The following is a 70,457-nucleotide window of genomic DNA, read 5'->3' on the forward strand; positions in this document are numbered from 1 at the left end:
TTAAGAACTTTGCTTCAGGATGAGAACAGAAATTGTGCTCCGGTGGTGCGGCAGCAGCAGGAGGCCCCATTAGCTAAAGTGGTGCTTCAGGTTAAGAACAGTTTCAGGTTAAGAACGGACCTCCAGAATGAATTAAGTACTTAACCTGAGGTACCACTGTACCTTTATGTTAAACTGTTGTAGCCCTGGGGAAAGAAAGGGGTCTGACAAGACTTTGCTAAGGAGAGGATCTTTGTCTAATGTGAGGTAGATGTATAACCAACATAGAAGAAATCTCGCCCAGGCAACGGTCTCTACCTTGTGTTGACCTCCCTCTAGACACAAGGCTTCAGAATGGATAGGTTTGATCTTGCAGTCCATGGGACTCTCAAGAGTCTCCTCCAGCACCATAATTATAAATTATATATGAGTATAAATTAGCTTCCTATTTTTCCTAACTCGTGTTTCTGAACTAACAATTGATATGCACTAAAATACTCACAAGCATTTGCACTTGGCCACAGGATGATAGAAGTTTCAGTTCTGAGGACTGATTTCCCACATGCTTTCTTTCAAGCCCTTCCCGTAAATGTGGCAGCCGGACGGAGCAAAGAATGCTGCCAGGGGTTCTTAAGAATCCAGCCGGTTTGAGATTAGCACAGTCCCAGAATACTGGGAAACAATATTTTTCAATCACCAAAAGAATTGTGTTTGCAACCAGGTCAGAAGGGGGGGGGGGAGAGAGAGAGAGAGAGAGAGAGAGAGAGAGAGAGAGAGAGAGAGAGAGAGAGAGAGAAATAGCAGCCACTACAAACAAATGATGGAGAATATTTGGAGAAATTTATGCAAGGCGGCCTCCTCCTCTTTGGGTGAGAAAAGGGGAAATCTCAGAAATGGTTCAGCCAACCGTCCTTATTTGAAAACCAAGCAGCAGGGAGGGAGAAAGCAAAACCTATCAAAATATTCCGATTTCACCCTTTTCTAGAGTCACCAAACATCCTTGTAAAGAGAATCTGGACTAGAGGAAAATCTATGTAACTGATTCAAAAATACAATCAGTATCAATTCCAGACAACGTGAAAAGTGAGAAATTTCGAATAACTGGTGACCTGGATACCAAGTTCCTCAGCAGGATCACCAAAGCCCACTTCGCCCCCTTCCGTCCGCGATGGCCCGTGCTGCCGGCTGGCCTTGGGAAGGGGGCGGTGGGCTGCTAGTTTACAGTGGCACAGATTGTACTTTGAACAAGTGACGGGCTTGAAAACCTTTGGTCTTTCCCCTTTCCGTGAGTTTTCTAAACGCTGCTGAGAGAGCCGTCGGGCGGGTGGGAGGGGGGTCCCAAGCCCCTGGCGGGCACCGCGTTGGCGAAGGGCGCCCTGGAGAGGCGCGAGAAGGGGCTCCGGGAGGAAGCTTCGCTTGCGCAAGAGGCAGCCCGAGCAGGAGCTCGCTCGCCCGGGCGGGCGGGAGACCCGGGAACGGTCCGCGCCCCCGAGCGCGGATGGTGGAGCCACAGCGCCGCCGGGTGGCCGCTGCCTCGGGTGGCGCTGGCTGGCCCGCTCCGGGGGGAGGAGAAAGAGGCAGGACGGAGCCAGGCGCCCGCGCCCCGCCCGGAGGGCTCCCTCTCTCCACTCCCAAGTCCAGCGAAGGCAAGGAGCCCCGGGCGCCCAAGATGCAGCGCCCCTCGTGAAACGCGCGCAAGCCCTTCGTCCGCGCCCACGGAGCTGTCGCGAGTCGGTTCCCCAGGTAAGCGGACGGCAGCTTCGGCCGCGGCTCTGGCTCGGGAAGCGCGGGGGAGAGCGGGCGAAGCTCGGCGGGGCTGGGGCGGCGAGGGAGCGCGAGGGAAAGGAGGAGGCAGCCGCGCCAGGAATAGCGGGCAGATCTAGGGGGGTTGCACTGATCGAAGCAGCCCCAGCGCAGCAAGCGCAGGACCAAAGGCACCTGTGAAGGATGAGGTGCTGTCACCTCAAGTAACAATAGGTGATGAATATCATGAAATGCTTGTGCTGGTCTTTGATTTCTACGTGGCTAGAAAACAGCCGTTGCTCTTCAAAGCGCAGAAACTTTTCTCCTTCCAACATTGGCACGGCAACGTTATCTGCTTCCATAGTTTTGCACCCATAAGGCGGAATTCACAAATTGGCTTTAGTGGCTTCCCTGGTTTTACTTTAGATCTGGTGCCTTTGGCCAGCGGATTGCAGGGCGTGTTTTTCCAGAACTTGAGCACCGCAGTAACTTTCTAACAGGCATATTTTGTTCTCCAGAGATATTAGGCAGATTTAGCAGAAAGTAGCAACAACATTCCTTCTGTTGTCTATGGCATGTCTAGATTGGAGGCAATTAAGACTCTTTGCTAATGAAAAGAATGACTTTTCTCCTTCGTTGCTGCAAGAGACTCTTGACATCTCTCTCTAACTTACAGTGCTATCCTATAGATGTCTACTCAACAGTAAGTCCTTTTTTGGTCAACTAGGACTTACTCGGATTGCAGCCTAATTGTGAACTGTTGTGTCCCTCAGTAGGATGTGTAATTTAGAGACATGAGCAGCACCTCAAAGTTGTAGGAAGGAGGGGCAGGAGTTTGTGTTGGTTGTGTGTCTGGGAATTTCACTCTTAGATGAGGCTATGAAGTCGTGACTCTTCTCTTCCATGCACAGACCATGAGCCAAGTCTGGGGAAAGGGAGGCACTGGCTGCTTTTGGTTTTCTCTTCCTTACCTGGATTTGTGGCCTGGACTCTTCCAGTGCTGCAACAGATGATGCTTTGCCAAGTTTTGGGAGCACACAACCAAGTAAACTGGGAGCCAGAGGAAAAAATGCCCCAGAACTTTCAGTTAAATCAGAGTGCAGCATTTTCTGAGGCAGCATTCATACAGAAAGCAAAATTGGAGGGAAGCTAAAAGGGAACTTGAATCTTCATGTACAATATCCATTAATGTACAATGTTGGAGAAAACACTCGAGAGCCCAGTTCTGTAATAAGGAAAAAGACATATTCGCTGGAAAAGTCAGGTGAAGGATCTCCATTTTAGGCAACCACCGTAACTCACTTTTTGCATCTTTCTGTGTCTGAACTGGCCACCTTGTAGTCTGAGCATCTCCCACTGGTACCTGTCTCCCCCAGAGCGGGTCTGGGATGCCCCTATTTTCATCAGAGAAACGTTGGAGGGTATGGAATAGGTGTGTGAGAAAACTCTCTCGTGTTTCTAACTACATCATTAAACAAAGCCTTTCCCCCCTTCCCATCACTTATAATAACTTTGCTAAGTTGTTTAAGGTTGGCCTTTATGCACATTTCATCGACCAGAGAAATGTATTACATTAGCATTAGTTAGGTTTGCCTGCCAGGTGTGTGTGTTTGTGTGTGAGAGAGAGAGTGCGTGTTTTAAGACCCACATTTCTTTGAAATCTGCTCTGTCACACTGTTAAGATGGTGTAACTTAAATAAAACCTAGAACACAGAAACAGTGCACTTCTGGGAACCTGGTGTGATAAGGCTACTGTGATTTTAGGGAGCTAAAGCAAAGAACTGTGGGCCTTCAGTATTCAGGCCTGCAAATTCTCCAATGCCAGGGAACCCGAAGGCTGTCAGCAAAGATGGCCAGAGCTATACAGCCCCAGGGAGGAGGGGACAGGCTGAATCAGGGAGCTGATATAAACCTGGAAGTTTAAAATGCATATTGATCAGGTCACTAAAATCGTTAAGATTTATCTACATTTATTGTGAGCAGAAACACGCTTAGGATCAAGGCTGAATATCTGGTAGTTTTCACTAGTGGTGCAATCCTGCACACGTATAGTCATTTTCTCCCTGGGCTTGCAGTGTAATTCCTCCAGTATTTCTCTCTTATAGCCAGCAAAATATATTCACATCACTAAAGTCCTTTGTAAAGGAAATATACTGTATACAGCCATACTGTGGTTTTCCACCAGCTTAGTTCTCAAATCTTTTGGCTCCCGAATGCCGCAAAACCGGAAGTGAGTGTTACGCTTTGCGAACTATTTTTGGAAGCCGAACATCCAACAGAACTCCTGTGGCTTCCCATTGGCTGCAGGAGCTTCTTGCAGCCAATCAGAAGCCGTGCTTTGGTTTCCAAGTGTTTTGGAAGTTGAATGGACTTCTGGAAAAGATTCCATTTGACTTCCGAGGTACGTTTGTACTAGTTTTTAATAAACAGAATGGAATCTGGAGTAGTTTCTTTGAAACTAGTAAGGCAGGCACTCAAGGACCAGTGTTCTGCAGGAACACTTCTGTAGGGTGATTAGATAATTAAGGAAAAAACAATAACAGCACATTTAAAATTACAGGGCAGGCTACAGATAGTGAATTCAATTGCACTTGGGTGCTAGAGGGTACTTCAGGTTATCCCAGAGGCTGCTGAACTCCCAAACTCCTCCCCCTGTTTGGTTTCTCCCCCCAATACTGGGCAGTGCCATTCTCTGCCACCATATTCATCCACTTACCTGGATGTTTTAAACTTGCTGACCTTTCCCCAGGAAGGACTCCAGTCAGCTAATGGAACAAGCACCGCCCAAGACAAGCCGCTTGAGTAGTTTCTTCCTGGCAAAAGTTGCACTGCCAGACTTAAATTAAATAAAAGGCTCACCCGCTCCAGCCAAGCTAAATCTCAATCACCTCATGTTATGGTTGCCCCTCCATGGCACTGAATACTATTGCCTTGGAGATAGAAAAAAGAATATTTGAAACGCCACACTGTTCATGTCTAGTGCCTTAATCAGCTCATAATCTAAGACTGTTATGTTGGCTCTGTCCTGACAGGACTCCAGGTGTATGATAAAGTGGCCAAGATGTTCCCAGAAGTCTTTTTAGCTGTTCTGCTGTGCACGACGCTGGCTCCACTCCATGCTCAAAATGATGATGATGTTGCTGCAGCTTCGTCCTGTACAGGTAAAAGCACAATCTTTAAAACTCCGCCTTATCCCTTGTCTTTTCTTTTGGCCTCCTGTTTCCTATCCCTGTGGAAAATTACTTGCTGACTTTTCTTCTTTGCTTGGCTCACATTGGCTAACTTATTCCTTTCCATCTCACCTCACTGACCACCACTATTACTTACTTGGAACCTCATTTTCCACATTGTCACCCATTTATTCGATTTGGAGCTTCACTGAGAGATAGTGGTGGACTTTACACACATATAAAAAACACTGTGAAAATGCTTTTTCAAAAACCGTTTTGAAAAATACATTGAATTTTTGCATAGTTCACTGTCGCCATCTAGTGCCACATTTGTATATTGCACTTTTCAACACATTTAAAATGTTTATTCACAGCTGTATAGCTGAGTCCAGGGAGTCTCCTTCTGGTGGCAGAATGAAGCCACTTCCTGTGACTTGTAAACTATTAATTAATCAATGCAGGCCCTCTTTTGTAGCCACATTCAGTTTGTGACTGACTATAATCCCAAGCAGTGCTATTTTTCTCGAAAAAGAGGTGTCGGAGCTCTCCAAGAACACCTCCCTTGTTCTCTTGTGATGGCAATGGCGCCCACCTGAGAGGGGCTGGGACTGTGTTCCAGCAAGTTCTGACTGGGGAAAAAGCCCTGATCCCAAGTTGAATTCAAGGTTGAGCTCCAAGCCAGGTATTTCCCATCCTATGCCCTGAGGATGTGATTGTTTTTAAGGGCACAAGTCCAAAGTGTTCAGGCCTCATAGAGACCTCTGAGAAGCCTTGGTATGACTGATGTGGTTGCATCAGCACACTTTTCTTTGCTGTTTCTATACAGATCAAACTGACTGTCCCATCAGGGTGTATTTTGTGATTGACACATCTGAGAGTATTGCGCTGCAGACTGCACCTTTGGGGAGTATAGTGACCCATATGAAGAGCTTCATCCCTGAATTCATCACAAAGCTGGAGAATGAGCTCTACCAGAGCCAAGTGTCCATCAACTGGCAATTTGCAGGACTCCATTTTTCAGATGTGGTGAAAATATACAGTGAGTTCACCAACAGCAAGACGATCTACCGTGATCGGTTGGAGAGTGTTCAGTACATTGGTCGGGGCACCTTCACAGATTGTGCTATCTCCAACATGACAGCACAGATCCTGTCCAATCCATCCCCTGGGGCTGTCAATTACGCCATTGTGATCACTGATGGCCATGTGACAGGGAGTCCCTGTGGAGGGATGAAGCTGCAAGCTGAAAGAGCCCGAGACGCAGGGATCAGGCTCTTTGCAGTGGCCCCCAGCCACAACATCTTTGAGCAAGGGCTGCGAGAGATTGCCAACCCCCCGCTGGAGCTTTACCGGAGCAATTACGCCATCACAAAGATGGATCCTATCAGAAAAGAATCAACCACCGAGATAGATACCAATACCATTGATAGGATCATCCAAGTTATGGTAAGAATGGATCTCTCTCGGGTGGGGGTGGGGGGAATAATGCAATTTCTTGAAATACTGTTTAGCTTCAGGCAGTTTGCATTGTCCGGGCTGGATATCAAAGCAGAAGCTTTACAGATTTTATTAAATTTCTATCCTGCCCTCCCACCCAAAGGAGCCTAGCTCCTCCGAAGTACAAGGAATGCCCTTCCAAGCACCCAGTAACCAACTAAGAGCCAGTGGTCATTGAGGCTTCCTGGATTTATGGGCTTGCTCCATCAGTAATTTAAGCATAATACCAAGCATGCAGCCTTCTTAAAACCTGTAGTGTGATAAAATTATTCAGCTCAAGTCCTTTAGCTGGAAGCCATGCCAACCACAATTGGAGCAAAAACTATCACTGGATTTCCACAGCCCCACATTCGGCCAGAGTTCTAGGCTGCTGTCCTCACTTGGGGGTTGCACGATCTGTACATCCATCGGGGTGTCCCTGTCCCTACCAGCCTGGTGTCCCCCTTGGTTGCAGTGGCTGGGGAATGAGCCAAGCCTCCTGCCTCTGGGTTAGAGTGGTGCTGCTGAAATGACAGGCAGGGGTGAGAAGGAGCCCACCTTTATTTCCCGTCTCATATTATTCGGGGGAAGTCTGATAAGGGTAAACTACCAGCAGGGGGAGCCCCACCGATGCAGATCGACTCGAGGACCCCTGGGTTCCTGACCGGCTTCGGAGGAGATCCACACCCCCAGATTCCTTTAATGGAATACCCTTATTCATGGAGGGGCAGGTGATGGCCTCACCTTTCCTCCTCCACACATTGCTATTCCAATGCCTACCCGCCAAACCTTACAAAGGTGTGACAATTGCTATGAGGTAGGCGAAAACCAAGTGGCTGGTGCCAATTTGCCAAGTGGAAAAAGTCCTACCAGGCCCCTCAGCAGCAACCAACCAAAGTCCATAGCAAGGCCAATGACGCAACCTGGAAAAGGGTGGGAGATCCTCAGTGCGAGACTGAAAGGGAAGCCTCAGAGTCGCACCACGGCTTAAATTGGCCCTGGCCACACCCCCAAGCAACCTGATTGGCCGCCTGGCAACCTGACATGGCTGGGGTCTCCCCTAGTGTGATGCGGGACGCTGCCCCGCCCCCACGCTGAGGCAGGAGGCTAGGTGACCTGTCCACAACCCGGCCCTACCCACTCACTGGTTTGGAGCCGATCTCCAAAAAATCAAATTCTGCACAGGCCGTGCAAACTGAATAGATTTGCATGTATCCTGTTTTATTCTGAGGCTGTTGGCAGTGGCTCCCCAAGGTCTCTGGCCCTGCTGCCTGATTACTTTTTCCTGGGATTGAACCTGGGCCTTTTACAGGCAAATCATGGTCTCTGCCACTGAGCTGTGACCCCACCACCAAGTCTTTCCTTCTACTTTGTATAGCTCATTCTGCCTTCAGAATTCACATTTTGAGTGTGTGGGATTTGCTTTCAAAACACAATGGCCGCAGGCAAAGTGAGGAAAAGACGCGAAGACAACCTCTAGGGGCAAGCAAGAGAAGGCAGAAGCAAGGAGGTAAAGGAGAGCCATCCGTAATCACTGAAATGTCCCTCCCTGATTTCTGGCCCACAAGCATTTATTTGCAATGCTAAAAACTGGAGAGTTGCTTTTAACAAGGGAGGGGCTGAGGTGCCTCATAAATGATGCCCAGGTGAGGTGCCAAAATCCATGTTTGCCCAGAGGACACAGAGAGAATATGCAGAGGAAAGAGCTATCTCAGTTTTCTTCTTCCTAGATTTAACTCAGTTAATTTTTAAAAATCTTTTTCCTCCCAACAGAAACACGAAGCCTATGGAGAGGTAAGTACAGGTTCTTTCCCGAATAACAGCGTTTCAATTGTTGACAAAAATAGAGTGCTCAAGAGAGCAACTGGAGCTCCATAGAAGGGCAGCAATACCCAGTCATATTTACTTAGGACTGGAGCAAATTCTATTTAACTTAGTGGGAGTTATTTTAAATAAAACATCTACAGGAGTGGGCCGCAAATTTGCCTAATTCCATAGCCCTCGTCAGGCATTTATGATGCACAAGGGGAGAGCAGGCTGCCTAGACTACCTTAAGGTGGTGTGAATTCTCCCAGTCCCTCACCTGAACTGCAGTGGGAGGTGTTGGGTTTTTGTGCCCGTGGGGGCTCCCAGGCCTCTGAGTTGCACAGGAAGCCTCTGTGGATACGAAAAGCTCCTGCTACAGATGTTCCCTGTTACCACGTGAGGGGCCTGGAGGGAGGGTTAGTTATGTTCTCTTTGAGCACAACAATACCTGGCACATATTGTGTGCTTTAACTGCTGCTACAGACTTCTTAACAAATTATTCTGTGAATGAGAAAGAGAGGATTACACAAGCCAAAATTCAGCAGGCGGCCAGTTCATATTGCAAAATCCTAGGGGAATGAAACACATTTTGCCTACCTAGCAAGAGACCACAAAGTTCTGGTAGCAGATCTTAGACTTCCCTCTGTGAAATGGGGCAGAGTCCCCAAAGTCATTCAGTAGACCGCTGGGATTCATTAGATTTGGGGTGGGGGGTCTCTTTATTTTTATCACAGTGTAGAAAGTTAATCAACTTCTCAGCTATGAAAGTTTATTTCATTTTTTGTTTGGATTTATTTCAGTGCTACAAAATGAGCTGCCTAGAAATTGCAGGCCCACCTGGCCCAAAGGGGTTTCGGGGACAAAAGGTAAGTTGAATGGCATAGTTCAATCTGGTAGAGATTCCTAACCCAGGGGCCACAAACCACTGGTGGGGTCCAGAGTTATTCTAAGGCAGTGCTGGCGAACCTATGGCACGCAGAGCCCTCTCTGTGGACACTTGCGCCATTGATCCATCAGGTCCGTTTTTTGTGGTTTGCGAAGGTGACAGCCACTACCCCCCCACTCCACCCTATTCTTTTCTCGCCCACCGTGGGCTGGCCTGCAGGGAGAGCAAGTGGCGCTGCCCGCGCAGTTGCCAGAGGACAAAGTTTTGTGTAGGGAAGAGTGAGAGAAAAGGGGGCAGTTGCTCCTTTCCCAAGAAAGTGGAGCCTGGGGGGAGAGAGTGTGGGGTGGTTGCGCCCCTCTCTTGTCCCCAGGGGAAACAAAGCAGCAAACAGGGCGGGGAGGGTGGAAAAGGCGCCTTCGAAGTGCCCAGCGGTGCTTTCACTCCTTTCTCTGGGGACGTTTCCGCACAAAGTTGCGCACAGTTGCACAGCATGAGACACAGAAACACGTCATCATCATTGTAATCATCATCATTTTTTAATTTGTATACCGTCTTTCTATCTTACAATACTCAAGGCGGTTTACAAGCTGAAGAAACAAAAAATGTACCTCTTATAACAATCTAATGCAATACAAAAATGTGATAATAAAACTTTAAAATAGGCAACCGACATCAAAAAAGTAACATTCAACAGGTGGAAAGAGGTCTTGCCTGGTGGAGTCTCTCCCCTCACAATTCTTCTTCCAGGACCTGCTCCCTCACGTGCGCTTGAATTCCGCGCAGCTGAGCAAACCTTTCCTGGGGCGGCGCTAAGCCTTGAGGACAAGCCAGGTGGGGGCTTGAGTCCCAGCAGTCACCCTCCTTTGGTTCCTGTTGCGAAACCCCCTGCAGGTGGTGAGCAGTGGCGCTCCCCCGCCCTCCAGGCTTGGTGGGGTTTGAACTCCCCTTTTCTGCTGCTCAGCCAAGCGCCCAACCAGGTTGCTGTTGTGACTGTGTAAGCCTTCGTTGCTTCTCTTGGCCTTCGCAAAAAAGAAAATTAAAACACCCCGAGGAGAGGGGAACCTTGTGCCCAGAGTGCTATGTTGTGCTGCGAGACTGAAGTTGTGAAGAGCATAAGAAAATTCAGATACCTGCCATAGTCAAGATTGGGGAAAAGTAGGCCAATTGCTGGATGTAACGCTGTTGCGGCCGTCCCTCCTGGCAACACGCAAGATTCATCAGTGGTTTCACAAAACCGTATTTCTTACTCCCCGCCTCCCAATAATGCAAATATAGGATTCTTCCTTTCAGCACTACGGCGGAGAGCAAAGACCACTTTTTAAAACCTCTCCAAGTTTCCGAAAGTTATTCAAGCCTTTGAATTGCCTCTTAAGTAGCATGTATATAACTCTACATTTTCTGGAGGCAATTTGTGTTTTCTTGAACTTTAGTAAATCCGTTTTTAAATTATTTTGAAAATATTATACATAAAGTGCAGAAATAAGCTCAACAAGGTCGGGGTAAAAGATAAAGGTAAAAGGACCCCTGACCATTAGGTCCAGTCTTGACTGACTCTGGGGTTGCAGCGCTCATCTCACTTTATTGGCCGAGGGAGCCGGCGTACAGCTTCCGGGTCATGTGGCCAGCATGACTAAGCCGCTTCTGGCAAACCAGAGCAGCACACGGAAACGCCATTTACCTTCCCTATTTATCTACTTGCACTTTGACGTGCTTTCGAACTGCTAGGTTGGCAGGAGCAGAGACCGAACAACGGGAGCTCACCCCGTCGCGGGGATTCGAACCGTCGACCTTCTGATCGGCGAGCCCTAGGCTCTGTGGTTTAACCCACAGCGCCACCCGCGTCCCTAACGCCAGGATACGCCTCCCAAAAAAAACTCAACAACTCTCCCCGCATTATCCCCCAGATTGGCACTATGCGATAAATCAGTTGCAGGTTTTGGGTTGCAGTTTGGGCACTCGGTCTCTAAAAGGTTCACCACCGCTGTCCTAAGGGGTCTTGGCAGAAACAGTCTCTCCCCTCCCCACTCCTGACAGGAATGCAGAAACTGTCTTCCAGCACTTAGCAAAAGCTTCCTTTGAAGCAGGCTTTCTCCCTCCTTGTAGCAGGTAGGCAGGGGCTCCTCCGACAAATAAAATCCCCCTGGACAAAACTCCACTTTTGGACAAAGTGCAGTTGACTACTACTGGGCTGCAGAGTGTTAAATGATTAGACCAATTGTTCTTTGACTGGTCAATGTGTATAATCACATACTCTCCAACATTTCTCTGATGAAAATAGGGACATCCTAAGGAAAAACGGGACAAATTGGGATCAAATCAGAAACCGGGATGGCTTCTCTAAATCAAAGACGTCCCTGGAAAATAGGGAGGTCTGTAATAACTAGCCATTGTGCACATTCACTAGGCCTTATGGAGAATGTGCCCAGAATCCTTCCATGAACAGGGAATTTTGTACATTTCCCAGCTAGTGTGCATAATTTCCTTTTTTTTTTTTTAAAGCAATTTATTAGGTTTTACAATAAAAATAAACATAATAAGCAATATAACATTGATCTTAACATATTTTCACATTTTCTTTGGACTTCCTCACATCTCCAGCTCCCACTTTCATCGTTGTAACGTTTTGTCAGCAATTTATCATCTTATTTAAATTCTTATATCCCTTCTATATTTCATAATCTTATAATTCTCAGAAGGAGCTAAATTTCACAGTCTTACTTATTTTCTTAAAAACTTCTAAATTTAGTGGTGCTCAGTTATTTTGATCTAGCATCTTATTTAGCATTCACTCAAATTACAATACTTTTGTAAATAGTTCTTAAATTTCTTCCAGTCCTCCTCAATCTTCTCTTCTCCCAGGTCACGGATTCTGCCGGTCATTTCAGCCAGTTCCATGTAGTCTATCAGTTGTATCTGCCATTCTTCCAGTGTGGGTAGATCTTGAGTTTTCCAATGTTTTGCGAGAAGTATCCTTGCTGCTGTTGTTGCATACATAAAGAATGTCTGGTCCTTCTTTGCCACCCCTTGGCCGACAATACCCAAAAGGAAAGCCTCTGGTTTCTTAGTGAAGGTATATTTAAATACCTTTTTCAGTTCATTATAAATCATTTCCCAGAACGCCTTCACTTTAGGGCAAGTCCACCAGAGGTGGAAGAACGTTCCCTCACACTCTTTGCATTTCCAACACTTATTATCAGACAGGTGGTAAATTTTGGCAAGTTTGACTGGGGTCATATACCATCTATAAATCATTTTCATTACATTTTCTTTCAGAGCGTTACATGCAGTAAATTTCAATCCATTACTCCACAACCTCTCCCAGTCCTCAAACATGATATTATGCCCAATGTCCTATGCCCACCTTATCATAGCCGATTTAACCGTTTCATCTTGTGTATTCCATTTCAACAGCAAGTTATACATCCTTGAAAGTACCTTAGTCTTTGGTTCTAACAATTCTGTTTCTAATTTCGATTTCTCCACCTGGAACCCTAGTTTCTTATCATTTTTAAAAACTTCTTTAATCTGAGCGTAATGTAACCAATCTCGCACTTTGTCTTTCATTTTCTCCAAACTCTGCAATTTCCAATTGTCTCCATCCTTTTCTAGTATTTCCCAATATTTTGGCCATTTAGCCTCCATATTGGGTCTTTTTCGGGCCTTGGCTTCCAAAGGTGAAAGCCACCTTGGTGTTTTATTTTCCAGCAAGTCTTTATATTTTGTCCAGACATTAAACAATGATTTTCTGACAATATGGTTCTTAAAGGCCTTGTTTGCTTTAACCTTGTCATACCATAAATATGCATGCCATCCAAAGGCATTGTTAAACCCTTCCAAATCTAACACATCGGTGTCTTCAAGAAGTAGCCAGTCTTTTAGCCAGCAGAACGCTGCGGCTTCATAATACAACTTTAAGTCTGGCAGGGCAAAGCCCCCTCTTTGTTTTGCATCGGTTAATATCTTAAACTTAATTCTGGGCTTTTTGCCCTGCCAGACAAACTTAGAAATGTCTCTCTGCCACTTCTGAAAGCACTCCGTTTTGTCCAAAACCTGAAGTGTTTGAAATAAAAACAACATCCTTGGCAATACATTCATCTTGATAGCAGCAATTCGGCCTAACAAAGAAAGTTTCAGTTTTGACCAACTATCTAAGTCTCTCTTAATTTCTGTCCAGCATTTTTCATAATTGTCCTTAAATAGACTTAGATTTTTTGCTGTTATGTTTACCCCTAGGTATTTTACTTTTTTAACCACATTAAGTTCCGTCTCATTCTGAAACCGTTCTGACTCTGTATCAGTCAAATTTTTCCCCAAAACCTTAGTTTTCTGTTTATTTAGTTTAAATCCAGCCACCCGACCAAAGTCATTAATCAGTTGTAATACTCTTTTCGTACTGGGCTCTGGCTTCTGCAAGGTCAAAACCAGGTCATCTGCGAAAGCTTTTAATTTATATTGTTTCTGACCGACCTGAATTCCTTCCACCAACCGATCCCCTCTAATCATATTCAATAGCACTTCCAGAACCGAAATAAATAACAAAGGGGAAATAGGGCAACCTTGTCGTGTCCCTTTTTCAATTTTAAACTCTTCTGTAACCACATTATTAACTATCAGTTTAGCTTTCTGTTCTGAATATATCGCCTCAATCCCATTCTCAAAACCCCGTCCCACTCCCATCTCTTTTAAATTTCCCATCATGAATTTCCAGGAGATATTGTCAAAGGCCTTCTCCGCGTCTATAAAAATTAAAACTGCTTTTGTATTTATGTCTGTTTGCAAAAGTTCCAAAATGTCAATAATGTTCCTTGTATTAGCAAACAGATGTCTACCTGGGAGAAAGCCAGCCTGGTCCTTATGAATTACTTCATTTAAAACTTTTTTAAATCTATTTGCCAAAATGTCTGCAAATATTTTGTAATCCACATTTAAAAGAGAGATGGGACGGTAGTTCTTAAGTTGTGTCTTTTCAGCTTCCGACTTTGGTATTAATGTGATAAACGCTTCCTTCCACGACTCCGGTGCCCTCTTCCCCTCCATAATTTCATTGCTGACCTCCATCAAAGGTTGTATCAAATAGTCTTTTAATGTCTTATAGTACTTGGAGGTCAGCCCATCTGGTCCTGGAGATTTGCCAAATTGCATGTTCTGGATGGCTTGTTCGATCTCCTGTCGTGTTATTTTAGAATTCAGGATTGTCCTATTTTCTTGTGACAATTTAGATAGTCCGTTTTTTGCCAAAAATTGTTTAATCTCAACATCATCTTGCGGCCCTTGGGTGTATAATTTTTTGAAATATCTCTGGAAACACTTTCTGATGTCCACTGGATTCTGGATGTTTTTTCCATCAACCTCTAAGTTTGTAACAGTATTTAATCTTTGTCTTCTCTTCAACTGCCAAGCTAGCAGTTTTCCACATTTATTCGCCGACTCAAACGTTTTTTGTTTCATTAATTTGACCTTCCATTCAATTTCCTGATTTATCAATTTAGAGTATTGTGTTTGATAAAGTTTAATTTCTCTCAGAGTTGGCTGTGACTTCGGATTCACTCTTAATTTCTTCTCTAATTCTTTTATTTTATCCAAGATCTTATCTTTTTTCTCATTTTGTGTTCTTTTCTTTACTGCATTCTGTTGTATCAAGAATCCCCTCATTACAGCTTTGCTTGCGTCCCAGATTATTCTTTTTTCCACCATATTATTCATGTTTATCTCAAAATAGTCCTTCAAAACTTTTTGGGCCTTCTTGGTAATTTCCTGATCTCTAAACAAATTGTCATTCATCTTCCATCTAAAGGATCCAGTTGGTAATAGTGTCATATCCATCTTTACTGCATTATGGTCGGAGCAGGTCTTTGGGCAGATTTCCACTTTTCTGACCTTAGGTGCCAGGCCTCTAGAAATCCATATTTGGTCGATTCTTGTCCAGGTCAGTTGGGCTTCAGAAAAGAATGTTCCCTCTCTTCCTAGTGGGTTCTTTGTCCTCCAAATGTCAATCAAATCCATATTGTCAGTCATTTCAAAAAAGGTTTTAGGTAGTCTGCCGTCTTTTGTAACATTTTGACTTTGTGACTTGTCCATGTTAGTTGATACGACCCCATTCATATCTCCCATCATTATGATGTTGTTGTAGTCTAGATAGTCCAGCATTGTCTCCTGCAACTTCTTGTAAAATTCCGATTTCCCTTCATTAGGTGCATAGATTCCTAATATCAGCAGTTTCTCTCCTTGATATTGTATCTCAATAGCCAAAATTCTTCCATGTTCATCTTTAAATAGGAATTTAGGTGACAGGCTCTCTTTTGCATATATCACCACGCCTCTCTTCTTAACTTTGTCCGACGATACAAATTCCTGGCCCAATCTTTTATTTATTAACACTTTTCTGTGGAGCCTCGTCACATGTGTTTCTTGTAAACAAATAATGTCCAATTGTTCTTTTTTTAATATATGAAATATTTTCTTCCTTTTTTCCGGAATGTTACAACCATTAATATTCCAGCTCAGCAGTTGCAGAGACATCCTGAATTATCTGGTTATTTTTCAAGGGGTGGTATCTTGTTCTCAGGATCTTCAGGTTCCACAGGTGCTGATGTTGGTACTGGCGTTGCCTCAGGCCCAGAAGGTAGTTCAATTCCTTTTTGAAGGTCCTCTCCGTATGTAGACAGAAATTTGTCTCTCTCTTCCAGTGTTCTTACTTTAACCTTTCTCCCTCTAAAGGTAAAAGATATTCCTTGGGGAAATTCCCACCTGAATGGAATTGCGTTGCTCCTTAGTAGTTTAACAAGTTCAGAATAGGCGGCTCTAAGATCCAGCAGTAGTCTTGGGATATCTTTATAGATTTCAATTCTTCTATCCAAAACCTCCAGTGATTTTACGAAATGTAGTCCCAAAATCTTATCCCTTTCCTCCTTTGATCTCAATGTTATCAAACAGTCTCTGGGCCTCTCCTTCTTTATGAATCTTCCAAGTCTGAAAGCTGACACGATTTTAAAGTCCTTTTCTTCCAAATTCCAGAACTTGGAGAATTCTTTGGTCAAAAACTCAGTTAGATGTCCTTCTTCTGCCTCTTGTAGTGATCTAATCCTTAAGTTGTTCTCACGATTTCGCAGTTCTATCATGGAGAGATAAATCTGGTGTTCCCCAACTTGTTTAGTGAGTGGTCTTACCTCTTGCTCTAAATTTTCTAATTTTTGTCTGGTGTCCTCAGCCAATTTCCGATTTTCTGCTGAGGCCTCCGTTAACTGTCCAATTGCTTGTGCATTCTGTACCACTTGTGTAGTTAATTTATTTAGACATTCTGTGTTTTTGTCAATCTTTGCTGATTGCGCATCTACTTTCTTGTCCAAAGCTTCCAATTTTTCAAAAATTTTGTCTAGAACAGAAACGGATGCTCCTGAGGCCATATCTTCCAATTGTAACTGCTCTGCTTCGCCCTCTCCCTCCACTTCTGAGGGCAAAGTAGGTACAGATGATCTACGTGTCTGTGAGGCTGAGGTTAGAGTTGTTAAAGTTGTTTGTTTAGCTCTCCCTCTTTTTCTTGTGCCACTCATTCCAACGTTATCTGTCAGTCAAGGTCACACTGAGTTATTCCCATGGGAATGGAAAGGTCCAGGGCAAGCAAACAACAAGGGAATCGAAAGTAAAATGTGCATGTAAAGTCACTGTTTTAATCCAATCCTCTAGAGGGAGCTTAAAATGTCTTTCAGAGTCTAATTTAATGTCCAAGAACCTTCAAATACAAATGTTTAGCAGAGTTTATAAATGGTCACTTTGTTACAGACAGTGCTTATTTATCTCCAAAAAGAATGTTTCAAATTTAAAAGGTCTCAATACCCTCAGATTGTTTCAAGTTCCAATATACAGTATCCAAATCTGCAGTACTGACAGCTCCCTTAGTGCTCAGGCAGCTCCTGACTCTGGGTTTCACCTTCTAATTTGTAATCCAATAAAAGGAGGAAAGTCAAGTGCATGTAAAAATCCCAAATCTTTAGCTTAAAGTCTTTACTTTAAGATGCAAGTTCAATAGATGCTTAGATCTGTAAAACTTAGGATCTCTTTCTTTCAGCCTCCACTCCTCCAGCTGATTGCTTTTTTCAAGTTCAATGGCTGCGGAAGACGGACTTCCTGCTTCCACGTCTCTCCGCTTTCAGCCAAGTTCAAGCCAATTTAAATTTTCCCTTTAAAGTCTCTAAATTCAAGTGACTCAGTCTTTTACTCACAAGTTAGTTGCTTTTCGTCCGAATCCGTAATTTAGCAGGAAAAGGGATCAGCGCTCACCGACAGTAGCAGCGCGGCTTCGCTCCTCAGGCTGTGAAACAGCTCTCAGCGCCGCAACCCCCCTCCGCGCTCCGGAGCCCCTTACGGGGTTCCTTCTGCGCTTGGAGGGTCGCTCAAGGCGCCCACCGAGCCTCAAGACCCCAGGCTCTTGCCGCCTGGGGTTTTCCAGAGTGGGTCTCCGCTTCGCCGTAGCGGACGACCCGTTGCCTGCGGAGCCTCCTCTCCCGTTCAGAAGAGGACCGCCATTGTCGTTCGCGCCGCCCCCGGAAGTCCTAGTGTGCATAATTTCCAATAGCCTATAGGAAATATGCATATACTGACAGAATTGTGTGCCTTTACAAGTGTGAGGAACCTCCTTTTAACCTCAAATATTTCTGAAGATTCCTACATGCTAATTGTTATAATTTAAGTCTCTGTTAATTAAGAAAATACATGATGCGGGGGGGGGGGGGAATGCTTATGAACCCAGCAATGCTTTTAAATGAATCTGCAAATGTGCCAAAATCAAAGAAGGCTGCAAAAATTCATTTATTTCCCCCGTGTAAGTTATTAATTCCAAAAGTATTAAATATTCATTCATTCATTTCCCCAATATACCCACTGATCAGCCCAATTAATCAGCTCAAAAAGGTATGAAATATACACCTCAGTTATAATTACAAATATATTTATTCATTTCCCCAGTTTATCCAGTGATCAACAACCCAATTAATCAACCAAATTAAACAGAGTACAGCTTTATTTATTTTTGTGGGGATCAAAGTATTAAATATACTCTCCACTCTTAGTGCAGTCCTGATCTTGACTCTCCCCCACCACACACACACACTGCAAGTTGGGGAAGAACAAAAAAAAACCTGATACCCTTTGGGATGGAAAAAGCTAAAGAGACATTGTTATTTCCTTCCAAATTTCTGTGAGGGATTGCCTAGCAGAAACATTTTTGTCCCTGAAAACTGCTGAAATTGCCCTTCTATTACAGTGGGGAAAATGCAAGACATGGTGCTCTAATTTGTTTTATTTTTTTATTTGCTTTTAGGGTGCAAAGGGCAACATGGGGGTGCCAGGTGTTCCTGGGCTAAAAGGACGACAGGTGAGTAGCTGGAAAAAATAGGACTCACTTCCCACTCCATTAGCCACAGGGGTGAGTTCTGATATTGAATATTCAAATGTTCAGGATCATACGGAGTAATATTCCAATTTGAACACCTGTTTAGGGGTTGATATTTAACCAAATCAGACTGTGATCCTTGAAACTGCTAAAGCAGCATATTGAAACCTCTCTTTAAAACAATTTCCAAGTATCTTAGTGGTTTCATTTCACCATTATAAAACAGAAGCAGTGAAACTTCAGTGTTGCCTCTTGCAGTAATGAAGGACATAATGATTTGAAAATTTCTAACAGGGCAATCCTGTACATGTCCTTTCCAAAGCTCAGTGGGACTTAACTCCTGGATAAATGTGTATAGGATGGCAGTCTTAATATACTGTTTAAATTATTGCAACTAATAATGCTGTTTGTCTTTTTAAATATAGGGTGACCCAGGAATTGAAGGTCCAATTGGATATCCAGGTCCCAAGGTAAAAGATTTGTGTCTGTTTATCCTTCTGCCATATTTTTTTTTTCCATTTTAGCGGCTCACCAGTTCCCTGATTAACCCTTCATCTGGGGCCACAATGTTTAATCCAGAGGCACTCAGAGGACAGGGGGAAGGCAACCGGCTACTAGTGCGAAGGACTAGTGGTAGAAAATGCCATGTGGTGATAACTGCACACCTGCAGCATTGATGAAGCATCCAGGCCACGAGGCTGACTGCCGCGGACGAGTGCCGGAAGCAGAAGCAACTTGCCTGGCTTGGCTAGGGAAAGCAGGGCTAGCCATAGCTGCACTGGTTGGGGCTGTTTGTCTGTTGGATTATGTATATAGCTAGCATATAGTTATATATAATCCAATATAATATAATAAGGCCAATAGGTTGTGTGTTATTATTTAAATTATGAATATTGAGGCTGTCAGCATGGGCATTTGGTGTCTGTATTAATGTGAAACACTATACTGCCCAGTCACTACCGGCCCTTGTCTAAAATGTTTTGGATGCATAGTTTTCCAAGTAACTGATGATGGCTTAATGCCCTTACAGTTTGCAGAGAGTCCCTAAAATAAATTCTTTCTGTAAATTCTGTCGGGCAAAAGGGACATGGGCCTCCATGACTAGAGGCTTTTGATGGTGCTTCTGGGTAATAAAAGCTCTGCTTCATTGCAAACAAATATGTCTTATTTATTTGTTTATTTATTTATTTATCTATCTATCTCTAGAAACCACTTAGAACTTTTTCAGGAAATATATGATCATATATGAAATATATGATACTATATCAAAGCCAGAACTCTAAATCGATGTCACATGTATCAACAAACATTAACACAATGTACATTTTTTGTTCCTTCTATAGGGTATTCATGGTCTAAAAGGAGAAAAGGTAAGCTATTTTATATACTATATTCAGAAAATTATGGGACGCATATTGTGATTTTATTCAAACCAGCCAAAATTAGTGGCAAGCTTTCAAGTGCTCCAGAACTCTTCATCTAGTGAGATGTTTTACAAAAGAGGAGGGGAGGGGGAAAATAAGAAAAGCACAGAGATTGGACCTCCCAGCTGGAGCCTGGAGCCAGGAGGCCCAGCTGCAGCCTCAGTTGCAAGGTGGAAATTGTAGACAGATTAAATCTCCGCAAAGGATGGTGGAGAAATTTAAATTCTGTCAGATTTGCACTTTCTGAAACTATATGTGAACTGGAACACAGCTATCCTTTAAAATTCACACTTATCTGAATTCTGTGATGCCGTTTTCCAACAAAACAATGCTTTCCTGGGGGAAAGTGTCCATAATTATTAGTGTATAATATATTCGTGTAAACAGTATACAAAATGCATTCTGTGAGGGGAAACTGCTTGTTCAGATTGCTTAAATATCTAGGGAGGTCTTTGCATGTAATCTTGTTTGCTAGCTTTTGGATCATAATCAATTCAGTAACAAAGAATTATATATATATATTTTCCATTCTGTTCTGCCAGCGTGGTTGATTTTAATAGGCTTGACTCAACATTGTTTGCTCCCCCCCCCCTTTCTTGTGTTTGCAGGGAGAGTTTGGAGGAGATGGACGAAAGGTAAAGGCAAATCCTGGATTGCTGCCTATTATTCCAGCTCCGCTTTCCTGATGAGAGCAGCTTTCTCACGCTCTGCTTCTTTTCTTTCAGGGGGCTTTTGGCTTGTTTGGACGGAACGGCACAAGTGGGCAAAAGGTAAGGCTACTCAAGGATCAGACACAGTCAACGGGTTGCTTATGTCCTTTAAAAGGAAACTGCTATGGGTGCCACCCCACAGCTCGCAAGAGCTGCTCTGCCAATGGAGAGTAAAGCCTGCCAACAGGCTTGTCCCACCAAAAGACCCCTTGGTTCACCTGCCAAAAGCTCTGGTGGGTGCTGGTGGACTGCTGGCATCCTTCCCCATGTGGCCATGTGGACCAAGACATGGCATTCTGGGATTCTAGGGGGGGCATGTGATAGGAATCCAAGACCTGCAAGATCCTAAAGGTAAAGGTACCCCTGACCATTAGGTCCAGTTGTGGCCGACTCTGGGGTTGCGGTGCCCATCTCGCTTTATTGGCCAAGGGAGCCGGCATACAGCTTCCGGGTCATGTGGCCAGCATGACTAAGCCGCTTCTGGCGAACCAGAGCAGCGCACGGAAACGCTGTTTGCCTTCCCACCGAAGCGGTACCTATTTATCTACTTGCACTTTGATGTGCTTTTGAACTGCTAGGTTGGCAGGAGCAGGGACCGAGCAACGGGAGCTCACCCCGTCGCGGGGATTTGAACCGCCGACCTTCCGATCGGCAAGTCCTAGGCTCTGTGGTTTAAGACATGGCATTCTGGGATTCTGAGGGGGGCATGTGATAGGAACCCAAGACCTGCAAGATCCTAAGTTCCCTCAAAACACCCCAAACAAGCCAGACACATCCCATGGTAGCTAATTCCCTCCTATTTCAGACAAAGGGGGGGGAGAAATTGAAAGCCCACCCCCCAGGGCTACATCTTACCCGAGCCAGGGGATGTCAAGAGGCTGCATCTTTCCCAAGGAGAATGAACCGTCTATAGAGTTCTCTCTACTGTTCACAGTCTCTCACTTCTTTGTTTTTGCATGTGATCTTTCCAGGGCAAACTGGGGCGCATTGGACCTCCTGGCTGTAAAGGAGACCCAGGCAACAGGGTAGGAATGTTTTCTCATCTTGGCTTTGTGCATTCCAGCAGTGGGGTGGGGGGCGCAGTGTTTCTTGGAGCATGCTGCGTAAAGTAACATGGCAGCTAACACACAAGTAACAAATATAAAATAAATAATGGTAATAAAAGGGCGTTTTTTTATTGCCTCACGCCACATGTGCCCCACTTGGCAGACTTTCCTTCCTTGCAGGTTTCTAAGCAGAGGTTGGGTGGCCATCTGGCATGGGTGATTTAACTGAGATTCCTGCATTGCAGGGGTTGGACTAGATGACCCTCGGGGTCCCCTCCAAGTCTTAAGATTCTGTGATTCTGTATGACCACTTTGATCGGCAGAATTGGCACTACTACACGTGCCACATAATACTCATTTTGCAGATGTAAGAAATTGATTGTTTAGTGTGGCAACACCTGCACTTTGGTTTTGGCCCTTGCTAAAAACATTCTTGTTTAGACAGGTCAACCCAGATGCTTAGAAACGCTGAGGTGAATTTTAATCTGTTTTAGTATTTTAACTGAAAAACAGGGTTGTGAATTTTTCTTGAATCTGTTGTTTTATCTTTTTGTAAACCGCTTTGAGGGGTTTTTTTGTTTGTTTGTTTGTTTGTTTTACAATCAAGTGGTGTATAAATTTTATGAAATAAATAAATGGAGGAAGACCTGTAGATCCTACAGTGGTGCCTCGCAAGACGAAATTAATTCGTTCCGCGAGTCTTTTCGTCTTGCGATGTTTTTCGTCTTGCGAAGCACGGTCCGTCGCAACTGCGCCTCTTCAAGCGGCTTTAAGAAAAAAGCGAACAAACTCGCAATACGTTTTTGTCTTGCGAAGCAAGCCCATAGGGAAATTCGTCTAGCGAAGCAACGCAAAAACCAAAAAACCCTTTCGTCTAGCGAGTTTTTCATCTTGCGAGGCATTCGTCTTGCGGGGCACCACTGTATTTTAATTTGCATCTGAATGCATTCCTGGAGCTGACAGGGAGGTTCCCACGCAGGTGGGCATCAGGGGGGGAAGAGGCAATTGCCTCTCTGTCAAAAGGTGGCCCATTGCTTTCCATGTGCAGATGTCACCACAAGCCAGAGCTTTCAGAAAAGAAGCAGCTCATCTTTGCCTTTCTTCCTAGGGCCCTGATGGTTATCCTGGAGGTGCTGGAGATCAAGGGTTGCCTGGGGACCAAGGGATCAAGGTCTGTACCCTTCCTCAAAGTCACTCAAGGCAGCAATGACACAGACTCACTGAGAATAAGCTGAAGGTGTTGCAAGACAGGCAGCCCCTTGTGCCGCAGGGTCCAAAAGTGCACCCAATATGCAGCCAGGGCAATCGTGCTGTGCTATGATTATTTGGCCACCCCATCACAAAAGGACATGGGAAAGGGGCAGAAAGGGGCAATCAAAATGTTGGGCGGAAGGATTGGTTAGGAGCTCCTTCCTTGCAAGGAAAAGCCTGTGTCTGGGTTTCTTTAGTTTTGGGGGAAGGTGGCCTTGGGGTTGTGGGTGGGGAGACATGATAAAGACTTAGACATTGGTGGTGGGTAAAGAGGGGTTCCCCCCTCCCTCTTTAAACAGTACAACTCTGGGTCAGCCAGTTTGAAAAAGGCACTATTTCACATAACCCGTGGATGTGGTGACGACCATGGTCTTAGGTGGCTCTAAAGGGGGGTTTGAAAAGCCCCCCCCCCGGGGAAGAGGTTTGTCAGTGGCTACCAGCCATGATAGCTACATTCAGGTGCGCCAGTCACGGCAAGCATACAGCAGAGGAGGTCTTCCCCGCAACATCTCTTTAGCCAAGAGCTGGACTAGGCAGATGAGCTTCGGCCTAATCCGGTGGAACTCTTCTTCTTTTATTGAATCCTGGCTTTTTGGAACGGACACACCTTTTGTAAAAAATAAAATAAAATTGTGCTATTACAAAGCGTTTTGGCATTTCTGTGCAGAATGTAAATGCTCAAAAAGGCTGCATTGATAAGTCTTATAACTGCTTGAAAATCATGCATTTGACTTCCAATTCTGATTTTGAATTGAAAATCCTGTTCTGTTACAGAATTGATATCATTACTGCCAATCTCTAGGTGTCACTGAGGACTAGAGCAGGCACCGGGGCATTCAGGCAGTGTTTCGTGTATATGTGCACAAACACACACACACAATGTTTTACACAGAAAAAGCAGAAACTCTGTAGGTGCAAAAAAACCAGGTACAAAAGTACCTATGTTTTCTAACTCAAGGCAAAACAAAAAAATCAGAGGAAGCAGAGGAGTCATTGAGAAAATATTGCAGGGAGAAAGCATTTTTCAAAAGAGCCAGTGGTGGAGGAAGGGGGCAGGGGGGCGGTCCAACTTGGGTGCCATCTCTGAGGGGGGGTGACAAGAAGGCACCCTGCGGGGGGCTCGCCCCGCCACTTCCAGGTGCAGCGACGTGAGCTGCCTCCATCGTGCCACCACAGCCATGTGCGGAGGATCTTGACACTGTCCATACGGTGCTAGAGTGGCGCCATTGGCAAACCTCCCGGCAGCGCATGTGTGGCGGCACAGGGCGGTTTGCCCTGCCCCTCGACACCCCTTCACCAGGTGCTGGTTAGTCTTCCTTCGGCCCTGAAAACAGCACCATGGTGTTCCTGATTCAACCCCTACCCCCCCCCATCTAAAATGTCAACATGAAACAAAAACCACACACCCAGCATAAAGATGTGGTTTGGCCCTCAGAAGAAAATGACTCAGAAGTAGATGGTATTGTGGGCAGATCAGCATAACAGCATTTAAAGTGCTACAAACGGATTGGAAGGCTTTATTAAAAATTGCCCAGGTATTTATTGTGGCTGTTTGGTGTGTTTCTAGTGTATGTGCATAATTCTTGAACCCGTAAGAATGGAGCTGTGTAAAATATCAGCTATTTAATGTCAATTGTCAAATACCAAACACTGAATATATAGTAGTTGCCATCTATTTTGCACCAGAATTCCCCCAAAATTGGTTTGGGGGAAATTTCAGACTGCTTATACTGCTTCACATACAATTCAGTTTTGATCTACGTGGATGTGGAGCTGGTGTGACCATTTCTTACTGCTTCTGTTTCTGCTTACTCCTTCTGTATCAGGGTGATCCTGGCCGTCCTGGTCGCAGCGGACCGCCTGGGTTGGCTGGAGAGAAAGGAAATCGGGTATGTACCCCTAAAATTTTAGACATGCTCTCAGGGGCAGATCTACTATGAAATTAATGAAGCTTAAACTCCAGAAGCAATTTTAGTCCACATTGCTAGTAGACTCAATTTGAGTCACATGACTTAAAATGATTGCTTTTTTGTTCTATGTATTTCAACAATCCCAAAGTTTGAGAGTCAGTAGCACAAATGTTGTAAAGGTGTTGTGATCTGTTGTGGAAAAACCCATCAGTGGTGATACCGTTGAAGAAGATAACAGGGGTTACCCAGACCTCATTGCTGGTTATGAAGAGACCGCCATAACAGTTCAAGCTTCAGGGCCCCCCAAAATGTAGGTCTACCACTGCATGTTATAAAACTGCTAGATCTCTTTGAAGTTCTGGGCCACAGTCAGAAGTTATCCTGTTGTTATCATAGTTGTCAGAACAAGAATTGAGAAAATTGGCAGCATTGCATTAAACTCTCCATGCAGTGATCTGATTCTGTTCCATTTATAGCAACTGCAATATGCTAGGCGTTGAATAAGCTGAACTTGGCTAGTTCCACCCCCACCCACCCCACACACATGAACACATTTAAAAGGGCATCAAATGTTAATCAGCCCAAGGTCTGGAAGAAGAGGAACGTTTTTGCTTGGCACCTAAAATGTATAATGAAGGCATCAGACTAACCTTCTTGGGGAGAGCATTCCACAGACAGGGAGCCATGGCAGAAAAAGGCCCATCCTCATGTTGCCACCCTCCAGACCTCTTGTGACACACGAGGAAGGTCCTCAGAGGATGATCACAGAGTCCAGGTCAGATTATATGGGGAGAGACAGTCCTTGAGGTATTGTGGTCCCAAGTCATTGAAGGCTTTATAGGTCAAAACCAGCACTTTGAATTGGGCCTGGAAACTAGTTGGCAGTCAATGCAGTTTGGCCAGGATCAGTGTAAGATGCTCAAACTGTCTTGTCCTAGTGAGCAGACTGGCGTTCAAATTCTGCACCAGTTGAGGTTTCCAAAGCATCTTCATAGGCAGCCCTACATATAACGCATTGCAGTAATCTAACCTTGAGGTTATCGGAGCATAGGCAGCAGTAGTCAGGCTATCCTTGTCCAGATAGGGGCGTAGCTGGACCACCAGCTGAAGCTGATGGAAGGCACTCCGGGACACTGAGGCCACCTGAGCCTCAAGTGACAACAAAGGATCCAGGAGGACCCCCAAGCTGTGCACCCACTCTTTCAGAGTGGTAACAGCAATGCAAGAAGCGGCCCAGAACTTCCACTGCTGACAGGGGTCATCAACATACAGTGTGACCAGAGCAGTTTCTGTGCCAAAACTGGGCCTAAGATTAAGATGGATCTCACCATCCTGCATAAGATGTGACTCTTTGTACTGTCTGTGCCCCATTATACATAGGCTGTGCTCTGACACCTCCCTTCCTTGCCCTTCCCTTCTCCCCAAAGGTCTTCTAATGCCGTTTCCTTTTATTTTTCAAAGGGACCAAAAGGCACCAATGGATCTCCTGGCACTCCTGGCACAAAGGGAGCCAAAGGGAGCCCTGGAACTATTGGACCCAAAGGAGAACCTGTAAGATTCTAACCCCACTTACTTCATCTGTCTGTCTGTCTGTCTGTCTATCTATCTATCATCTATCTATCTATCATCTATCATCTATCGCAATAGCAAGATTTGCATACAGGCAAGTATTCTAGGCTGCCACTGCTTGACTACACTCATAAATGCATCACCAAGACACAGATTTCAGTGACATTGGTTCTTACTCCATCTTCCAGAGCAATATTAAAATTGGATTTGTTCACAATCAGCGATTGAGATTCATGCCAGATCTGTGCATTCCAGTATGCAAGCAACCAAATGTCATCCAATAGGAAGTTGGATATGTGCTGACATTTAATTTGATTGTCCTTTTAACAGAGGGCATGATCCAGCCCACATAAAGCACTTTTAAGATGCTTTGGTTTCAGTTGGAGAGTTAAATTTAACCTGAAATTTCTCTCATTGAAATAATTGTGCTTTAGAAAGAGCTTAACTTTGGCTGGACCAGACACAAAACTAGTATAGGAATTTATGTCTCCCTTTCCCACAAACGCCACACCCCACTTATGGGATTATATTCACAATATTGAAAGCATTGTTTCTTGCTTTTACTTTATCTTTATCTTTCTTGCAATAAGTGTCAATCCACACGTTGCACAGAATTATGTCCTTCAGGTTTGCTTTACTCTTTTAACCTAGCTGTGTGGAAGCAGAAGGAGAGAGGAGAAGCCGAGAAAGGCTACTCTCCTACTTGGTCCTTTTACAGCTCAAAGTCCTCCTCTCTAAGCCTATTTTTCATCTATGTATGGGAAGAAAGATACTGAGTCCCCCTGTGGATGAAAAGGCAGCTTGGGAAGGACTATTTTAAGCTAGAAAAGTAACAGAGGAGAAGTTACGCAACCTTTCCCCACCTGATCACGCTAGGAGGAGACCCCCGACTTGATTTGCAATTAAGCTTGAAGAAGTGATCTATTTTGCCAGGTGACTCAAAAAATAGTTCAATTTATCTGGGTAACTTTCAGGAACCTTTTTGCATCCCTAATGACATCAAGGGTGCAAGGTGGGGTCTGAATGCTACAGACGCTGCAAGAGCATTGCATGAAAGGGGGCGTCATGGCAATGGGAGAAGTGGGCCCCTCTTTCTACAGAGGTTGGAGCCATCCTTCAGCCACGCCTAGTTCTTTCAGCTCAAATAAGGCACAAGGGGTGTGCTTGAAGAGCATTTGCTCAAGATCATTTTGTTTTGTTTGCTTTCATTGTTCCTTTTTTTATTTTTTTATTTTTTAATAATTTTTATTAAAGTTTCAATCAAAAATTGAACAACAAAGAAAGAAAATAAAAACATAAAAAAGATGCACAAATACACAATACAGATCTCAAAAAGAAAATAAAAAAAACACAAAAAACAAGATTCAACAATAAAAAAAGAAACATAACAATTAAAAACAGTATCTCTTTTCCATTTCCGTTTTTAAATTTACTTATTTTCTGGACTTCCTCATACCTCCCTCTTTTGTATTCCAATCCAAATTGTTTGTCCAGCAATTTCTTTTCCACTTTTTTAATCCCAATCTTTAACTTTAATATAATATTGAAATATATAACTTCAACTTCTTTAAACCTAATCCTTAGTCTTAGTGTAATATAACATTAAAATTTTACCTCTTAATTGTCAAATTTCCATTTCTTTAAACATCTTTAATCCTAATCTTTAATCTTAGTCTATCATTAACTTTAACCTGTACAGCTGGAAACCGCTTATTTTCAGTCCAACATCACTCTAACATTCTTTAATTTTGCAATGTTTCTGAAGATAGTCTTTGAATTTCTTCCAATCTTCCTCCACCGACTCTTCTCCCTGGTCACGGATTCTACCAGTCATTTCCGCCAGTTCCATAAAGTCCATAAATTTCATCTGCCATTCCTCCAGCGTGGGAAGTTCTTGTGTCTTCCAATACTTTGCAATAAGTATTCTTGCTGCTGTTGTTGCATACATAAAGAAAGTTCTATCCTTTTTTAACACCATTTGGCCGACTATGCCCAGGAGAAAGGCCTCTGGTTTCTTAGGGAAGGTATACTTAAATACCTTTTTTAATTCATTATATATCATTTCCCAGAAAGCCTTAATCTTTGGGCACGTCCACCAAAGGTGAAAAAATGTACCTTCAGTTTCTTTACATTTCCAACATTTGTTATCGGGCAAGTGATAAATTTTTGCAAGCTTGACGGGGGTTATGTACCACCTGTATATCATTTTCATAATATTCTCTCTTAAGGCATTACATGCCGTAAATTTCATACCTGTGGTCCACAACTGTTCCCAGTCAGCAAACATAATGTTATGTCCAATGTCCTGTGCCCATTTAATCATAGCCGATTTTACCGTTTCATCCTGAGTATTCCATTTCAGCAGCAAGTTATACATTCTTGACAAATTCTTAGCTTTGGGTTCTAACAGTTCTGTTTCTAATTTGGATCTTTCCACCTGGAAGCCAATTTTCTTGTCCAATTTAAATGCCTCCATTATCTGAAAATAATGAAGCCAGTCTCGCACTTTATTTTTTAACTTTTCAAAGCTCTGCAATTTCAGTCTGTCTCCGTCTTGTTCCAAAATTTCCCAATATTTCGGCCATTTGACCTCCATATTGACCTTTCTCAAGGCTTTCGCTTCCATTGGTGACAGCCACCTTGGGGTTTTGTTTTCTAACAAATCCTTATATCTTATCCAAACATTAAACAGCGCTTTCCTGACAATGTGGTTTTTAAATGCTTTATGTGCTTTGACCTTATCATACCATAGATATGCATGCCATCCAAATACATTGTTAAAACCTTCCAAGTCCAAAATGTCAGTGTTTTCAAGAAGTAGCCATTCTTTCAACCAGCAAAAAGCTGCTGATTCATAGTAAAGTTTGAGGTCTGGCAGGGCAAATCCACCTCTTTCCTTTGCATCCGTTAGTATTTTAAATTTTATTCTGGGCTTCTTGCCCTGCCAGACAAATTTAGAAATATCTTTCTGCCACCTCTTGAAACAATCCATTTTGTCCACGATCTGCAAAGTTTGAAACAAAAACAACATTCTAGGCAATACATTCATTTTTATCGCAGCAATACGGCCCAGCAGTGAAAGCTTCAAATTTGACCAAATTTCTAAATCTTTTTTCACTTCAGACCAACATTTTTCATAATTATCTTTAAATAAGTTCCCATTTTTTGCTGTCATGTTAATCCCCAGGTATTTAACTTTCTTAACCACTGTTAAACCTGTCTCATTCTGAAACCTCTCTCTTTCAAATGGTGTTAAATTTTTCTCTAAAACCTTGGTTTTTGACTTGTTCAATTTAAATCCTGCCACTTGACCAAATTCCTGAATCAGTTCTAAAACTCTTTTAGTACTAGATTCTGGCTCCTGTAACGTCAATACTAAGTCATCTGCAAATGCTCTCAATTTGTACTGTTTAATTCCGACCTGTATACCTTTAACCAACTGGTCCCTTCTAATCATATTCAGCAAAACCTCCAGGACCGAAATAAAGAGAAGTGGGGAGATAGGGCAACCTTGTCGTGTCCCTTTTTCAATTTTTAGTTCTTCCGTCACAACATTATTTACAATTAGTTTAGCTTTTTGTTCTGAGTAAATTGCACCTATACCATTCTCAAAACCTTGGCCTACCCCCATACCCTGGAGATTCTTCTTCATAAAATTCCAAGAAATATTGTCAAAGGCTTTCTCCGCGTCTACAAATATCAAAACTGCTTTAGTGTTTATATTCACTTCTAATTTTTCCAAAATATCAATTATATTCCTCAAATTGTCAGACAAATGTCTTCCTGGGAGAAAGCCCGCTTGGTCTTTATCGTTGTTCCTTTTTTTTTAAGGGCCGCCGTGGTGATCCTGGAACCAAGGGGGGACCTGGAGGTGCTGGACCCCCAGGCGGGACAGTAAGTTCATCAGGTTTCCAAAGTAATGGAAGGAAATCCACCCCTAATTAACTGGGGGGTGGGGGCGGAGAGAGAGAGAGAGAGAGAGAGATTCTTTATTAATTTTTATTCCACTCATAATGATTGTAAAATAAGCCTGCAAAACAACAAAAGCACATTTGTTGTTTTTCATAGATTCATAGAATTGTGGAGTTGGAAGGGACCCCAAGGGTCATCTAGTCCAACCCCCTGGAATGCAAGGTTGTTGTTGCTTAATTTTTAAAACCAAGCTATTGCACAAGACTGACTAAAGCTGACTAAACCCTGCTGTATCTTCTATGTGATTAGCCTCCAAGAAGTAACCCCCACATGCACTCTCTTGCAAGGTCTTGAGAGAGCAGCTCCTCTGAACTGGGTTGCCTAAGTTCAGATCTGCTTTCTTAAGATGGAGAAAGAGACACTCCACTGGTCGCCCTCCTAGGAGGAGCACATGGCCACCCACTGAAACAGCACGCAGGTGACAAACCACCCATCCAAAGAAAAAATGCTAATGAGCATTGGCTTGCAGGTCCATAGCAGGCTATCTGATTTTTCTGTGGGTAAATCCAGATTAAATGAAGAAAAACTCCAGGCTGGCATTTTGAGGAAATCATTGGTGGTATGGATGATGCGAACTTGTATGCATAAGTAGCACTCATTCCATAGCAGATTCCGCCTAAAAGCACCATGACCTCAAGCAGCAGGGAGATGGTGGTCGTAGCTATAGCTATGGCTGCAGCTTCTGTGAGACTTCTTGTCACCAGAGAAGGTCTAGGAACTTGCTGAACTTGGACTGAACAGATTGGCTCTCTAATGCCTTGTTTCTTCTTTCACAGGGAGACCCTGGTTCTGAGGGCCAGAGAGGGCTACCAGGAGAAGTTGGAAACAAGGGAGGCAGGGTATGAAAGAATGACAAAATGGCAGAACATTTTCCCTCCATGCACAGGAGGCAACAGGGGCTCCCCCAAGCAGTTTATTTGAAAGCACATTTGAAGATACTTGTCCATCAAGGACTGATGAGATTGGAGTGCCAAATTTGAATCCGGCAAAATGGGGCTCAAAATGATGTTGAGTGTTGAGCACATCTTATGGGGGGAGGGACATCCTCTGCTCCACTCCTGAGGACAAAAGCAAGAAAACAGTGGGGGAGGGAAAGAGTTGCCTCATCTCAGCTGCCAACTGTTAACTAATTAGATATTTCTTCCCTTGAACAGTCTGAAATGTTTACTTCATGCAAGGTCTGACTCTCCCTCTCATTTCTGTGTTTCACAGGGAGAGCGAGGAATGCCTGGCCCACGAGGTACTCAAGGTGGTTTGGGAGAACCAGGAAAGCCTGTAAGTTTCATTCACATGCCTCTTCCACCTGTGGGCATTGGCTTGCTCTCCATGCAGCTGGCAAGAGAAGCCCCGTCTGCCATCCGCCCCCAGCAAACATCCTTTTCGTTGTGCATTCATGACGATTTGTGCTCATGGCAGTATTGGGGAGGTGATAACACAATCTTACTTTCAGTTCTGTTTGAGCTTTCGTCATCAGTGCATGTCCCTTAACCTTCCGCTGAGATCCCATAACTCCTTGTATCACAAATGTTCTACCTTATTTTTTTGTCCTGCTTTCCTTGTGCTCCATAGTGCAGGAGTTCCCTGCCAAATGACAATAAAGCAGAAACACTGGGAAGCTTCACAGAACAACTAATAAAGTGGAATGGAGTGCAGACAATCTAGTATAAATCTTCCATTGATGGACTATTATAGCATCAATGACATACCTGCAAAAAAATCCAGTCTGCGGAGGCTTTAGGAATATTTTGTCTCAGCTTTTCTGAGGTCACAGATTAATTTCATGTCAATCAGGATTTAATATCAGAAACATTGTCCCCCATTTGTTTGTGAGCAAGAAGAGTTTCCTCTGAGACTTCCCTCCTGTCATACGGAATCATTGTCGTGTTGAAAATCACAACTGTAGTAGCATCTCTGCCCCTCGTACAGATTAACAGCAGCACACACCCCAACTCACCATGTGCTTTATGCAACACTCTTTTGCAGGGCTCACGAGGGGATCCCGGTGATTCTGGTGTCAGGGGCGACCCCGGGGTGCCAGGTCCAAAGGTAAGCCAACACAGGATTGTGTTTACATTTGATATTGTAATGTTGGTCTGATCCCACAGGCCTCATCACTGGCCTCTTTTAATGCTGGTAATTTTCTAGCCACAGAAAGTCTCTTTTTCCTTAAGCAGTCCAAGCTCCAGATTTTTCGTATCTGTAATTCAATGTAATAAAGGACTTGTTGCCATTATTGTTGGGGGATTCTTGCTGACTAAATTAGGAACTGGAGTTCTGTGGCAGCTCAGTGTGCATCTCAATGCGCATCCGCTTGCCGGACCTTTTAACCCCAAGACATAACATACTGTACTCCAAAGGAAGGGAGATGTGGCCATTTCTGCAAATATAGAATCTTTGAAGAATCATTCTCTCTTTTTAAAACAACATTCTAGGGTGACAGAGGAAGACCTGGCTTTAACTATCCCGGTCCAAGAGGAGCTGCGGTATGTTTTGTTCACGTAAAGTATTCACACATTGAAATGCCTCAGTTGGAAAGGAGGCTTCACAAATTGCTATAGAAATTCTTCGTCTCCAGCCTCCTTCGGAGTAGGCCACTCGGCTCTGGCAACAAGCCATTTGGGGCCGTGAGTTTAATGCTGTCATTTTCTAGACTTACTGAATGTTATTAAAATAGGGTTTCATTTTTAATATCATTCCAGAGATATGAATGGGGCTTGATGTTGTTATTTTAAACTGTTTTTAAGCTTTTAGGATTGGGCAAAATAAGGTGCTTGATATGGACAAATGAGCAAATAACTAATAATTAAATTATTAAAAGTAAATATTATTTTCCTTATGTGTTTGATGTACATCATCATTATGGTGAAAGCTACTCCAGAATCAGTTTGCTGTTTTAAGTGTCCTCTAGAAATAGGAATCTATTAAAAATAAAAAAGGAAGGAAGGAAGGAAAATGGTGAAATCTGAATCAAAACCTAGTTCTGCTTTAGTTATATTACACATTATTTAAAGCATACAATAGGAAGAGGGTATTTTTCTGAGTCCATTAGATTATGCCAATGCACAGCAAAATATTGAAAAAGACATCTTTGCAAGAGATCACTACAGTTTCATTTTTCATTTTGAACCCCTTGACACGTCCAAGAAATCTGGGAGCAAATCAGTCCTGATTTCCTTTTATTGGTGCTTTTTAATGCATATTCTAGATTATGACATGTAAAACACCTAGAGGTTTTCTGTAGAGCAGGGTTTCCCAAACTTGGGTCTCCAGTTGTTTTTGGACTACAAATCCCATCATCCCTGACCGCTGGTCCTGCTAGCTAGGGATGATGGGAGTTGTAGTCCAAAAACAGCTGGAGACCCAAGTTTGGGAAGCCCTGCTGTAGAGTAAGCAGTACATAAATTTTGTGAAATAAAATAAGTTAAGAAAATATGCCTTGCCCTTAGTGAGGGCGCTGCACACCTCACTCTCTCAGGAGAAGGATAGACCAGGTGGAGGAACAAGTCGTCCATTTCTGCCCAGTCCGGAATCAACTGAGGTCACTTCAAGAGGCTGCTAATTGGATGTTCTAAGAGCCCCTGTTTTCTGTTGGACCCACTGGAAAATTCCTGTGCTCGGCAACTCTAGATGCCTAGTTGGCCACAACTGTCATTTACTTTAGAATTTGTCCATCCTTGCTATGTCTGGGTAAGCCCATGAAACTGAAAGCTGACTGGCTCTTATCTGTTTCCAGGGTGAGAAAGGTGAGAAGGGGCTTCCAGGACCAGAGGTATAGTATGATCACGCTTGCCACCTTATTCTGCCAACAAAGCTAGTGATCCTGTTCTTTCTTTGAAATGCTTATGAGGATATGAGGATATGGAGGGCCACTTCTCAGGCTGTGTCCACACAGAAGCTGTTGTGTGGCTTGTTTTTCATATCAGTGGAACACCAAAGCACTCGTTGAGCTCTGTCCAATTAAATAATTCTCAAGTGGCTCAGTGCTGTGACTCCTGGTGCCATTATGAAGTACAGTTGTGCCTTGGAAGAAGAACAGAATCTGTTTCAGAAGTCCATTCGACTTCCAAAACTTTAGAAAACCAAATCGCGGCTTCTGATTAGTTGCAGGAAGCTCCTGCAGCCAAACAGAAACTGTGGAAGCCCTGTCGGACGTTCGGGATCCAAAAGAACATTCGCAAACCGGAACAGTCACTTCCGGGTTTGCGGTGTTCGGAAGTCAAAACGTACGAGTTCCAGGGCATTCGACAACCAAGGCACGACTGTATACAGTACAAGGCTTAACTAGTGTTGATGTGGATTATTTTCTCTGTACAGCCAGGCTTTTTGTCTGAAAAAATGCATTCTGCTCTCAGTTACTTTTCCTCTGTGCTTCCAGCTTAGCTCTAAGCCTTCAGGCATCAGCACAGAGAACTGCTTTAAAGGAATAATAGAGGTGCCCTTAAAGGAATAATAAAAGATAAATGGGGGGTTGAAAAAGGGGGCAGTAGAGAAAAGAAAAATCTTTATTCTTCTTGTCAGTGTTTGTAAAAAGCAAAAAAAAAGAAGGAAAGGGTTCTGACCTCCCTTTGTCTCTTCAGCCTGGTCCTTGGACCCTTGTCTGCATAAAAGAGTCCATGAGAATATCCTTGCAGAGTTTTATTCTTAAAAGTCTTTGTGCAAAACACGACTGAATAACTATACACACCAGCACTAACCAACCAACCAACCCAAACACCAGCCTCAGCACAAACTAACATTTCTCACTTTATATATACAACCTGCTGCAGGCCGCTGAGCCGTGCTGACCCAGCTTTATTCGCATTAAAGAAACAGCGGCCATTTTAGCCGTGACACTTCTAACATTTTTTTGGAACAGGGTGCAAGAGGTGACTTTGGACTAAAAGGCCCCCCAGGAAGCAAAGGAGAAAGAGGTGAACCTGTAAGTAGACTCCTATTACTAACAAATGTGTGGAACATAAACAGTTAGTTAGTTAGTTTGATTCACAATGTGGATTTGCTGGACACAAAAGATATTGGAGCTAAATTTCAATTTGTGTTGCCCTTTCACTTGTCAGGGTTTGGGGTGATAAGTCTAGGATACAATGGGATAATGCCTGTCTTTCGTAAACTTTGAGCTCCCTGATAAATTTTAAATTATACTCTAGGACCACCAGCTGAATATAGGATGCCACACTTCTAAATAGCTGATGCTGTGTAGACATCTTTAAATGCCAGTGAACATAGCCCCCTTCAGTTGTTCAGAAGAATGCACAAACTGCATAGGGGCACACGAGCAGCCCCTGCCCACAGCGTTGAACACAAAAGTCTCTTTGGATATTCTAATCATGCTGAGCTGAATGCAGTTTAAATTCTCCCTTTGATCCAGAACCTGATTACTAGTTGCCTGGAAAATTCTCGCCATGTTCTGCTGCACACAGCAGGAACCCCCCCTGCAGACCTTTCTGCTCAGTGCACCAAAGGCAGGCAGCGCCGGCACATCCATCTGCACACAGTTTGAGCCTCACGTGTTCTTCTGAACGTTCATGTGTCTGGGAATGTGGATAGTACTATGTTTCCCAGACCTGTTTACACTGATGTCTGTAGATGAATGTGTGCAGGTTTGATCTCTACATCTTTGTTGCGAGAAATTCTGGTGTCCGCTGGTGTTTCCCATACTGGTGATCCCTGGTGCTGCATAAATTCTTTCAATCACATGGCTAAACAAATGTGGAGGCCCCTGTCATATCTAGCTAGCCCCTGGGTTTGTCCTCTATGGAGAGGAAGAAGGGTTTTAGGTTTCTCAGTCTGTCTATCTGGTAATTCCCACCTGCTTTTCAGGTTGCTGGTGTCTATTAAAAAATATGATGTGATAGGCTGGAGACAGGCAATACTCAAGCTGGGTTGAAACTGGTTTGAGAGATGTTTTGCTTCTCATAGCAGAGAGAAAGGAAATATATATTTTTCACAACTGTCAATGAGGATAAAAGTACTCAGAATAAGTAAACACTTTGTGTGCTATAGAAATTATTGGTAAAAAAATATTTGAGACATTGTAATGGGTAGATAGGATGGGTAAGCAAATAGAGTTTCTCCTGGTCTCTAGGACACTGAATTCATGTTAATTGAAATACTTTTTTCCCATTCGTGTTGCTTAACTTATAAGCATGCAATTCTTTCCCTCTCTCTTTTTCTAGGCTGATCCTGGCCCACCCGGTGAGCCTGGACCCAGAGGACCTCCAGGCGAAGGAGGCCCTGAGGTACTGCAGCTGAGTGTTGCCTTGGGCCCTAGATCTTGCCAGCTTTGATATTCTGGAGCTGGATCACAGGACCCTGGACAGTTGTATGTTGCACAACATGAGCAGCCACCAGGCACAAAAAATGAAATGAACAACCTGAGCCTGCTGAATACAGATTTCCATTTTAAGGAAGAGAAAACAGATATGTCTTGAATTCAGAATTTTGATTTTAAAAAAATTAATATGTATTATACTTGATGAGCATTCTGAATCTGAATTCAGTGGTCAGCTCACCTCAAAAGGGATATTGTGGAGCTGGAAAAGTTTCAGAAAGGGGAAACCAAAGTGATCCAGGGGGGTGGAGCAACTCCCCTAGGAAGAAAGGTGGCAGCGGAAGTTTATAAAATCCAGCATGCCATAGAGAAGGGGCGGCAATCCCTTTCTCATAAGTCATGGACAGCCAACAAAGCTGAATGTTGGAGGGTGAAGGACAGGCAAAAGGAAGTCCTTCTTCAGACAGCACAGTTAAGCTATGGATAGTGATAGCAATTTAAGGCTCATCCACTTTTCCACTTATGCTCTTGAGCTGCCAGTGCTCCCAGGGTGACTTGTGTAAAAGCAGTACAAAGATTCACAAATTATTAAAACGGTAAAAATGGTCTGAAGGTAGCCTATTTAAAACAGTAGTGATGATGATGATGTTATTTCACCCCTGTGGCTGCTGCTTGTCTTCCTCACCAGGCAATTGGTTCTGAGGCCTCTGTGAGGGAAGAAGGAACTTGGTCTTCAGCTGCGGGAAATGGTGTGCCCTGTAAATTATCCTTTCCCTGCTCCTGTGGCCAAGTCAAGCCCAGTAGTATGGATGGAGCATAGCTGAATGTGCATAAGAGAGAAAGAAATGAAACACCCCTGAAGTCTTCTTCTCTATTTTTTTATAGGGTGGCCCTGGCCCTGCTGGAGATCCTGGCCTGACTGTAAGTGGATAAAGAAAAACCTATATTTATTCTTCCACCTGTGGAGCTGGATACCTATCTAGTGTCAGTTCCACTTTGCCGTGGAATATAGCAAGAATATTCAGATGGTTACTTCCCACCATGTGGAAGATATTCCTGATGAAATCTGCAGTGATGTCCTCTTGTGCACAGTAGAGGGAGAAAAGCTTGTGTATTATTCAGTCAAGTTTTCACAATGACAAGATGCAAATGAACACTAGCAGAATCGTCACTCAAACTGCACTGACTGATTTCCTACCAGATCTTGCCATGCTATCAAACAATTTAGGACCTTACATTCATTACATTCTTTCTTTTTCTTGATAGGACTGTGATGTGATGGCATACATCAGAGAGACCTGTGGCTGTTGTGGTTAGTTCAGAGTCTTCTCCTTGAGGACTTATAAGAATAATTAGTTTGCATAATCTTGCTTTAGAGTAGGATGCCTCTCCCAGGAGGATGCATTTTATTCCCAAACAAAGATCATAGTCATGCAGTGATTTCCCTCTGTCCTTATGTGGGAGCCTTGCTTGGTCAGAGACTAAATAGGTTTCATGAGTTTGGCAGAGACATCTTACTGTGCCTTTGGTACTCCCAATAAATGTTTAACCACATATAAAAAAAGGAAATACTGTCTCCAGAAGTTGAGAAAGAGGGGGATTTGTACAGAGAGAGAGAGTTAATGTTGCACCATGCTTTGGGTTTGGGATGTGATGCCTCAAGCATGCCTCGTACATCTTAGATGTGGTGGTACGGTAGAACATACATTCTTCAGACTCAAGCCCACCATCTTGTGAATATGCAAAAGTGCCCATTCCTCATTTAAACTTCTAAATCACAGTGTTAATCAAAGTATAAATTTGGGTTACATGGGCTTGCACTTACAAGAAGGCTTGAAGAACAGGTGTTTCGTATGTAGACCTTTCAGCTGCAATGGCACCACTGCATTTTCCCAGGCCAAGGCTTCTGGCTTCCAGTGCTGCCCAGATACAGAAACCAGGCTGGGAGCAACCCCTTTGGTACTGTTCCTCTGTATTCACTGCTGATCCTGGAGGCAAGAGCTGGAAATAGCCGTACCTTGCCCTGCCTCTCTCTAGGAAAGAACACTGCAGTCATTGGGAAACACAAGGAAGGACTGTTAATAGCCTGCTTGTTGTCCCTCAGATACGTGGCTTTATAACACAGCATGCCATCTGTTCCAGGGTCCTCTAGGTTGGTGCTGTGGTTGGCTGGTTTTATGTTTGGATGCAAAGCTTCTGACTGCTCTGTCTCTGCTTTCCATAGACTGTGAGAAGCGGTGTGGCCCCTTGGACTTAGTCTTTGTTATAGACAGCTCAGAAAGTATTGGCTACACCAATTTCACCCTGGAGAAGAACTTTGTCATAAATGTGGTGAGCAGACTTGGTTCCATAGCCAAGGATCCAAAATCTGAGACAGGTTAGTGGTATGGCTGAGAATCTGATTTTATTGCTGAACATTAAATGTGATGATAAGATGCTTGTGCATTGCCTAACCCAATATTGGGAACTAAAATATCTCTTGGTTTCTAGAAGTGTTCCATTTGCCTTGATCATGTTGAGCATGTGTTGTGTGTGCCATCTAACTGCGCTTGCCACCAACTCCAGGCTCCCTTCCTTCCCTCACTGGGCCATGTGGCAAGTGCAGAAGCCTGGGGAAAGAGGCATGTGCAAAGAACGGAGAAGAGAATCATGGCAGGAATCTCTCTGCTGTTTCTTTCCTTCTCCAAATAGCAGCACAAATGAGAGAAATCCATGGTTCTAGGTGCATCAGAAGGTCTAATGGCAGAGCTGGGACTTAACTCTTTTGTGGAGAAGATCAGACACACAGGAGAAGCTCTTCTTGTTTCTTACCTGTTCCAAATTGCAGTGCAAACAATAGCATGGGCAGCCATCCTTACTGGGCCACCTCCCCCTTGGAGGACCCTAGCGAAAGGACTTGTGAACATCCAGCTTTGACTTTGTGTGCTGCAAGTGCTGCATTTGTCACAGGAAAGCTTGTGTGTGTGTAGAAATGCCTTTGATTAGAACTGCTTTGAGTGGGACACTCTCTGGAAGTGTTTGAGACATGGCAGAAGAGAACAGGCACCTGTATTCCTTACATAAGTCTGTACTACATCTGGGCAGCTTTTTCTTAACTGTTCCCCTAAATGAAAAGGATTTTAAACCACTAGCCCAAGATACAGAGCCTTTGGTTTTCAGAAGGCTCTCTGGCTGCAGGGCAATGTGATGTCTGCCTTAAGGGGAAATGAGGTCTCTCTTGGTTCAGGGAGGTGGAGCTGATGGTTTCTTTCTCTGCCAGGCACCCGTGTTGGGGTGGTGCAATACAGCCACGAAGGGACATTTGAAGCCATCCAGCTGAACGATGACCGCATTGACTCCCTCTCCAGTTTCAAAGAGGCAGTGAAGAAGCTGGAGTGGATTGCCGGGGGCACGTGGACCCCCTCTGCTCTTCAGTTCGCCTACAACACCCTCATCAAGGAGAGCCGGAGAGACAAAGCCCGGGTGTTTGCTGTGGTGATTACAGATGGGCGCCATGATCCCCGGGATAGTGAGTCCAACTTACCGGCTCTCTGCAGCAAGGGGGTCACAGTCCATGCCATTGGGATTGGCGACATGTTCAACAAGAAGGAGGAAGACGAGACCCTGAGCTCGATTGCCTGTGATGACGACAAGAGAGTTCAGAGAATGAAGTTGTTTTCGGAGCTAGTGGCTGATGAGTTCATCGACAGCATGGAGCATGAACTTTGTCCAGGTCTGTCAGTCCTGCCCCCGCTGAGGATGGAACGAAGTAGTGGGAATGTGGTCCTAACTCCCTCAGCTTTTGCTTTGAGGTTTATGGTCACAGCCTCTGCATTTTAAAGCAGCCTCTCTCTATCTCTATCTCTATCTCTATCTCTATCTCTATCTCTATCTCTATCTCTATCTCTATCTCTATCTCTATCTCTATCTCTATCTCTATCTCTATCTAACTATCTATCTCTATCTCTCTCTCTCTGTCCTGGCACTATATGTTCAAAGTGGGCCATAATGGGCTACATCAAAGCCAATAGCAGGCTACATTACATCATTCTGATGGGATCTAGGGCCCATCCTTTCCCAAGGGGTGTCAGACTGGTCACAACATGTTTCAAAAAGGACTAAAACTGAAAAGTAAAAAAATAAATAAATTGTGTACAACTGTATTGGGAGAAATCCACACAATCCCAGTATTATTAATACTGTATATCCCAGACTACTTCCACATCACTTCCCAGTGCCAACTAAAACTCATCCTGAAAATAATAGTGCAGTCCTGATGCAAGCCAGTCCTGCTGATCTTGTACAGTCACCGTATTTTGAGCCAACTAGAAACCTCTGAATAAATTTCAAAGCCGGACTGTTGGAGGACACATCATAGGAGTCAAACGTGGAGAGTCTGTCGGCATATTTGCCAGTCCCCAGGTATTCAACTGGAGGCCACTAACATGCCCTGTAGCCTCTTGGTTGAGACTGAAATCCTAGATCTATAGGATTTACTTCCAAGTGTAAGGCCCTCTTTTTACCTCCAGTGGTTGGGGAAACTGCCCCATAGGTGGTGCTGAACCCTGTGCTCTTGGGAATCTGCTGGATGCAGCCCGTGGGACTGACTCTGTTTCCTTCTCAAGCGCATTTGTGTCCTTGAGCTCTTGCTCGTCTGGATAGAGAGGGGCGTGGGAGGTTGGGTTGCAGAAACCTCTGACTTCTGTGTGCCTGACCATTATTAGACCAATAGTGTTCTGCATGGTTTCAATCGAACATTTTCATTCTTATTTCAGATCCTCAGATTGTCTGCCCTGAACTACCCTGCCAAACAGGTAAAAGCATTTGTCATTGTGTCCCTGCCACCCCCTCCCTGTTCACTGTATCACCTGATTTGGAGAAATAATGGAAAGTTCTAGTCCAGGAAACAGAAGGTGGGGGAGGGAGAGCTTATGTTGACCAGAATGTCAATACGTCTCCTTTTCAACATTATTCCATTATACTTAATCATCTATATCTCCAAGTAAATGTATTTTTGCATTACAGCTAGTTTACATCCTGGGAATAGCCATTTACGCCTTGAGAATGTGTGCCAATATTGCGGCCATTCCGGAGCCTTCTCTGAAACAGTCTGTCAGAGGATAGAAACACTCCATTTGTGGGGATTTCTGCTCCAGTCCTCCAGCTAGACAACAAGTAGACAGGTTTATGACAGGAAGAATGTGAAATGCTCCACATTTGCAGAGTCATGAGGAAGACCAGTTTTAGTGAGCAAGGCCATATGTGTAATGAGCTCTTGATAAAACCTCATAGTGTGATGGACACTCGTGCTAAGGCACTGCTGGCCTGCAGGTTTAGGACAAAACCAAATGCTCTTTGAGCTATGCTTTTCCAAAGAGCACAACCCTTTAAATCTGAATCAGAGGGATATGTTCAGCACTGCGCAGTCAAGGCTTGTTAGAAGCTGATCCTGGCCCACAAATGAACACCAGGCAAGACCCTTTCTATAACTGACAGAGAACAGAGGAACCAGACCAGGGCAAAAGCCTGCTTAAGTTAAAAGAGATAAAGGTAGTTGATCAATGCGTAGTATTTCTAGTGCTGTTCTAATAAGTCCTACTATTATTTAAGTTTAGATTTGGTTTCTGTTCTTGTCCCCGCTCGTGTCAGTGGAGCATGCATAAGCACCCCCCTTACCCCCCCCCCCATTTTGTCCTTTTCTGCAGACGTTGGCAATTGTGCATCAATGGGGCAGGCCTAAAATGGTTGCCGCCTGTATATTGATAAAAATAGAGTTTTTTAATGGTAAAGCTTACGCTTGCTCTGTGTGGTTTGATGGAAGGACCTTCTCCCGTAATTTCATGTTGTATTTTTTTGTTCTTAGTAGTTCTATAAATTGAGTGGAAAGGAAGGAAGGAATGAGTGTGAAAGAAAGTTAAACTCCTAGAACATAGAACAGGTAGTGTTCACCGCAGTGGTATGACTGTGCAGCCTCTTCTGATCAGGCCTCAGCTTCAGAGCAGGTTTGCTTTGAGTTTCTCAGCTGCGTGAATTCATTGGAACCAAACTTCTTGGACAAATTGTTGAGGAGTCTCTGTCTGTCAGGAGCCATGTTTCTGGACACAGGTCTGGCTTTAAAGTTCTGTGTCCAAGCAGGTCTTTTCTGTCCCTGCACTTTCCCCAGGAAAACCTGTTTTTTACCATTGAATTGGAGCAACAGCAATCAGGTTTTCTACAGATTGCCACTTGCTCTGATTCAGTGGTAAAATGTGGCTTCTCCCAGGGAAAGTGGCGAAACAAAACAAGCCACTCCATTCTTTCCGTAAGGTTGAAGCATGTAGAAGAGGTTTTTTTCATTACAGTATTTCATTTTTTCTATTTATTAAATTTGTACACCACCCATTATCCATAGAAATACACAATAAAAAGTATGATTTGAGAATGTCTTGAGTAAGTATCCTATATAAAAATAATGACTTATTTAATCATTCCAAAATCCATAGTAGGGATTTTGTTAGGCCAATCATATTGTTCCAAATAATTGGTTCAGATGGCAAACAAATGAGAGTGAGGACTTGGCTGGTGTTGAAACCATCCAGTCTGTACCTGGTAATGGTCTGAAGATGGAACATGGGAGGAGGCCGCATGCCTCCAAAGGAGACTGTGATGGGTATTGTGCAGGTTTTAGGTTATGTGAAAGCTGGGTTTTGTATTATCAGGGGAGATGAATCAGCCATTGTATGTTTCTTTTTCCTGAAATGCCTTACCTGAAACCTGCACAGAACCGACAAGAGTTTTATACCTCCTCCCACATCCCATCTTAAGACTCTTGTCAGATGCGGACTGAATGGCTCCCGCACTGTTTTCTAATATTTTCGTTTGCCAGTCTCTGATATGGATTTTGGAGTGGCTATGGTTCAGGAAGGAGAAGGCTAAGGAATGACACCCTCTTCACTTGTCAAATGTGGCTTCACTCTTGATTAGCTTTAACATTGGCTTTATTTAATTAAAGTGAATTGCATTTTCATCCTTCTTATTTTCCTGTTGTAACTCTGTCAATGAACTTGTTTGATGCAGTAGGATCCTTTTCCGTTGCTTCTTGTGCATTGGTGCTGGCACTGGTGCTGGTCTTTCGCTTGATAGACTGTTGACATTCCTATGATGCAGTAGAAGAGAAATCCTTTCTGAACCTAAAATTCTGTTTGAGGATGAGAGGGAACATAGAACTGTAGTTGTTACCACCTCAGTTTAAAACTAGGAGGACCATTTTGGTCAGGTAGCTTGAAGTCTGGAAAGCCAGTAAACCCCCAGGTTATGCCAAGCTAGATCTGTAAGGCACCAGGCTTCACCCTAACTCCACCCAGGTGAGCACCCTTTTAAGAACCCAACACCTGTGTGGTATACAGAATCAAAGTGAATAGAAACCAGAGGTCCATGCCATACCAGAAAGCCCTGAAAATATTCTTTTGACACTCACTTGCAGATGGGAGGAACCCTGGGATCGAAAACCCAGTTATTTTCCGCCCTATGGAAAAGGGAGACAAGATACCTTTCCCCAGCACCAAACCTATGATCGCCCAGTTCCTGAACTCCACGAGGGAGATCCAGGACCCCAGCATGTACACCCAGCTCGTGGCCACCTTGGCCTATACCGCCGAAAAAGCCAAGTTTTCCACCGGACATGAGCGGCAGGAGTGGATGGACCTGTTCATTGACACCTTTAAAATGGTGCACAGCGAGATTGTTGGGGATCCAGATACTGTAATAGGCCTTTGCTGAGACTGTGCTCTGCCTCTGTCAAAAGAATAGGACATTCTGCCTATGAAACTCAAAGCTAGTCAGAAAAGTCACTTTATCTGTAGAAATCTTGCTGGAGCTCTCATTAGTGCTAGGCGATTGCAACAAGAGAAGCTTCTAGAAATAGGAACTTCTGAAAAAGTCAGTCTCAGCTGCTTTTAAGGCTTATACGCAGCTTTGCTGCCAGACCAGCTCATTTGGCCCTTGCCAGAGGAGAAATGGAGCTATCATGTAGAGAACAAAGCAAACAAGGCAGGATGGCCCCAGAACAGACTTTCCTGAGTTTCTCACTTGAAAAACCACACTGTGCTGATAAACTCACATATTCTTGAAACATTCCAGCGTGGACTTTTTGGGTGGGGAGCCTAAGAACAGTCCTCTTGCCAACCACATGATGGCAGCCTCTGAGCATGCTAAAAGCCACAAAATATGAACTACACACTTGCATCCCTACCTTTCCTATTCCCCTCTTCCCTTAATTATGAAGTGATTTTTGGAGCGTAGGAATCCTCAGTTTACCAACACACTTACAGATGACTGCTTCTTCACACCATTACAAACATGGATCATTTCTCAGTGGTTGGAAGTTGTCTGTTTCTGTCCTCAAAAACATAGCATTGCCAGCCTATCAGTATGGCAGAAACTTATGAGCTGGAATTTTGATCCTGTGTTGTAAAGCTATATGTGTTCCTCTCCCTATTGTCTGTCTATAAATTGTTGTCTGTCTTTTTACTGAAAGGACTTTTCTAGGTAACGGAAGGAAACATTGATCCCATATATTTTCTCTCTTGAATTCTCAGGGTGCAGTCAGATATTCTGAACTGTGGCCGAAGTGTTTTGAACACACATTCACAGCATTCCCAGAGCATTTGTTTTCACAGCTTGGAGTGTGTATTCAAACTGCAGCCCTTGTCTCTGTCTTCACCCTAAAGCCTTGGATGCTCCCACCTAGAAATAATTTAGTCTGCCAGATCAGTTGCCCAGCTCAGTAGCCACTGGTCAAAACTGGTATGGAGCAAACAACAGAGGTCCTTCCTAGGGAAACCTGAGGATTGTCCTTGGTAGAACTTGGTCTCTGTGGGCTTTGTTTCATTCCTGGTCTATTTGTTTGTTTTTGTATATATGTGTTTCTCCATTTTGCACATCTTTTGCCCTCCTTAGTGAGCTACTGTCATCAAAATTACTGATGGAAATTAAGAAGGATATTCTATTACTGTAAAAAGCAATGCAAAATGAAAATTTAGGTTTGTGGGTATGAAGATTCTACATCTTGAGACTCTGAGATGACTGTCCTGCCATCTTTTGCGTGGGCGAATGTCTGTGATACATGAGGGCCCATAATTGAGCCCAAAATGCCATAGATAGTCAATAAGAGAACTGGATAAGGCGTCCAACACAGAAGTAATCCATTTAAGCTATTGTTGTATTTCCAACACTGTAGCAAAAACAGCCTCTGCATGAAGAAATAATGCATTTATAATACACATTTGGGAAAACTACAAATATACTGGCCTGTTTTTAAAAGACTCTGAACAATTATTCAATTCAGTATTTGTGTTTTATCATTATTAGTTGTGACCAAGTGGAATCCCATATAGCTTCAAATGGTATTTTTGCTAGCAAACATTATTTACTTCACCAAGCATTAGAAAGCAGGTGGAACTAGACTGTCTGAAGGGGTTCAGTGAGGGAGGGATTGCTTGCTTGCTAGACACTTTTGAGCAATCTAATTTCACCCGACTCCCACCACTGCAAACTTCAGTAATGACTGGCTAAATCCCAAGTAACTATTGATAGTATACACCTAGCCAAGCACAACTGAATGCTGAATGCAGTTCAACCTTTGTGCAAGTCTCCCTTCAGCTATTCCAACTTCATGAGGCAAACAGAGGTTTATCATAAAGACAGACTTCACACACATTTTACATACCCCCTTAATTTTAATTTTAATTTTGCGAGGTTGACCCATATGAACTGTGTACGTCTTGTGACTGTAGTCTGACATGTGATCACAGGCCAATCCAGATTTTGTCCTAATACATGAAATTTGCTCATCTGATATTGCCTCCACCTGTGGAACCGCCCCTAAGACCCACATGGGCCCCAACTGCATTTTCTTTTTAAAAATGGTTGTAACTGCTTCTGTGGCTCCTTGCTGAGCTGGCTGGCAGGATGCAATTGGCTATGCTTTGAGCAGATCTGTTGTAGATCATATAAATTATGTGAAAAGCTGTGGGCTTGTCAAGGACAGGGCAGACAGTGAACCCCACACCTTGTGTTCTATAAAGTAACATGAGAGAAAACAGTAATCCAATTAAAGTGGCAGAAAATGTAATCCCGGGGGGGGGGGGGCAGAGCCAGTCATTAAAAGAAGCAGAAGCATCACCAGGCAAGGTTCTCATGAGTGAGACAAGGTGCTCCAGGTTCACAAGTTAGCTCTGAAGGCAGAGGGGTTTTTTAATATACAGTCATACCTCGGGTTAAATGTGCTTCAGGTTGAGCATTTTCAAGTTACGCTCCGAGGCGACCCGGAAGTAACGGAGCACATTACTTCCGGGTTTCACCGCTCGCGCATGCACAGACACTCAAAATGATGTCACGTGCATGCGCGGAAGAGGCAAAACGCGACCCGCGCATGCACAGATGAGCAGTCACGTCTTATGTTCTATTCAGGATGCGAATGGGTTTTCGGAACGAATCCCGTTCGCATCCAGAGGTACCACTGTAATGCCTAGTGTTGCTAGGTTTACTGTAATCTACCCTGTGATCCTTGGACGAAGGGTGTTATAGAAATTTACCAAATAAATGAAAGGATCTGGGCTGGTCCTCAGGGACAGCTGACTGAGTGTTCTTTCAGGTAACAGGGCTGGTCCTGCAGCCCAGGGGGCATCCCTTGAGGAGCATGGTCAACAGGTGAGGGTTGTGGCTGCATTTGTGGCCGTGGTGGGACAGTGAGCAAAGTGGCCGTTGGAAGGAAGGAAGGAAGGAAGGAAGGAAGGAAGGCCTTTTCCAGGGTCCTCCTGGCGCTCTGCACTTAGGCATATACAAAGTTGTTGTTCCAATATCCCTCACTGGCAAGGAAGTTTTCGGAAGTTCTGAGAATGTGAACCTTTCTCGGGCATAAATAATACAGGTAAGTCAACTCTCAGTTCATAGCAGGCACCAGGCAAGACTGGAGCTTTTGACTCTTAATTTGAAGAGTTTTTTCGCATTTGCAGCCTCTTTTCGTGGGGCAAGAACTGCTAGGTCCGTTTTGGTTTTTTTAACAGCGCAAGCTATACAACTAAAAAGGAGCTAGCAATAACATCTACAGGTATCCTTAAAAGTAGAGTATTCATAACTCAAAAGTAGGGGGGGTGTAATTGGGTTAGTTTACAAACTGCCAGGGCTTTTCCATTTGGTCCAGCTTTTCTTCTGTTCGCTCCACGCTTTTTACCGCTGAATTGTGGATTGCTCTGACAAATGCCAATCCACAGAAACCCCCATCGGTGTTTGTTCTGATTCAGCAGTAAACAGCAGATTTTCCCACAGATAAAAGAAGAGCCTCTCAGGGCCAGGGCTAGAAAGAATGGGGCAGCTGGATGTATGGATAAGCCCAAAGTGCTGTTGCCCCAGGTTGGCTTGGTTAAATTTTGAATAAGTCACTGAGGTGGGGGGGGGGGGGATATGTGTAGAAAACCACAGATTTCTGTGCCCAGGTCTTGCCTTGCTGTGGGGCAAGTTCTTCCCCAGGCACAGAGGTTGTGAAGCAGATGGCCAACACCGAGATCATCAGATGCACCATTCCTCCCTTTCCACACCAAAAATAGTTTATTATTACACTTTTCCAATTACTGCATGAAATACCCCTCAATTGCAGGAGTTGGGGTGGGGTGTTATCATTTTTTAGATGTAAGAGAAGAGCCTCCTCAGAATGCTGTGCTGGTCATGGTACAACGTTTAGTTCTGAAGAACTGTAGTCCACAAATATCTGACATGAAGTTATAGAAATGTTTGCTGTTTGTAGATGCAGCCTCTTTGAAACATATGTTTTCTTCCTTTAACTAACTAAGATGTCTAAAGTACTAAGCAATACCACACCTGGGGCAGAAATGGACAGGGGTTCGGCTTTGTATGCAGCCTTCTTTTCCCTCATTGTATAATTTGGGAGCAACAAATATTATAACATATTTCTTTATTGTTGGCTCTTCGGTCATTATTGTCTGGAGTTCTTGTGAGCTGCTTTAAGCATTTTGTGTTTGACTTTGAGTTGCCTTGCTGAATGCATGGCAGGTTTTCTTTCAAGTCTGGATCATTGTATAAATTACTCTTCTTTGCTCAAAATATCATGTCCAGTGTTTAACAATCTCAGATGACAACCTTACTTTCTACAAACATTCAGGTAGAAAATATTGGTGCCAGATTCAAGGGGAGGAAATGAATCAGTTATGTGAATGTGAAACATTGAAAGGTTTTGTATTGTTCACTCTTTCTTTGGTGGGGAAAGAACTCACTTGTTAATAGACAGATGTGGGTTCAGAAAAAGAGGTTTATTTGATTTAGATTATTTACTGATTCACAGGACTAGCTGCTTGTCTCATCTGCCACTGTCAGTGTTCCTTTGAAGTATGCTGGGTATTTTAAAATTTTGCATCCCGTTTCTATCCCACCTTTTCTCCAAGTAGCTCAAGGCAGCATACGTGGTTCTCCCTCTCACACCCTTTTATCCTCACAACAGCCCTTTGAGGTGAGACGCAGGTGGCGCTGTGGGTTAAACCACAGAGCCTAGAACTTGCCAAGCAGAAGGTCGGCGGTTCGAATCCCCGCGATGGGGTGAGCTGCCGTTGCTCAGTCCCTGCTCCTGCCAACCTAGCAGTTCGAAAGCACGTCAAAGTGCAAGTAGATAAATAGGTACCACTCGGGCGGGAAGGTAAACGGCGTTTCCGTGCGCTGCTCTGGTTTGCCAGAAGCGGCTTAGACCTGCTGGCCACATGACCTGGAAGCTGCACGCCGGCTCCCTCGGCCAATAAAGCGAGATGAGCGCCGCAACCCCAGAGTCAGCCATGACTGGACCTAATGGTCAGGGGTCCCTTTACCCTTTACCTTTTAGGTTGAGTCATTTGCTTAACAACCCCCAATGGGCTTTATGGCTGAATATGGGTTTCAACTCCAGGCCCTCGTCTGTTTCTTGGGCTATAGCAGAGGAAACATTCCCTCAACCTGATAGGTCAATAGGTTTTCAGACCTTACAGTCTAGAAAAACAGCAGCACCCCCTACATTGCAGGGCTTGGGTGACCCTTCCATCTCTTCAGTTCTATGAGTCTATGAAAGCCATGCCCTCATCAGTAGCCCCAGAGGGATGACGGTCTGTTTTCTTTTCCCCCTACAGAGCTTGCTGTTGCCCAGTGCACACAGCGCCCTGTGGACATTGTCTTCCTCCTGGATGGCTCTGAAAGAATTGGGGAACTGAACTTCCAGAGGGCCTACCGTTTTGTTGAAGATGTGGCCCGACGTCTAACCCTGGCCAGAAGTAACAATGACAATATGAATGCGCGCATTGCCCTTGTGCAGTACGGAAGTGAGAACGAACATAGGGTGGCTTTTGAATTGACACACAATCTCACTATCATCTCGGATGCCTTAGATCAGATCAAATACTTGGACTCTTCTTCCAACATTGGGTCTGGCATCATCCATGCCGTCAACAACATTGTCATCAACCCAAGAGACAGGCAGAGAGCAGCCAGGCGCAACGCCGAGCTGTCATTTGTCTTCATCACAGATGGCATTACAGGCAGCAAAAACCTGGTTGAGGCTGTTGACTCCATGAAGAAGCAGAATGTGATGCCCACCGTGGTGGCCTTAGGGAGCGATGTGGACATGGATGTTCTGCTGAAGATTGGTCTGGGGGACCAGGCAGCCATTTTCCGGGAGAAGGACTATGCCAGCCTCTCCCAGCCTGGCTTCTTTGATAGATTCATTAGGTGGATCTGTTAGCTGCAGGGAAGTGCAGTCTCTCATCACACACCAAAGTTATTAAGGTCCTAAAATTGTTATATGGTTTTTAGCAAATGGTGGATTTATTTTTATAGCCAAAACCTGTAGGCTCATTTTAAATTTCATGATGAAACTCAACTCAATTTTATGGTGCTAATTAAAACCAAGGTGGAGGAAGGATCCAAAACTACACAGTGTTAATCTGTCATGTCTTACAACTTTGTTTAAACAGAATTTTTTGTGCTGTGTAATCATGTAGGTGCTAAACAGAAGAACAGCAAAGTGTTCACATTCAGCACAAAGAATAATCATCTCCAACAAGGGTCTCCAGTAAACTGTCCTTCCATCCCCACCCTGCACATCAGCACCTCACGTCCTAATCATCTGTTTCTAGAAACTGGTTCCTTTACTGGGAGGTGGGGATAATTTGAATCTTGTCCTGATCCTGGTGCTAAAACCTCCTTATTCTCTTTCCAAGGAAACCCTGCCAGTGTTTCCTATGCAGCTGTGTCGCATCCCACCCTTTTTCACAGGTGAAAGCAGCTGCAGGAAATTATCAGCACTGAGTCCTGGGCTTTGGGCCACTCCATTAGTGAATGCCTGGACTTTCTTCCTTGCTTTTCATGCGATTGCTTAATGGTTGCAGCAAAAGAATTTTCTGGCACTTAAATGTACTTTGCATCCATTAAATGTACTTTGCAAGCTTAACTATGTCCGCTTTGTAACACCAAGAGCCAGGGAAAGGGTGAAGAGCCATGGAGGGTCCTCATCCTGTGCTGACACCGTCCTGTTCCACTCCAGGTGACAGCCATTGAGACCTTTTATGGGGATCACTTTGGATTGTCTCTGGCATGACAATCCACTTTGGATTGTCTCTGGCTCCCCCTACTGCAGCATGAGTTTTCACACCATGCTTAAGGAGAAGCCAAAAGCCACCTGCCTTGCCTTGCCTCAGGTTTCCCTTTCCCTTTCCCCAATCACAATGAGTAGCACTGCCGGCATGAGATGGCATTAGACTTTGTCTTTCTGAGTGCCTTTCTTACGTACCCAACCTTCCTGTGGAAAGTCTGTCTCTCCTCCTTCTAACTGCTGTTACCACCCTTTCTCCCGCATTAATCACAAAGCACCTCCTCCTTGGAAACACAGTGTGAATCATCAAGTCAGACATCATGCAAAACATGTTGATGGATGTGCAATGAAATTGCAACTTCAGTGTATTCTTGGGATTGCTGTTTCTGCAATAACATCCTTACTTGAGCCAAAATTGCACTCTTGGTAAATAAACTCATTTTCACACTAGCTTAAAAATATTGTCGTTTATCATTGCAGTAGAACACACTTTCATGTTAGCCAGCATAGAATACCCTTTACGAGCCAGTCCCAAGATTCAGCAAACTGCTAGAAGAGTCAGTGGACAAACATGCATTTGATGTAAACATTCGTGTGAAGCATGTTCCAGATGTGACTAGGAAATGCAAGGATTTCAGCCTTTGTCAAGGTGGGTATCTAAATTATGCCTTTATTTCAGAGGTAAGATGGAAACGGATAGGAATGGATATATAGGAATGGATATGGAAAATGGAAGGGAAACTTGATATCACATGGCTTTTTAAACATTTCTTTTGGAATTGCTACAAACTAAACAAAGTATTACATGATTACTGGACCATGTGAAAGACAATGGAGGAATGTCAGAACAGGTCTCGATCGATTGCAAGTATGCAGCTGGGAGCGGACACCTTTCTCAGTCTGAATCGGAGCTGCTGCTGGAACTGCCATGGTGCTGAAAGAGAAACAGATGCCATCACTGCTGCTATCTCAGCTCATATTTCTTGATTTCTGTTGTGTTTTCTTCCCCTCCTGCATTTTCAACCCACTCTAAGTTCACCTCTTTAGTTTTATTTCTGCCTGCTTGTTATGATGAAGATTTTGAGTAATTAATGGGGCATTACATGGAAAGATAAACTCTGGCATCCACTTTCTCCTTAGACTTAACTTCACATTTCCCACGCCTTAACTGACTCCCTGGTCGTCCTTGCACTGGAGCCCTGTAGGCCCATGGCTACTGAAGCTGCCTTTCTTCTGCAGCTTGACTCAGAGAGACCCCTTCAAGTCACTCCTCCTTACCTTTTTGCCATGGTGCCCATGGTGCCCGTGGTGCTCATGGCCGTGCTTGTGGTGCTTTGGCTTTTTGTGATGCCCATGGTGGCTTCCAGGAGGATGGCAACCAGGCGGTGGGGGAGGGCAGCCTCCAGGGACCATTCCAGGTGGAGGATGGTGTCCGTGGTGGGGTGGTCCATGATGAGGGGGCGCACAGGGCCCAGGGAATCCAGACTGGGGAGGCAGCTGGCCAGGGTACCCTGGGGGTGGGCAGGGCTGCATGCCTGGTCCAGAGTATGGAGGAGCAGGAGGGTAAGGCTGCTGCGGCGGCATCCCACCAGGCATTCCTGCCAGAGAGTAAAACACAAATCATAGGATTGGGGGCCATGTATAGTTACGGCCTTCGTCGACTAACAGGTTTGATCAAGCTGATGCATTGGAGCCAGAAATTGGGAAGGTCTTCTCTCAGGAAACCATGCCCCACTCTCTGCCTCCCTGGGGGTTTTTTCTGATCATTTTTCATGCCCCGTTTGCCATTTCTCCTCACACCAGACCTGCAAGGTAAGTCAGTATCAGACCCTGCAGATGTCTTAGTTGCAGCTGGTTCCCAGCTGGGTAACTGCAAAGGTCAGTGCTTATTTGTGAACAAAAAGTAAACTTTCTTCAGGGTCCATTTTGTTACATATCTATAGTGCTATAAATAATATACCAGATTTATTTTCAAATAAAAGAGCTCCCCCATCCCTGTGTGTGTGTGTGTGTGTGTGTGTGTGTGTGTGTAGGCCACAATCTCATGTGTGGGCTGTTTGTCTGCACTGGTCTAGGTCATTTAAATATGCTACAATGTGGTGAATCAACTTGCCACTGAAGCCAGAGCCCAATAACTGCCTCCACCAGATATGTTGACAAGGCAAAGTTTACCTGAATTGGGGTTCCACATGTCAGAAGAGAAAGTCTCGACCTGCAATGAAGTCATACTGTTTAGTTATTTGAAAAGTCCTGTCCTGTCCCCATCTGGTCTTCTCTTCTCTTCTCTCTCTCTCTCTCTCTCTCTCTCTCCCAAGGCTTCCAACCCTGTTCTGGCAGCGCTATGCCTTCAGTAGCTCGAAAAGGAGAATGTATTCAGTGAATCCAAGCTGTTTGCCCTTGCAGTGTCCATTTATCATTTATTCAAATGGTACTTGCATTACTTTTATTAAAGGCTTTTGTTCCAACTCTACAATTCTGTGATTTTATGACTTACATATCACTAACTTTGCATCATTTTAGGCTGCACATTTATAATGAGTGAAGTTCAACAGGCTTCAGATCATGAAGGGTTCTCTATTTTCCACAGTGATGGGAGTTGTTCAGGCCATCAATTGTTGCAGTCATATGGGAAGTCCATTCAGACATGAGCCCAGTCAGTTCAATGACATTTGTTCCCAGAGGATTTTTATAGGATGTTGCAGGCTCATTTTCATTGGATGAGATGGAAACTTACACAGTTTTTATACTGTTTATTTTATTTAATAAGAGCACTTAGCATTTGTATACTGCTTTCAAATTTTCACAGTGGTTCACATGCATTAACTGGTCATCCTTATGGTGCTTTGGTAAGGTAAGTTAGAACATGCATTCCCTTGTTGTGGATGTGGGGATGAAGCCGAGAGTGGATTACCTGAATCCCCTCTGCCAGTTCATAGCAGAAGTAGCATTTGAACAAGAGGCTTCTGGACTTGCAGCTCTTTTGAAAAAGGTGTTGTATATGCTACACAAGCAATGAAGAGTTGGTACCTATCAACACCCCCAGCACAGCTACCAACTCTGCATCAGATTCCCAGAGATCAGATGTAATAAATCCACAAGGCTGCCCCCCAGATCCAGCTAACTCCAGCTAGAAAATTGTCTCCAAAACTGCCAATATAGCTCAGAACTGTTTCTCTGTGCCCTTCTACTAACTGTTAGCTTTAGGTTTCTCTTAGGAAAGGGAGTGGGGTGGCTGGACTTTGCTTCCAACTCTGTGGTCTGAGCAAGGCCAGGGCTGCTAAAGTGGTCAAACTAGATGGCCAGGGCTGGTCCCGTATATTATCTGGTGAGGTAAATAGGCCTGTGATACGTTGCCATGAAAGCTAAAATGGCCCAAGAGGGCAAAGGTGACAGCCAGAGATGACTCATCCGTATTTCTCTCCCATCCCCACTAGGGCTGCAAGATGTCCGGATATTCCCAGATTTCAAAGGTGGAACTGATGGGGGGAGGAAGCAACGCTTTGGGGTTTCCTAAAAAAAAGTGCAACAATGTTGGGATCTTCCTAAAGAAAAGCTCAACAACTTTCGGGGTGTCCTAGTTTTTATTTTTTGAAATATGGCAACCCTACACCCTCCTCCCCCACTTTTTGGCAGGGGAGACAACCTAGGGCTATGAGTAAGAAGCCAACAAGAAAGACCAGAGTTTTGAGACAGGTGAGATGCCTGAAGTTTTAGGTTCTGAAAAGCTCATGGTGTCTGAGGGGTACTGTTTCCCTCAATAACTGTTGTTGAAGATTTTGGCAATTTGTTAAGATTCTTACACCATGCCTTCACCTTTGCTCCACTTCAGATCAAATATTACGAACACCAGTCAGACTCCAGTGATCTCATTCCAAAGAGAACAAAACCTAAGCAAGGGAAGCCCAGGAAGGAACCTCTCGCAGCTGAGAGAACTGGGAGTGCATGCACTTCTGCCGCGTTCCGAGAGATGGAGAGTCATTCTTTTGTTAAATCTTGGGCTACCCTATCATTTCTGTCAAAAGATCAGCTTAAGGAAGCACAGTCAGGAAGCATCCCTAACAACAAGTTGACACAAAGGGAAATGGCAAGTGTGCTTTGACATCTCCCAGGCAAACTGAATTCTGTACCACATCTGTCACAGGGGGCCCCAAAATGGTCCACGCACAAGCTTCATCCAGGTGGCCGACAGTGTTTTTGTGCTTGCATACAGCACATCCATCACATGAAGTACAGTATATTGATTTTTAATTATATTTTATTGCTTCTTTTATTCCTTCTTTTATATTTATTTGTATTGGTATAATTAAAATACAATATATAAGAAACAAAAGAAGCAATAGAAATACAATTAAAAATTGTACAGCACCTAGCTCATTATGATTGCTACAACAGGCAGAAAAATCACCAGGCTGTCTACTGAAGTCCCTAAGCAATTTTCAAGTGGATCTTGCAACCACAGTGATCTGTGGGATGAACTTCAACGTGCAATAATCAGACCCCTATACCTCCTATCACAGTTAATTTACTTGGCAGCATTCACATATTCAATGGGAAGGAACTGTAATTACTGACAATTTACTGCAGGAGAGCCCTTGTTCCCCAACCCACCTCTCACAAAACTGCCATTACCCAGCAATCCCTGCTTTTACATCTGTGGTGAACCACCGTCTTTATTAATTTGACAATAAAATGTGACAGGGCATCTGTTTTTGTTTTTTAAAGTGGACTTTGTTGCTTGGCTGTGAAGGTTTAGCAAGCAAACAAAATTGGCGATAAAGAGGGAAAGGAAGTTACTGCATTTTCTCAGCAAGTGTTTCAGGGCTTCCTTTACGCAACGTAACTCCCTCGACTTTCTGAGTCACAACCTGCACGGATCACAACTATGAGGAGTGACGCAGAAAATGGACGAGGGCGGCTGGGAAGGCAGTGAGAAAGAAACAGAAAATGTCACATGAAACAGCCCTAAGAATCAGCTCTAGACAAGCGTTGAGATTGGCAATGCTTTTTATGGGGCAAAACTCTGAAAAACCTCGTAACCTTGAATCATCCATTGACAAGTCCTGTCCAAGAACAACAGCACCGTATGAAAACTATCCAGTGAGTGGGGCCCAACTTTTCACCTTTTGTTAAAATAGGTATTGTTGCTTTGACAAGCAAAGTAGTTGCTGTATCTTCCCCAGTCAGGAGAGCCAAATATAAAAGTTGGTGCTAGCTTAACTAGGTCTTTAGGGGTATGCTGGATTTTGAATTATATGTGTAACACCAACAAACTTAAGCTGAATAAAAAATAAAGGTTTATATATCTTTATATATCTGGTTCTCCTAAATAGAAGGCATGCAACTGAAAATTTATTTGATTTATTTTTCACTATTACAAAGCATTTATAGGGGACTGGCATACAAACTCAAAGCACAAAGTTTTAACAATAAAACAAGAATACCTCCCCCCAGACTACAACACAAAAGCAGCTACAAGTGCAATAATATTCCCTCAAATGCCTGGGAGAAGAGGGAAGTCTTCCACCGCCTTCTCCCCCAGCTCAATACTGAAACTGCATACAATACCAAAGTGACGCCTGAGGTCCTGGCGGAGTCTTTCCTAGGGGATCATACAATAAGTGTCCTTCACTTATATAACCACACCTTCAGCAATTAAAGACTTTCCTACCAATCAGAGAGCACGGTGAACCAGTGTCACCGTCGGAGAACAAGCTTAGTAAAAGGTCAATATATTCACTTTTCAACTTTCCCTTCCATTATTTCCAGTTTGCACACATTCTTTTAAATGCAAACTCCACCCCCCAGCACGAAGGTCACCTGCTTGTGTTGGAGACTAGGTACACAATGACAATGCAAACCTGCCTGAGGTGTGGTATGGAAAGGGAATACCTTGATTCAGTGAGCTATATTTATTCTGGCCCAATGATAAGAGGGAAATACATTTTGCATGCATGAGCAGCAGGAATTGGAGGTGCGTGTGAATGTGCAGGAGGAGCAGCCGAGGCCAGCGGAACTGAGTGAGATTTTTTTATAAAAAAAAACTCCAGTGATTTTGCCCCCTGGGTGCCCCTGTGATAAGAATTTTAAGGTCTTAGATATATATTAAATGTTCATAAATGTACCAAGCAAACACGTACATAAATATATAAACCACATGTCTGAAGCAGCACAGGAAAACAGCCCGGAAACCACTTTTGACCCCCCAGCTGAACAAATGATTTCTCTGCAAGGTCAATGAAAATGGAAAAGCCTCCCCATTGTCTTTTCCTTCACAAATCCTGTCTTAAGGGTATGCCTGTGTTTGAATAGGGCGAGCCTGTGACCTGGCTCAGGAACTAAGTATTTATCATTACAAAAGACTGGCCAGGCTCCACAGGGTATCCAATCAAGTGAGCATTAACAGGTAACCTGTCAGACGAGATAAACAACGCACTCAGATTTCTGCTGTAGACCGGCTTTTCTGTGATGTAGGTATGATGTATCTGGGGGGTAGTCTTAGGTTACACCCCTTCTGTGATGTATGTATGATGTATGGAGGGGTGGTCTTGAGCTCCAGGGCAGGGAATTTAAAATGTCTATATAAGTGCAGGAACACTTTGGTTCTGGGTTCCTCCTCTTTTCCTGCGTGTGAGGGGAGCACCCAGTTGCAACAGATCAATAAAGATCAGGCTTACTAGCTGCTTTGCTTCTCAATATTCTCTGGTGGGCCTCTGTTATTTTCTCCTACCAATAGGGAACCTGCATAAGGACTCTATATGGGCTCTTGGATAAGGGAAAAAGGGAGATTATTTGTTTACAACACCCCAAGATGGCCTTGCGGAGTGGGGGCCAATCGTTCTGTGTGAAGCCCTTAAAGAGGCCCCAGCAGCAAGGGTCCCATGAGTTTCAGGAGTAAGAGCCACTGGGAGGGTTATCTGCCTTTGTTTGGCCCATGAAGTGCTCCAGAGATGTTGGGAGTTGGACTGCCACCCAGCCCTGGAAAAACGAGAGAATTCATTGCATTCATTGACACTGCCATTAGGTACCATATTTTTTGCACCATAACACTCACTTTTTTCCCTCCTAGAAAGTAAGGGGAAATGTCTGTGCGTGTTATGGAGGGAATGCCTATGGGTGGCATGCCTACAGATTTTCCTCCTCTAAAAACTACATGCATGTTATGGTCGGGTGCGTGTTATAGAGCGAAAAATACGGTACATTGGAAAATGGTTTGGTTTTTTCAACAGCAACTGGCTTTCCTTCCTGCGGCTCCTCTCCCTCCAAGATGGCAAGATCACCTTCAGAGACATTGAAAAGGTCTGTGAAAAGTCCAGCTTCTCAAGGAGATGGATGGGAAGATGTTAATTTTGCATTATTATGTTAATGTTTTGAGAAGGCTTGCAGGTATAGCTGTGAAATTCCTTGCAAATAGGTTTACAAAGCCCACCTATGCTATGCCTAGACACGTAATGTGCAATGTGATCAGGGCCAGATTTAGGTTTGATGAGGCCCTAAACTACTGAAGGTAATGGGGCCCTTTATACGTCCAGCTGTCCTTTGTCAACAACAATTGTCACTGTTTTTTGTGTTGAATATATACGCCGGCTTCCTTGGCCAGTAAAGTGAGATGAGTGCCGCAACCCCAGAGTCGTCCGCAACTGGACCTAACGGTCAGGGGTCCCTTTACCTTTTTTATATGCTATATGGTAATTTATGGACCTAATAGGTATCTAAAGCCATTTGCACACAACAAATAGGAGCCTACAGAACACAAAACACTGTTGCTGTATGTATGTTTTATTTTATTTGTTTTTTATCTTATATTTTGGAAATGTATATCCTTTAAATTGGGGGGGGGGGGCAAGAGAGTGGGGCCCTAAGCTATAGCTTGTTTAGCTTATATGTATTTTCCTCCTGCCTTGTGGCAAAATCCCAACCCCATTCCACATTCTATTTGAAGGCAAACAACTGCTTAATGCAGCAAGGAGTGACAGAAAGTAGTCATGGAAGGTGAAGGAGAGAGAGAGAGAGAGAGAGAGAGAGAGACCACTGTCTCAAAACAGAGGGGCTTGCCCTCTGGCCCTTTCCACAGAAACAAAGATGTTGTTATGTTTCATGCTGGTTTGTGTCAAACCAGTTAGCATTACAAAGCCCAGCTATGCATGTAATATGCAATAGTTTTCTTACGGTTGTAAATCATAGTGCTTTTGTTGTTGTTTTTTCATTGAATAAAGCAGTGTAAGCCGTGTGTGCCATTGTAATGGATTGCTTTGAAGTCATTTCTGCACAAGGTAAAGCAATTTGTACCCCCCAATTCCTTTGCTAACTTGCCTGTTTTTTTCCTACACGGAAACTGCTTCTTGCTGTTTCTTTGTAGATCTAGGGACAGATGTCTTGTTCTTGAGCAGGTAATGCTAGGAATTTGTGGAGAAGTAGGCTGTATGTGAGATCCTCCAGCCTTTCTCAACCTTGGGTCCCCAGATGTTTTTGGCCTACAACTCCCATCATCCCTCGCTAGCAAGGCCAGAGCTCAGGGATGATGGGAGTTGTAGTCCCAACAACATCTGGGGACCCAAGGTTGACAAACACTGTGATCCAGCAAGTGTTAACATTTAAGACAGGCTCGCTTCCTATGTTGAAGTGATCACCTGGGTGATGGGCCATTAAGGGAGACAAAGGAAAGGGACTCTGCATGAGACAGCAAATGGGTGCCCCCCCCCCACCAGTTTATGGTTAGTTAGAAGGACAAAGCCAGAGTTTAGAGCTGAGTTGCACTGATGTGTGCCGGAAACCAAACAGCAAAGTTTGATTTCTGTTTGACTCCGTGGCTGTATAGGGCTTTAGACACCAAAAGCAGCACCTTGAACTCAGCCCAGTTAGAGATATATTGCAGATGACTGCCAATATATTCTTATTACTTATGCAGAGTGAATTAAAGTTTCCCTGTAAGCACATGATACAGGAATCATACATGAAATACAGGAGGAGGAACTTATTCTAGGTTGGCGAGCTCTATAAGCAGAATTATCCAGAGTTTGGAGCGGAAGCAAGAGCTGGAGTCAAATTGTCTCGATAAAGGAGCTTATCTTTGTTTCCACCCTTTTTACACAGTGACGCAAGTCAGGCCAAAGGGCATAACTGCTGAGCCCTCACACAGGGAGAGAGCAAGCTTCTGACACTGTAACGCACCCCACCAGGGAGTGGGCTGAAAATTTCAACAACAGACGACATGGAGGTTATTGAATGTTGGACTGAGCAGGGTCCTTCCACATGCCACTTTGCGTACTCTTCAACTGGAGTAAAGTACAATAGTTTGAGCACAGATACTTGATAAATGCAATGTAGATTAATTGCTGTAATTAGAGGGGTAATAAATAAAAGCAGATATTGAGTGTGATAAATACGTGAAGCTGCCCCTCATGGCTGCCACTTATCAGAAGAGCAGCTGCCTTGCTGCACATACAGGACAAGGAAACATATTTGCTTGCAACTAGTGCTATTTTTCTGGAAAGAGGGGTGCTGGAACTCATCCTGGACGCCTCCCTCGTTCTTTCAGAATGGCAATGGGGCCCACCTGAGAGGTTCCAGCTGAAAGAAAGTCCTGCTTGCAACCTTTCAGAGCTCAGAAATCAGTGCGGTAGCTGGATCTATTAAAGACTCACTTTAGGCACGGCATATAACACAGTTCTTTATAGCTTTATTGTGAAAGGAAATCATTGTGAGTAAATCCAGGCAAAACCAATCGTTAGACTGATCAATACAACACACAGATACTACCAACTTCTGAGTTAGAGCAAGCACAATGCAATGAAGTTGGGCTCTGATACATTGGACATTTTTTGTATAACAAGCATTTACTAGAACACAGAGCAATTTGAAATGCATTCTCCTGTTATCCTGGTGGTGTGGGTGGGGCTACTTTGGTTCAAGGGGGTGACCAAGAACAACAAGCCCCACGCTGCCACCAAGGAAGCAATGTGCAAGACTAGAATTGGGGCACATGGAACTTTGCATTTGCAGTTGTAGAACAGAAATCACAAGCACGTCTGCATGTCTATCTACATACAACCTGGCAATACTACAATTGGTTCTTATACATCCATAGATAAACAGTTCCTGATATGAAGAATCATTCACATTGTCCGCTTCTCCAGCTGATGTAGCACAAACGCAGTACTTTTCTTGGCTTCCTCTAAAAAGTGGGAAAGTTTCCCTTGCACCTACACGGAACAGGAGAGTTAAAATTGTGTGAAGCACAAATGCATGAAGCAGCCCTGGGGAGAAGTATGTGTGCAGGGGACAGAGTCTTCTAGCCATAACCCAACCTTCCCATGTAAGGACTACAATCCCCAGGCTCAGCCTTGGATTACCCAAGCCTGTACAAACAAGGGGTGGGCCATGTGACTCGAGGGACTCTGGTCCCTGACCTCATTCGTGGCACAGACAGAGCCAGCCCAAGACCCTTGGGCACCTGAGGCCAAACATCCCCCTCTGCTGCCCCACAGATCCAGCCTCTGAAGTGCCCCTGCTGTGGCTTCTCTTTGGAACTGTGCGGGGAGAGGGGACTCCATAAGGGCCCCCTGTAACAAGGGGGGGGGGTGACACTCCACAAGGACTTCTTCTCAAGGAAAAACCCTGGCAGAAACTTGCTGCCAGGAAGGGACATGGGACTCCAGCCACTGTAGTGCTGGTGTGCCCGTGTGTGGTGGCACCTTGTGAGCTGCAGAGGAGGCAGCATGTCCTTGGGGCCTGATCTTCTGCCCCTGTGGATCCTACTGCCTGAGGCAGTTGCTTCACCCTGCCCCATTGGCAGGCAGGCCCTGACCACAGTCATAGAGTTGGAAGAGACCTCAGGATTTTCATCAGGATTGGGGGAAGGAAAGGAAGAGTTAAATCTCCTCCCCCCACAAGCTGTGGTCCCAATTCAAAATGCCTGCCCCCACCCCGTCCAAGCTTAATATTACATTTAACAGCCCCACACGACACACAAGAAACACATTTAAGGCCATGTGTAGCTAGTTAGGTTGCCTTGCCACTTCTACCCATGTTCAGGGCTTGAAGAATAAGGAGGGTCAGATGGACCTTTTGTGACAATTCCCTTAGCGCAGGCATGGCCAAACTTGGCCCTCCAGCTGTTTTGGGACTACAGTTCCCATCATCCCTGACCACTGGTCCTGTTAGCTAGGGATGATGGGAGTTGTAGTTTGGCCAGGCCTGGTTTAGCGCCTGTTTGCAGCCGATTACAGGGGAGGGAGTACATCAGACCAACGCCAGTTACCCTCTGATATTTGCAGCTCTCTGAATTTAGCAATGCAGCTTTCCAGTCAAGTAGCATGCACAAAATGCATATATTAGGGTAAAGTATGTGTGTATTAGTAAAAATAACGTACACACAGACATTATATGTTAGGGGAAATTGCTTTTGAAAAATGTGTATATTCAGATAAAATTGTCCTAAAATTCTAAAGAATTTCCATGAGGATTTGGGGGGGGGGGGGGAGAAATAAATTGTAAGCTATTGGTGGAAATATGGAAAAGCAAATTTAAGACTGGAAAAAATAGAACTGAAATCAATATATTTGATTTGCCTGTATGAACAATGCCAAAGACACAGCACTTAACTAGAGGTTAACATAGTGCCTGGAGCAGAAAACCTGAGCATTTCTTACCTCTTGCTTAAAGCCTTCATCTGTTATATCTTTCAGGTTGGTGACAACATTGAAATAGGCACCAAACACACCAGCTTCTAAAGCTTTAGCTGCCACCTGTAGACAAAGCACACAGAGGAGGCCTGCGACTTCAAACACCATCAGTAAAAGATTCAGGTCACTATGAACCACTGAAAACCACCCAAACCAGCAACTGGTAAGAGCATTCTGGAGCTCATGCGGAAGCACTTAAAAGGCTAGGCTTCCATTATGCTCTGCGCTACCCAAGGCCATGTTTGTAGGTATTTATGTATTAACATTTATATACAACCCTTTTGTAAGAGTGGTTCACAAGATAAAAATAGTAATTTATCTATTTTATGGTTTGCTGAGACATTGCTACTTTCATCTGTAGCCTGAAGATGCTATCTCCTTGTAGCACATTTCAGCTCAAGGACTCCTTTTTAGGTCTACATAAAATCTACACACACAGTATAACTGACAATACAATATATATATTTGAAATTTGTTGGTTCTCTTTACGTTTGGACACCTCTTAAAGATATTGTAACCAAATTTTGCATGATGGTTCCTTAAATCAATGAGCAGATTTTCATCTATGTTTGGACAAAATGGGATTCAATTTTGAATCAAGATGGTGGACTGAACCTTACCTTTCAAAACTGCGGTTTTAAACCACTAATTTCAAAACAGCAGTGATAAAATGTAATTATCTGCCGTGTCTAAGGCACATTTTAGCATACAAAATGCTTTGCAATTCTTATAAAATCGACAATTATTTCTTTAGAAAATTTGTAATCAGTGTATCATATTTATTTATTTATTTATTTATTTAAAAGCTTAAACTGCCCTTCATTGACAGAATCCCAGGCTGGTTTTAACAAATAAAATTAAAACCTGACTAAATATAAATTTTAGACTAAATATAATTAAAATTATTAAAAAAAAAAAAAACAGAACAGAGACATTATTTGATTATTTTATTCATTCATTCATTCATTTATTCCCCACTTTTTCTCCTCAAAGGGACTCAAGGTGGCTTACAGATAAAATAAGAACGGTTTAAAAATGGGGGGGGGGGTGTTAAAAAACAACTAAGCAGTAATAGAATGAAAACTACTCACATATATCTAAAAGATCTATTAAAAAGAGAAAACAGGTACACAGCCCTTTTAAAGGAATGCTTCTCATCCACCGAATACTTATTATACCTGTATATCTGATTTGCAGGCTATATTTCCTCGCTGAGCCATTTCTTTTAAAAGGGGCCACAAAGAATGAACTTTTTCTGCCAGTGAAAAGGGAACACCAACCGCACTTTTCAGGCCCAGCTGCGTGGCTGCTGTCCGCCTGCAAGAGAATAAATAGACAAAAGTAGGTATATACCAAATATATTTCTAGTAAATTCAACTGGAAATCACAAACAAGGAAATGATACCTAAAAGACACATGGCAGAGGGGAACAGCGGCTGCAAAGACCTTAGGTCTTCCAACACCTTAAAAATTAACCGACACATTTGGACAAGCCTTTTGGTGACAGTTGCTCAGAAGGCAATGGACTCTGGGCCCCCTAAGCTAATGCCACCCTAAATTAAGGCCCCACAAGGTTAGCATGGAAGGCTCTCTGATCCATGAGCAGAAAGGAGGGGAGAGAGGAGGTTAACATTTCAATAACAATAATGATTTTGTCATTTGTACCCCACCATCTGGGCGGCTTTCTCCTTTTTCCTGCAGCCACCATTGCGTGTCACCTCACAAATTGTTCCAGAGGTTCCCTCAAATCCTTTGGAGAGAGAGGGGTGCAGGCTGTGTGCACAGGGAACAGAGAATCAATGAAAACTGTCTGATCTCATTCAAGTAATATTTAATCAAAAATGAGCTGCCATGAGTCCATTTAGCTGCATCCACATTCCACCCTCTCTTTCAATAACTGCAAGAACTTGCAGGAATCTCTTCATAGCATTTAGGCCAACATGTCCATATATCACACGCTTTAAGTGATATATAGACTTTATTGATTGTCCATTGATTTCTGAGCATGACTAACAGTGGCTATATCACTCTGAACAGGTGCAGAAGCCATTGCTTATTCCAGGTATCTGTAGATGTATGAGAGGAGCTAAGGGAAATTCAGCAACCAGGTACATACAAAAGATTATTTAGTAGCCATAATTGTTAAACAGATGGAAAGTGAGATATTGATACATACCTTTCTTTCTCCTCAGGTGTGTTCTTAGGGAGCTTCATAGCAGCCTAAGGTGAAGGGAGAAAAATATATTTAGTTAACTGTGTCCAGTAGTTATTCAGGCTACACCACACTGGCTCTCACTCACCATGTAGCTGCTGAAAGCCAGAGAGTCTGTGTCCACCAGAACTAGCAGCTCCTTCATGGCCTGATGGAATGGAGGGATCAACCGCCTCATGACTGGGTCCAGATCCTCAAACTGACGCTTCCCGTAGGTCATCAGCCCCACCATGCAGCCCAGCGCTGCCCCCTAGAAGTAAAATAAATGAAACAATTAAGAACAGATTTACACCCTTAATCAGTACAATGAACGGGTTTGTATAAGCCAGGAGAAGTGGGACCTTTGCCAAATGCAACTTACTTCTCAGTAAACATATATTGATTGTTTGCTTATTATTGCATTTATGTGGCTCTCCCCTTCCCCATTTCTGAATGAGCTGCGCTTTTGTGTAAATAAGGAACTGGAAACAGTAACCAACTTCAGCTTCATGGACTTTTTGTAAAGTATAATTGTTTAATGGTACATTGAAATGGAAAATAACTCTGTATGTGTACTGCTAACTGCATATCATGTAAACTTCCACTGTAGTTAAACAAAGGAGTTGCAGAGAGCCTAAAGGGTTGATAATTAACTTAAAATGTATCTCTGCAACTCTGTGACGAGGTGTTTAACTTTAGATCACATGATAAGTATTCAGCTGCAAATCTCCATTTTGTGGGAGTTGGATCTTTGTTCTCAAGCATCAGAGAAGAAAGGACATGTGCTAATGGTCTCTCTCTCTCTCTCTCTCTCTCAGGCTGTAATGAAAGCTGTGGGAGAGTCAGAGCTCTGTGTTCTGCTCTGTTTGAAGTAATTTCATATTTCTAAGAGGCTGTACCTGTGCTTAGACAAGCACATGATTCTATGCAACTATTTGGATGTAACATTATTATTATTATTATTATTATTATTATTATTAATAATACCACATCCATCTGGCTGGGTTTCCCCTGCCACTCTAGGGAACATTATTATTTGGAGTGTCTGTTTTGGAACAAATTCTGTAAGTTAAGCTTTGGAACCATATTTTTGGACTGCACAATTTTTATTTCAATAAGAGTCCATTTTAATTCATCTTACTGTTTCCATATGTGCAATATTAATAAACACAATGATTTTTCCAGTCCTCCCAACCCAGGGGCTATGAGAAATTTTAATGGGACTAGGGCAAGAAGAAATGGCACTGTCCAATGACGCCCTGATTTAGGTGATATCAATACTCTCAATGCAGATTACACTCTACTTTTGACTAAATTCAAGTCTCTGATCTGGACTTGGAAGCCAGCCCTGTCCGATTTATGTGTAAGATGCACAAGCAATCTACATAACATAATAAAAACAAGTGGCTCATGTACCAAAGAAGACATTGCTGCTGCTACGGATCCTCCTCCAGGAGCAGCTGACCTGGCACCAACTTTCTGCACAAAAGTGTGAAGAGGCAAGGATATCAGGCAGCCGCTCTCTTTGCCATCCTGCACCATATCCCTTCGGAAGACAAGAAGGACATAGGAAAAGCACATTCACGTACATCAAGAGGACAGAATGAACTAAAGTCAAGGAAGGAGAAGGCATCTCTCTGCCATGTGTAGGATGGTAACTCTTTTGCAAAGATTCAAAGTAGGACTTACAATATTAGCAGAATACAGCCCAATGACCAGATGCTTTTCGCTAGCATTGTCCCTGGTGAACCAAGAGCAGGGAGGATTGCTTTGTCTCTTTCTAGGAATTGGTCTTGCATTCTCTAAGCAAAACTCACTCCCTTGAAAATGTGATGGCACATGAAACCGTTTAATTACATCTCAAGCAGGTGGGGCAAACAACTGTCAAATCTGACTCAAAACCTCACAAACCTCCCCCAGATTAGGGCTGGGTATGCATGTGACCCTCAAACTGCCAGTGAGCAGCTCTGGAAGCAAAGAGCAACACACAGGTGCCAGAATTTTACCTGACACAAATAAGGAAATGTAGGGAAGCCAGTGGCCCATTGCTTCCTCCCTTTTAAGCTAGCACATGAGTCACCCCAACCCCAGACTCGCTTGCCCACAGCTTCCCAGCTCTTCCCATGGTCCTGTTTGCAATGGAAACTGATGTAAGACAAGCTAGTGGACTTCCAGGAGCATCCTGTGGTGCAGGCCTGCTCCCAACCCAGCCAAGCCTGCCAAATGTACGGTGCCCAGCAAACAAACAAAAAACGGAAGGAGGACAATGAAAACATCTGTACTCAATGATGCGCTCCTTGGGATTGAAAGGAGACAAAGAGTCCAGCCCCAGTCGGTTGATTACCTGAGAATGGAAAATGAATAAAGATTCACTGCACTAAACATAAACTGAAATAATCTGGGGAATACAGAATTGTTGGGGAGGGGTTTCAGATCTTCAAGAAAATTACTTGATAAAACAGTGCAGTTCACCCCACATCCCACAAACTGTCTCTCCATTTTGAGAGTGTGTGTGATCTATTTATTTTGTACAAGTGTTTGTACCTCCTTTTAAAAAGCGTAACATCCCGCACCATGAATCTAAACAGAACTTTCAAACTGTTCCACTTCTCAGGCATACTCTTGCCCCACCCCTTTTTTTATTTATTTAGATGTCCACCTTTTCCAATCCCAAGAGTCTGAGTGTCTATCAAAATTCAAAATGTGCTTCCTGCAGAACAGATGAAATCATTCTCAGATTTGTTCAGAATCCCCCATTCTTTCTTTGACTTCAAAAACTATTTATTTGTTCGTTTGCGTCCGCCCTTCAACTCAAAGGCTTCTAGGTTCACACCACACTTCAATATAAAAATAACAACTACATTAAAATATACCATACATATAGTTATGGGGTTTTTTGCCAGGGGCAGGCTGAATGCCCCCTTCTAATTCTTGGAAGTGCCAGGCTAGTTTCCTGGTGAGATGATAGCCTGGGTGGTGGGCCATTAAGGGGAAGAAAGGAAGGAGGCAGCTGGAGTCACATGCAGAACCTCGCCAGCTTACTTGGCTGCTGCCACCTCCTGGTCCCTCGCAGCAGTGGCTTGATGGCCAGAGCCTCAGTCCACCGGCAGTGTCTCACCCCTCCCCTGGGCAGTGAGGTTCTGCAAGGAACGCGCAATTTCTGTTCTCATCCTGAAGCAAAGTTCTTAACCTGAGGTACTATTTCTGGGTTAGCGGAGTCTGTAACCTGTAACCTGAAGCGTATGTAACCCGAGGTACCACTGTACAGTAATACATTTCATAGGATACTCAAGTATTTCACTCCTTTCTCTTTTGAAGGTTACCAGTCTGATTTTATGCTCCTCCTCAAGGATGAATAGATTTTCTTTGTTAATATAATATTCTGCTGCATCCAGCATGGCCTTTTTGGGGACCAGACCCACCAGCTGAGATCCCACCACTGGCAGATTGAGATCCTAGAAACAAGAACAGGAATTTGACAGCAGTCCAGCACAACCCCAGGGATCCAGAAACACGCTCAAGGCAACAAGTCTCTTCAAATGACGCTTAAGTTTCTACCACCACAAGTTCCCACTACTGCATAGACTAGAAAATAATCCAAATAACCCAAGACTCTCAATACAGAAATGTTCTCAAATAACACTCAGAGAAGAAGGTATAACCAATGCAATCTCAGCCTGCAAGCGATGCTTTTCCAGTTCATAGGAAGCCAAGCATGTTTTGAAAGGTTTGCATGGCTGGTAGTGGGATCATTTGTCTGGTATCTTTAGTGCCGAGCAGAAACCCCAGCCCTAACCCTTACAGACTCGTAGGTGGTCATTGCTGCGTGAGGGCTCTTTGAGGACAGGCAAAGCTCGCCCACTGTGTTTGGGGCACAGGGAAGGGAGGGTAACCCCCATGCAGGTGAAAAGGGGAGACGTCCCTTTCTTCTGGTGCCATATTGGGGAATATTTGGCTTACATATGCAATTGAGCAGCAGTCCCTTCCCTCTCTTCCCCTGCTGTTCTGCAGCGTTTGCAGCAGAGGGCAGGAAGTGAGCTAAAGGGCCAGGGAGCCCCCAATCCCCTGCTCTTAGCCCAGCTGCCAATGCCTACGCAAACTGGAAGCTCTCTCTCTCTTTGTGTGCTGTGCTGCAAGCAGTTCTTCTGTAACCAGAGAGCAGCTCCATAAAAGTGAGCCAAAGGCACAGCCGCAAGAGCTTTGGGCTGCAACTCCTTGCTCCCGACACATTTCACCCCAAAGGTCTTAGCTCCTTGTCCATCTCACCTGGGCATCCTTGCAGACCTCCTCATAGACGGTGTGAAGGGGCGTGGTCTCAAAGTCCAGCAAATTTGCAGAAACCTGAGCAATATTTTCCTCGTCCAAGTACCAGCCCATGCCTTGCACCTGCTTCAATCGCCCAGGCTACAAAGCACAAACAGGAGCAAGAATTTCAACCATCTACAGAATAAGGTGGAAAGCGGGCAAACAGGAACCAAGCACTTCCTGTCTTCTTAACCCCAGCAGCCAAAAGCTAACATTCCTATCATATTCCTACCAGATTTTAAAGTTCCTACCCCATTCCCAAAATATTTCTTTTTTGCGACTCTTCATAGATTTGCTTCATCACATATCCAAATGACAACAAGGAATCCTGTGGCACTTTAAAGATTATTATAGCATGAGGGCTGATGGACTGGAGTCTGCTTCATCAGCTACCCTTAAGGAAGCAGAGGAAAGAGCTGTAAATTGTAGGGGCCAAAAGACCACAGCAAAAGTCTAACCAGTCTTAGGAGAATATAGTTCACTCCTTTGGTTCCATCTTCCCAGCCTAGGACTTTTGTCTTTTCCCAGGAGACCCTGAAAAGAAGATTCAAATCCCTCAGGCTTCTAGTCAGACCTTGATTCCTGGTAGCTCTGGCGCAAGCTGCCAGTTTCAATGAGCAATGAGTGAATTCATATGTTCCCCTTCCATCATCTGTGGCCTGCAGAGAGGCCACGCATGTAGTGTGATAAAAATGAAGAGTAATACAGGGTTAGCGATTACGGGAGGAAATTGGGGAGATCTCTCCTTTCCTTGCCCTTTTCTGAATTGTGGGAGGAGGGAATCTGCAAGCCAATTCTTCCCTGGACACAGGAATACCTGGTCCTTTCCACGTCCTTGCTCCCGAATGTTCAGTGCTATCCGGTGCGCCAGCTCCTTTGTACACAGCAAATTGATGTTGTAGGCTATGAGGAATGTCCGTGCGCCTGTTACTGTGGCTCCCCATCTTGGAACAAAGGTTGCAGAGCCAAAATCAGGAGCCCATTCTGGTTTTTTTAGCTAAAAAAAACAAAACAAAGAAAAAGAGTGGGTTGTAATATTCCAGTAATAATAACAATTTCACAACAATTTGGATAGACCCAGAGCCAGATAGTGGACTTGCT

The 70,457-nt window shown here is 43.9% G+C and overlaps 3 protein-coding genes and 1 long non-coding RNA gene across 6 annotated transcripts in view; 2 read left to right on the top strand and 2 right to left on the bottom strand.

Annotated features, from left to right (window-relative positions):
• The first annotated feature begins 1,540 nt into the window (after positions 1 to 1,540).
• COL6A2 (collagen type VI alpha 2 chain) lies at positions 1,541 to 51,638 on the top strand. Of its 2 annotated transcripts, none has more exons than XM_081016346.1 (28): positions 1,541 to 1,722; positions 4,755 to 4,883; positions 5,719 to 6,338; positions 8,142 to 8,162; positions 8,975 to 9,040; positions 18,377 to 18,430; positions 18,874 to 18,918; positions 19,792 to 19,818; positions 20,481 to 20,507; positions 20,598 to 20,642; positions 21,554 to 21,607; positions 22,737 to 22,799; positions 24,706 to 24,768; positions 26,251 to 26,340; positions 30,190 to 30,252; positions 31,107 to 31,169; positions 31,543 to 31,605; positions 32,314 to 32,376; positions 32,763 to 32,813; positions 34,064 to 34,099; positions 35,186 to 35,248; positions 36,504 to 36,566; positions 37,484 to 37,519; positions 37,865 to 37,910; positions 38,823 to 38,975; positions 39,858 to 40,310; positions 41,353 to 41,391; positions 44,040 to 44,687. In XM_081016346.1, the coding sequence occupies exons 2-28, from the start codon at positions 4,784 to 4,786 to the stop codon at positions 44,333 to 44,335; spliced, it is 2,763 nt and encodes a 920-aa protein (XP_080872472.1). In that variant the 5' UTR covers positions 1,541 to 1,722; positions 4,755 to 4,783; the 3' UTR covers positions 44,336 to 44,687. The 2 variants fall into 2 exon arrangements, with proteins under 2 accessions (XP_080872472.1, XP_080872471.1); XM_081016345.1 differs by lacking the exon at positions 44,040 to 44,687 and adding an exon at positions 49,723 to 51,638 and having other exon boundaries at positions 1,571 to 1,722.
• Positions 44,970 to 48,534, top strand: LOC308484907. Its single transcript, XR_013990159.1, has 2 exons — positions 44,970 to 46,805; positions 47,068 to 48,534. It is a non-coding gene; the product is annotated as an uncharacterized lncRNA (long non-coding RNA).
• Positions 51,639 to 51,829: 191 nt separating the features above from the next.
• On the bottom strand, positions 51,830 to 56,861 carry LOC308484708 (uncharacterized protein). The gene is made up of 4 exons (XM_081019707.1): positions 56,745 to 56,861; positions 53,352 to 53,391; positions 52,458 to 52,777; positions 51,830 to 52,113 (listed from the first exon to the last, which is right to left on the bottom strand). Exons 2-4 carry the CDS (start codon positions 53,368 to 53,370, stop codon positions 52,075 to 52,077), a joined length of 378 nt encoding a protein of 125 aa, XP_080875833.1. The 5' UTR covers positions 53,371 to 53,391; positions 56,745 to 56,861; the 3' UTR covers positions 51,830 to 52,074.
• Positions 56,862 to 60,835: 3,974 nt separating this feature from the next.
• Positions 60,836 to 70,457, bottom strand: part of FTCD (formimidoyltransferase cyclodeaminase) — a 21,599-nt gene continuing 11,977 nt past the window's right edge. For both annotated transcript variants that reach the window (XM_081017408.1, XM_081017407.1), the window contains exons 5-14: positions 70,174 to 70,353; positions 69,318 to 69,455; positions 68,375 to 68,506; positions 67,334 to 67,395; positions 66,468 to 66,597; positions 65,161 to 65,322; positions 65,037 to 65,080; positions 64,039 to 64,177; positions 62,828 to 62,923; positions 60,836 to 61,378 (exon numbers count right to left, since the gene is read on the bottom strand). In XM_081017408.1, the coding sequence (XP_080873534.1) occupies positions 61,292 to 61,378; positions 62,828 to 62,923; positions 64,039 to 64,177; positions 65,037 to 65,080; positions 65,161 to 65,322; positions 66,468 to 66,597; positions 67,334 to 67,395; positions 68,375 to 68,506; positions 69,318 to 69,455; positions 70,174 to 70,353 (1,170 nt within the window). In that variant the 3' untranslated portion in view covers positions 60,836 to 61,291. The remainder of the gene's footprint in view (positions 61,379 to 62,827; positions 62,924 to 64,038; positions 64,178 to 65,036; positions 65,081 to 65,160; positions 65,323 to 66,467; positions 66,598 to 67,333; positions 67,396 to 68,374; positions 68,507 to 69,317; positions 69,456 to 70,173; positions 70,354 to 70,457) is intronic.

Source organism: Podarcis pityusensis (genome assembly GCF_964106645.2).
Source record: "Podarcis pityusensis genome assembly, chromosome: 1".
Taxonomy (NCBI): Eukaryota; Metazoa; Chordata; class Lepidosauria; order Squamata; family Lacertidae; genus Podarcis; species Podarcis pityusensis.

Excerpts from the sequence above, each read along its gene's own strand:
- COL6A2 (XM_081016345.1), top strand. The coding sequence starts at position 4,784 with ATGTTCCCAGAAGTCTTTTTAGCTGTTCTGCTGTGCACGACGCTGGCT. Across the intron at positions 4,884-5,718 it reads TGCAGCTTCGTCCTGTACAG|ATCAAACTGACTGTCCCATC; the intron begins GTAAAAGCACAA and ends GTTTCTATACAG. Across the intron at positions 18,431-18,873 it reads CTGGGCTAAAAGGACGACAG|GGTGACCCAGGAATTGAAGG; the intron begins GTGAGTAGCTGG and ends TTTTAAATATAG.
- LOC308484708 (XM_081019707.1), bottom strand. Across the intron at positions 52,114-52,457 it reads ATGGGCACCATGGCAAAAAG|CACCATGGCAGTTCCAGCAG; the intron begins GTAAGGAGGAGT and ends TTTCTCTTTCAG.